This window comes from Muntiacus reevesi, chromosome 3 (assembly GCF_963930625.1).
Source record: "Muntiacus reevesi chromosome 3, mMunRee1.1, whole genome shotgun sequence".
NCBI classification, from domain to species: domain Eukaryota; kingdom Metazoa; phylum Chordata; class Mammalia; order Artiodactyla; family Cervidae; genus Muntiacus; species Muntiacus reevesi.
The window spans coordinates 25,159,034-25,231,122 of NC_089251.1; the positions used below are offsets into that span (position 1 = coordinate 25,159,034).

The 72,089-nt window shown below is 38.8% G+C and overlaps 1 pseudogene; it reads right to left on the minus strand.

Moving 5' to 3' along the window:
* Positions 1–29,774: 29,774 nt before the first annotated feature.
* On the minus strand, positions 29,775–58,516 carry LOC136163945 (small ribosomal subunit protein uS5 pseudogene; annotated as a pseudogene).
* Positions 58,517–72,089: the final 13,573 nt, after the last annotated feature.

Consider the following 72,089-nt stretch of genomic DNA (forward strand, 5'->3'; position numbering starts at 1 on the left):
TTAAGGCACTTAGGATTTATTCAGTTTCTTGCTCTGTAGAAAATTCCATGCTTACCGAAATTGCAAAAGCGCTAATGTATCAAAAATCATACAGGGTTTATTCTATTAGAGCCCCGTGGGAGCTCACGTGAGAGGCTGTGTGTGCAGCCTGTGGCTGACAGCTAGTGGTTGGATTATAGATATTACCATCTAAACATCTTTGGTACCGTTTCCTACAATGAGTTCAACATAACATATTTATCTGATAGCTTCCAGGCTGAGCTCCTAGCTCAGAAAATCTTCAGAGGAAACTGCTGGGCCTGCATCTGCTCTATCACTTACGCAGAGATCTCCCTGCAAATCTGACTTGACAAAGAATGGGAAAAGTCTTTCAGGAAGATGAACAAGAGCAATAAAAACTATATATATCATGGGAGGGAAGAGAAGGGGAGAGACAGGCCAGGCAAAGGGTTATTTAGGCCAAATGCTCTCCCTTTTATTGCCAGCTCAAGTCTTCTCTCTTTGGGGACCATCAGAAAGTAGAAATAGAGCTGATGCTCCTTCTTCCTGCACTCATATCTGTGGGGGATTCCCTATTAAAGAACTTGCATCTCTTTTCCCGACAGGACTGCACTTTCCTCTTTGATGGATTGTCTAAAGCTAAAGTCACAACTCTGACTATTCCCATTTGAATGATTTTTTTTTTTTCTTTTCTCTAGTTCTCTAGTTGCAGTGAGCAGGGGCTGCTCTTCATTTCGGTGCCCGGGCTTCTCATTGCAGTGCTTCCTCTTGTTGCAGAGCACAGGCTCTAGGCATGCAGGCTTCAGCAGCTGCGGCACATAGGCTCACAAGTTGTGGCTCATGGGCTCTAGAGTGCGGGTTCAGTGGTTGTGGTCCATGGGCTTAGTTGCTCTGTGGCATGTGGGATCTTCCTGAAACAGGTATTGGACCCCCATCCCCTGTGTTGGCAGGCTGATTCTTATCCACTGTGCCACCAGGGACTTTCAGAAAGTTTGTTTTTTAAAATAAAAATGTATACTCATTAGCACAGGATTGTCATGTATATGTTACTTACTTCAAGGAAAGATTTTAGCTGCTATCTTGTGTCTTCATTTTGGTCACAGCTGTGTTGCCCACCTGGGTAAGGCATCTGACCCCAAAGTGTAGCTACAGAAGGACAAACTATGTTGGCATTCTCTTAATGGAATGACATATGACCCATGGTGTCCTGGTCCCCAGACCTTCACCCAGTATGTGCCAAGCTTATATATTTTTTGTTAATAAAAATCTATCAATCAAAATGCAGCCTTCATTATCATCCCTCCTCTAGTCACTGACAAGCAAAGATAGAGTTTCAGAGCAAGTTGTTTCCCAGTCTTCAGGAGGCAAGAAAACTCCAGAATTGGCTGCTGCCTTTGGAAATTTTGCTGATGTCACAGACAGGATGGGACACAGAAAATAGTCTCTTACCAGTGCAAAGGGCATGGTGTTTCTGTCATCTTTGATATTCAGAAAATGGCAGGTTTATGTTCTCATGGTGTGTCTGTGGAAGTCTGTGTGCAAGTGTATATTGAGGTGCTGAAATAGTCCTGTGGGCTGCCACTCCTAGAGTGTAAGAGACCACCTTATGGTGACATGCGAACTTCTTGAGGGTTTAATTTTAAGTAGGGACAGCTTCAGAAGGTACATCATTTCTCTTCCCTTAGAGTCTCCTATGTGAAGTGCACAAGCTTAATTATCTTTGTTGCTAGAACAAAGATAGACATATCACAATGTTCCAGCAATAATATGTTCACCTCTATAATTCTGAAATTATATACTTTCCCCGAATCTTAGAAGTCTCTTTTTTTTTTAAAACAGTAGGCATTAGATAAGTGGAACTAGGGATGATTCAGAAGTTAAAATATCCGTGTATGTGTGTGTGTGTGTGTGTGTGTGTGTGAGAGAAAGAGAGAGAGAGAGGTTGACTCTTGACTCCATCTGTAATCAGCAGTGTGCCCTTGAGCTGGTTACAATTGCTTCAAACTTCAATTTTGATACTCTACAATTTTCCTTATTTGCTCCATCTGTAAAATTAAATTAATAACAGTCTCTTAAAGGGATTTGTAAGAATTAAAAGAGATGCTCCATGTGAAATAGACCCATTAGAAAGAACAGTGTCTGACACTCAGTAAATACCAGCTGTTAGTATAGCCTTGCAGGATTTTGATACTTAAAATTTTCTTAAGTCATCTTAAAGATGATGTGTCAGTGAGTCATACGCTATTAGTGGTTATATAATGCAATCATGGTGGTAATTGTGTGTATTTATTGTTTTTGATGCTAAATAATTTAATGTTTTTCTGGTTAACTATTTTGGGAAGAAGTTAGATCTCTTACTCATATCATGTACAAATGTATATTCATAATGGGTTAAATATTAAAATATAAAAAATGAAAACATGAAAGAACTGGAAGAAAACATGAATATGTGTATTGAGAGCACCTTCAGAAACATGACTAGGCAGAAATTAGACAAATAAAGATCATTCAATTACACTATAGGAAAATTGAAAACAAACACAAAAGCACTCTATCTATGAGAGAGGATAACATAAAAAAGTGCAAGACTGCAGTTGATCCTTTTTTATAACTGATTTTTTAAAAAAAATTAGTCCTTTTTAATTACTTTGGGCTGCACGGGGGGTCGTCTTTGCTACATGTGGTCTTGCAGGGAGCAGGGACTACTACTCTTTAACTGTGGTGAATGGTGGATTTCTCACTGCAATGACTTCTCTTGTTATAGAGCATGGGCCCCAGAACAGTAGCTCAGTTGTGGCTCACAGGTTTAGTTGCTCTGCAGAACATGGGATCTTCCCGAATCAGAGAGCGAACCCGTGTCACCTGCATTGCAAGACAGACTCAGAACCACTGAACCACAGGGAAGCCCTACAATTGATCCTTAAACAATTTAGGGATTTAAACTATGTGGATCCATTTATATGTGGATTGTGTCTAGTAAATATAGTACCTGTATTTTCATTTTATAGATCTTTAAATTAACTAAGCATCAGTTCAGTTAAGTTCAGTCACTCAGTCGTGTCAGACTCTTTGCGATCCCATGGACTACAGCACGCCAGCCTTCCCTGTCCATTGCCAACTCCCAGAGCTTACTCCAATTCATGCACATTGAGTCGGTGATGCCATCCAACCATCTCATCCTCTGTTGTCCCCTTTTTCTCCCTCCTTCGATCTTTCCCAGCATCAGGGTCTTTTCAAATGAGTCGATTCTTTCCATCAGGTGGCCAAAGGATTGGAGTTTCAGCTTCAACATCAGTCCTTCCAATGAATATTCAGGACTGATCTCCTTTAGGATGGACTGGTTGGAACTCCTTGCAGTCCAAGGGACTCTCAAAAGTCTCCTCCAACACCACAGTTCAAAAGCATCAATTCTTCGGTGCTCAGCTTCCTTTATGGTCCAACTCTCACATCCATACATGACTACTGGAAAACCATAGCTTTGACTAACTAAGCATAGGGAAAACTTTGTGCTTGGATTAGAGATCACAATGTGAGAATCAAAGGAACTAGTGTTTAAGTATTGATCTCTTCAAACTTTCAGCTTTGTCCCCTTGGCTAAGTCATTTATCAATGCCTTTGTTTTTGAGACAGAGATTAGCAGTACCTGGATTGTTGACTGCGTGGGGACTTGGTAACCCTAACCCTTCCATCATGTAAGGGTCAACTCTAGTTTCAAACAGGGAAATTTTTCTAAAAATATAGATGAAGGGATAAGGCACACAATGTGCAAATCTGTTTACAGATCAATTAAGGAAAAATGAATGCTCAAATAGAAAATGAGCCAAGGCTATAACCTCCATTTAATATTGCTGATGTGCTCAGTCATGGCCGACTCTTTGAGACCCCATGGACTGTAGCCCGCCAGGTTCCTCTGTCCATGGAATTTTCCAGGCAAGAATGCTGGAGTGGGTTGCCATTTCCTTCTCCATCATTTAATGTTAGTAGAAACACAAAACTCAATATTTAGAGTTTTAATTGAATACAGGAAAACAGGCATTATGCATACTGGTAGTATCATGGTACATGATTATATCTTTCTAGAGGACAATTTGGCAGTATATATTAGAATTAAAAAATTCCATTCTCTTTGATTCAACAAATCCATTTTTAGGAAATTTTTCTTACCAAATTAGTTGCTGTTGTTAAGATATCAGTCATGTCTGACTCTTTCTGACCCCATGACTGCAGCACACCAGGCTTCCCTGTCCTTCACTATCTCCTGGAATTGGCTCAAACTCATATCCGTTGAGTCAGTGATGCCATCCAACCATCTCACTCTCTGCCACCCTCTTCTCCTCCTGCCCTCAACCTTTCCCAGCATCAGGGTCTTTTCAAAGGTGTTGGCTTGTCGTATCAGGTCGGCTCTTCGTGTCAGTATTGGAGCTTCAGCTTCAGCATCAGTCCTTCCAATGAATATTCAGGGTTGACTTCTTTTAGGATTGACTGGTTTGATCCCCTAAAATTACTTATACATGTTAACAAAGATACAGTGTAGTCATAATGGTCGTTCTAGCACTGGATTTTAGTGACAGAGAATTACAGTCATTCTGTACACTTAATATCTTCATTCTAGTATTAGTTACCTAGGTCAGCCTTATTCAATGTGTGAGGAGACAAAGGGTATAAACAGATCCTTGAAAAGTCTATTTCCCTCTTGGTTCTGGTTGTAACCACATACCCTCTGTTCCCCTGGTCCTTATGGGGATATATGAATCTCAGTTTTTATTTGGGGTGTTGGGATTCTCTGAGCCCCAATCTGACCCTCTGAGCAATGGTTCTCAGGGCTGGCTTCTTATTGAAATCATGTGGCTAAGTATACTGATTCTAGGTCCCATCACTCAGTATTCTTACTTAATTGGTTTGAGCTCAGGCACTGATTTTTTTTAATTTCCTAGCTAGTGGAATGATTCATCTCATTACACAGCTTAGGCCAAGCCTTGAGGCAGAAGGTACCTATTGAATGACAAGTATTATTATTCCTTCCACCCTTATTTCCATGTACACAGCAACCATGGTCTTCTTCACCCTGCCCAAATCCTTTCTCCTCCTTAAGGGAGTGACACGGTCAAACCAGGTACAATTAGAGTAGCACTAATTTCCTATAGTCAGAGCTACAGTCATCCTGATCATGGCTGGAAAGCCAGGCAGCATTATTTTGTGCTAAATCTCTGAGTTCAGATTCATTTAATTTCGTAGGCAGCAAAGCAGAAATATAAAATAGCTTCACTCCTGAATTGTGAGAGTGAAAAACCACAGAACACATCTTTGTTTACCATAAATCTCTGAAGTGCTGATATGAAACCTGACCTTTCCTGGCTTCCTGGAAACGCCTGACTTTATCATTCAGAAACTGGAAACACTAGGACAAACGGTCTGTTGACCCTAAGAGCTCATCTAGAAGGTCTTAGCATACAATCTAAAAATATTTAAAATTAGTAATTTCAAAATAACCTGGCTGACAATTTGGGTATGGAAAACATGTAAGAGGTTTCAGCAGTCCTTTCCTACTTTTCAGCAATTCACATATGCTTCCTGAATGGCGTTGCTAGAACAGTTTACATCACTGTGGTATTGTGGTTGATAATGCAGACTCTGAAAATAGATTGCCTATTTGAATTGCAATCCACCATTGTCCACCACCCTGAGCCTCAGTTTTCTCTTATTTAAATTGAGGTGGGCTATAATCGTACCTTATTTCGTGGAATGTGTTGAGGACTAAATAAAAGGCCCTTTGAATAGTGACAACCACATAATTAACTCTCTGTGAAGGTTAACTCTTGAAAGAGCAAAAACTTGTCTTTAGCTCAGGCTACTAATGGGGCTAGGAAAATGAACTCAGAAAAAGCTAGTTAACAGAAATCTCTTTCTCCCCAAGTCCTACAGTAGCTATAAAATCCCACAGGACCCCCTCCTTGAGTAATTATGGCTTTCTTATCTATGATTTCCCAGGCCAACTTTGCTACTCCCTTATATTCAATTAGGTAATCACCTTGGACTCAATGACCAAATTCCTAGTTAATCTCTGCTTTTCTTAATATAGCCTAGAAAAAGCAATTGAGCCAGAAATGATCTCTTCTTCCTTTCCATTTTCCTCCAAGTTCTTCATCAGAACCCAAACATTGTAAAAGATGCTTCCCTTTTTCTATTTTTAAAGTAGCTTGCTAGGCTGTCCTCCTTCACTGCATTGAATCAATAGATTTGGTCCAGCAGAGCCAGATTTGTGCCTACTGGTCTTTGCTTGATAAGACTTTGGCTCTGTTGTTATTATAGAGGAAATAGTAATAGTAAGATGGTTAGGGACCCAGAGGTGCCATCACATATATTGCAGAGACATTTTATTGACTTATTGATTACTTAAGTCTGAGACAGATTTTGTGTGTGTGGAAAGTAGGATCTGAGATGGAGAATTATGAATTTTTATTAATGGACAAGGCTTACTTGTTACTTTGCAAAATGTATACACTGGGAAAGAAGAAATCAGCCATTTGTGGCTTGGTAATAGGTGAGGAAATCCGTCTGCAGGGAGAATGAAAATCACCGAACAGGTAGGATTTCTTTTTTCTTTTTAAGGGAAGAGGAGTAGAAATGAAAAATGGCTTCAAGCCAAGCAAAAGGTAGGGTTTCTGCCCTGGGCTCAGAGTTGGGGAATAGAGATGGAGTCAGAGCCATGATCTCTGCCATGAGCATCTCATGGAATCCTGGGGAGAGGGGCCCACATCATAGGAAGCCTCCATGACTGTGAGAAAATCTCAACCATCAAGATGTAGGTCAAGATGATTTTGAATGGAGCTACTGACAACTTTTCCCAAAAGTAATATTGACAGTCCACCTAGAAAAATCAATGTTCTTATCTTGATGTGGAACATCACATTCACATGTCAATAGAAAGAAAAAAAGAAGAGTGGGAATGAAGAAGTGATATATAATTTCTTATTTGTAATTCCTACCACTTTTGGAAGAAACACTAGGCTACTGCAGATATAAATGTCATAGCATTTTGGACTAGAGAAAGCAATAGGGTAAGGGTTTAGGAAGAGATAGTCCCTAAAATGATGCTTGAAAGATGGGTAGATTGGGGAGGGCATTCTAAACTGGAGGAGAGTATAAAGAAGAATGGTATGAGATTGGCATGTAACAGCACTTTTTCTCTAATCAGTGGTTGTTGTTGTTTAGTAGCTAAATAGTGTCTAACTTTTTGCCACCCCATGGACTGTAGTACACCAGGCTTCCCTGTCCTTCACTATCTCCTTGAGTTTGCTCAGACTCATGTTCATTGAGTTAGTGATGCCATCCAATCAGCGGTTAACTTCCTTTGAAAAAGTTGGGAAAAAACTTATGTGAAGTTTTGGCCAATTTTTTTTTTTTTTAAGTCCACGTCTGTCTTTGAATCTCTGCTTTGAATCTAAAGCAGAGTTCCATTGGAGTATTCTGTGATGGAAATATTTTATATCTCTGCTGTCCAATATGGTAACTCTCAATATATGGTTACTGAACACTTGAAGTATGGCTAGAGTGCTAAGGAACTGAATGATGACTTTAATTTTGGATAATTCAAATCTAAGTTTCTACAAGTACATATGGTTACCTTATTGGACAGCACAAAAAAAGATTAGTTGACTTCTAAATTCTTTGGCAGAATTTTGTATTTGCATACTAACAGTGTTTCTCTCATTGAAAGCAGAGTCCAGAAATAGGTCATCTTTATAAATCACGTTTGGGCTTCCCAGGTGGCGCCAGTAGTAAAGAACCTGCCTGCTAAGGCAGAGGATATAAGAGATGTGAGTTCAATACCTGGGTCAGGAAAATCTCCTGCAGGAGGGCATGCAACACACTCCAGTATTCCTGCCTGAAGAATCCCATGGATGGAGGACACTGGTGGGCTACCGTCCATAGGGTCACAAAGAGTTGGACACAAAGTGACTTAGCATGCACCCATAAATCATTCTTACACTTTTCACCAGGAGTTAAGGAAAATCAGTTCAGTCTCTCAGTCATGTCTGAATTTTTGCAACCCCATGGACTGCAGAATGGCAGGCTTCTCTGTCCATCACCAACTTCTGGAGCTTGCTAAAACTCATGTCCATCAAGTGAGTGATGCCATTCAACCATCTCATCCTCTGTCGTCCCCTTCTCCTCCTGCCTTCAATGTTTCCCAGCTTTAGGATCTTTCCCAATGAGTTGGTTCTTTGCATCAGATGGCCAAGATATTGGAGCTTCAGCTTTAGCATCAGTCCTTCCAATGAATTTTCAGGAATGATTTCCTTTTTTATTGACTGGTTTGATCTCCTCACAGTCCAAGGGACTCTCAAGAGTCTCCTCCAACATCACAGTTCAAAAGCACCGATTCTTTGGCACTCAGCTTTCTTTATAGTCCAACTTTCACATCCATACATGACTATAGGAAAAACCATAGCTTTGACTAGATGGCCTTTTCTTGTAAAGTAATGTCTCTGCTTTTTAATATTCTGTCTAGGTTGGTCATAGTTTTTCTTCCAAGAGCAAGCATCTTTTAATTTCATGGCTGCAGTCACCATCTGCAGTGATTTGCAGACTACTAAAATGAAGTCTCTCACTGTTTCCATTGTTTCCCCATCTATTTGCTGTGCAGTGATTGGACCAGATGCCATGATCTTAGTTTTCTGAATGTTGAGCTTTAAGCCAACTTTTTCACTCTCCTCTTTCACTTTCATCAAGAGGCTCTTTAGTTCTTCTTCACTTTCTGCCATAAGGGTGGTGTCATCTGCATATCTGAGGTTATTGATAATTCTCCCAGCAATCTTGATTCCAGCTTGTGCTTCATCCAGCCAGGCATTTTGCATGATGCACTTTGCATATAAGTTAAATAAGTAGGGTGACAATATACAGCCTTGATGTACTCCTTTCCCCATTTGTAGCCAATCTGTTGTTCCATGTCCCGTTCTAACTGTTGCTTCTTGACCTGCATAAAGATTTCTGATGGCAGAAATGGAGGCAGATCAGGTGGTCTGGTATTCCCTCTCTTGCAGAATTTTCCACAGTTTGTTGTAATCCACACAGTCAAAGGCTTTAGCATAGTCAATAAAGCAGAAGCAGAATTTTTCTGGAACTCTCTTGCTTTTTTGATGATCCAATGGATGTTGACAATTTGATCTCTGGCCCCTCTGCCTTTTCTAAATGCAGCTTGCACACCTGAAAGTTCACAGTTCACATACTGTTGAAGCCTGGCTTGGAGAATTTTGAGGATTACTTTGCTAGTGTGTGGGATGAGTGCAATTGTGTGGTAGTTTGAGCATTCTTTGGCATTGCCTTTCTTTGGGATTGGAAGGAAAACTGATATTTTCCAGTCCTGTGGCCACTGCTGAATTTTCCAAATTTGCTGGCATATTGAGTACAACACTTTCACAGCATCATCTTTTAGGATTTGAAATAGCTCAACTGGAATTTCATCACCTCCACTGGTTTTGTTTGTAGTGATGCTTCTTAAGGCCCAGTTGACTTCACATTCCAGGATGTCTGGCTTTATGTGAGTGATCACACCATTGTGATTATCTGGGTTGTGAAGATCTTTTTTGTACAGTTCCTCTGTGTATTCCTGCCACCTCTTCTTAATATCTTCTGCTTCTGTTAGGTCCATACTATTTTTGTCCTTTATTGTGTCCATCTTTGCATGAAATGTTCCCTTGGTATCTCTAATTTTCTTGAAGAGATATCTAATCTTTCCCATTCTATTGTTTTCCTCTGTTTCTTTGCATTGATCACTGAGGAAGGCTTTTGTATCTCTCCTTGCTATTCTTTTGAACTCTGCATTCAAATGGGTATATCTTCCCTTTTCTCCTTTGTCTTTAGCTTCTCTTCTTTTTTTCAGCAATTTTAAGGCCTCCTCAGACAACCATTTTGCCTTTTTGTATTTCTTTTTCTCATGGATGGTCTTGATTACTGCCTCCTGAACACTGTCACAAACCTCCCTCCATACTTCTTCAGTCACTCTGCTATCAGATCTAAGCCTTGGAATCTATTTGTCATTTCTGCTGTATAATCATAAGGGATTTGATTTAGGTCATACCTGAATGATCTAGTGGTTTTCCCTACTTTCTTCAGTTTAAGTCTGAATTTTGCCATAAGCAGTTCATGATCTGAGCCACAGTCAGCTGCTGGTCTTGTTTTTGTTGACTGTATAGAGGTTCTCCATCTTTGGTTGCAAAGAATATAATCAATGATTTTGGTATTGACCATCTGGTGATGTCCATGTGTAGAGTCTTCTCTTGTGTTATGGGAAGAGAGTGTTTGCTATGACCAGTGTGTTCTCTCGGCTAAAGCCTTTGCCCTGCTTCATTTTGTGCTCCAAGGCCAAATTTGCCTGTTACTCCAGGTATCTCTTGACTTTTGCATTCCAGTATCCTATAATGAAGGGGACATTATTTTGGATGTCGGTTCTAGAAGGTCTTGTAGGTCTTCCTAGAACCATTCAACTCAGCTTCTTCAGCATGACTCGTTGGGACATAGACTTAGATTACAGTGATACTGAATGGTTTGCCCTGGAAACAAACAGAGTTCATTCTGTCATTTTTGAGATTGCTCCCAAGTACTGTGATTCAGACTCTTTTGTTAACTATGAAGGCTGCTCCATTTCTTCTAAGGGATTCTTGCCCACAGTAGTAGATACAATGGTCATCTCAGTTAAATTCACTCATTGCAGTTCATTATAGCTCACTGATTCCTCAATTGTCGATGTTCACTTTTGCCATCTCCTGTTTAAGCACTTCCAACTTACCTTGATTCATGGACCTAACATTCCAAGTTTCTATGCAGTATTGCTCTTTACAGCATTGGACTTTACCTGTATCACCACTCACATCCACAACTGGGCATTGTTTTTGCTTTGGCTCTGTCTCTTCATTCTTTTTGAAGTTATTTCTCCACTGATCTCCAGTAGCATATTGGGCACCTACTGACCTGGGGAGTTCATCTTTCAGTGTCCTGTCTTTTTGCCTTTTCATACTGTTCATGGGGTTCTCAAGGCAAGAATACTGAAGTGGTTTGCCATTCCTTTCTCCAGTGGACCATATTTTGTATTAAAAACAATACAAGTTGCCAAATCCAGAACTTTTTTGGTCCAAATGTTTCTAAGTTCTGCCTTTGCTATACCTGAAGGTAATTCTTGGAAAAAACAGATGAGCAAGCAGAAAATCAAAACCAGTGAGCCAACCAGAACACACTCAGAAGCAGTGACTGAGTTGCTTAGGTGGTAAGAGTTGATACTGGTATTCATTCAGGCACTTGTTTCTGTTTTTGAGTCTCAAGATCTAAATCCACTTTAGCAACTATATGATTTGTTGCGTGTTAGGTTTTCAGAGCATTCAATAATTTAGTAATTGAAATGGTTATTGAAAGGAGTATTTAAGATATGTTTTTGAAGAGTCTTAATCCTCTCATAAGCTTGACTTAAGTTCTTACATTCTGTTTTGTTTTAAACTGGAACACATTTGATTTTTTCACGTTTATTGAGTTGCCTAGTTTCGGGGGTATAAATTGAATCAGATATTGTGACTGGGACCAGCTTGGCTTCGTAATACAAAAGTCTTTATGATTTGATATTATAAACAATCAATTGACCTGGCTTGGAAACCCATCTTCCTCTGCCCACTCTTTCTAAGCTACAGGCTGCTATTTAGCAACCTTGTTCCTTTCTCTGTAAATGTTAGACTGAATTTTAATTTCAACACCCAAAACCAGGAAAAGTATAAGCAGAAGCGTCCACCTTTTAGTTTTTCCAAAAGGCCCTGTTTTTCAAGATATTACAATGAAGTTGTAATAAATAGATTGACCTAAAAGATAACTCTTCTTCATACCTGGGGAATGACTTGCTTCTGATTGTATTTTTTCCTGAAAAGCTCTAGTTTAGTAGCTGTGAAATGTATGCTATGCCAAAATGAGTCATTATTGATTTTGATCTATATTCCCTGGGAATAAAATAAGCCAGAGTTTTAGCTGGCCAAATAAAGCACTTAGCCAGAGATACTCTTAATTGGTAACTACAGAAAACCAGGGGGCTTCCCTGGTGCTTCAGACAGTAAAGAAACTGCCTGCAGTGAAGAAGAGGCAGGTTCAATCCCTGAGTTGGGAAGATGCCCTGGAGAAGGGAATGGTCACCCACTCCAGTATTCTTCCCTGGAGAATTGCGTGGACAGAAGAGCCTGGTGGGCTATAGTCTATGGGGTCGCAAAGAGTTGGACACAACTAAGCGACCAACACTATAGAAAACCAGAGGGTTTTTCAATTGTTAAGAATATTAATAAAAGCTAGGAATTATCTTTGCTGTTAGCAAAAGCAGATTTTTATTTAAAAATTTCTGTGTTCTTTAAAAAGGAGATCTTCTACAACAAAGGTTTTTGTTTGTTTTGTCTTTAAAGTTGTTCAGTTTCTTATGTGAAAAGTGTATTAGAGATGATCCTTCCTTAGGAAATTTTTAATTTATTTGGGAATGAAAGTTTATAATGATGTTTCCTAGGATTGCTTTCACATTCAGTTCAGTGGCTTTTCATCAAATTTTACTTTAGTATGTGTGTTTTTTCCCTTGAGCTACATTTCCCAGAGATGTATATCTTTTTTGTTGTTGTTGTTGTTATTTTCCAAAGATCAAGTTATGTTTTAAAAAATAAACTTTATTCTAAAAATTTATTAGTTTTGTTTTATTTTAATTTTTTAAAGTTCTGTTTCCCTTATGACTTCCCTTATTTATTTAATTTGTTGATGGTGGTGGTAGGAATTATGGCTTTTGAAATTTAACATGCAGCCTCCTTTTACCTTCTTTTCCTTCCTTCTTCTCTTCCTTCCTCCCTCCTTCCTTTCTTTTTTCTCACTCTTTCTAACAATATGTTTACCCATGAGTATAGCTTGTTCTAGCCTATAAATTTAGAATAATAATATTTTTCTCTTTTTTTTGAGTTGTTTTCTATTTTATGTGTATACTGACTGTCCCCTTTGACCTAATGACAATTTGAAGTAATTTATAGAAATATTTTATTTCTCAGCACTTGGATTTTTAGTTAAAAATTTGCTTGATGGCACTATTAGAATGCAGTCTCTACAATGTCTGTGCAGGAGTATTGAGGTCTCTCCCTAGTTATTATTCGATCAATTTTTATAAATATTCCATGGACACTTGAAAAGGTTGTGTATTTTTGTAAAGTACAGCAGTCAATAGGTACCTATTGATTAAATCTTATTATGTGTTCCAAATTATCGATGACCATGACACTCACTGTGAGTTATGGAAAAATTCTTCCTCAATGTGTTTGAGTTAACTTTTTCTTAAAATTCTAGAAAGCTACTTTATATATTTCAGAGATATGGTATTTCTCACAGAGACTTTTATGATTCATATCTTTGTTGTAAATGGAGCCAGTAATTAGTACTAATTTACTCTCTCTGCTCTATTGCTTTATATCATACAGTCTATTGAAACCTGTTTACCACTACTGTTTTCCTTATACTCACATTTGCATATCTATACTTGAATTTTAGCTTTCTTTCATGAATTTTAAGTGTGGCTCATAAACAATGTGATTTTTAATTAAATGTGACATATTTGATTTTTAAATAGAGTTTAAACTACTTAAATTCGTGTAATTATTGATCTAGTTGGTCTTGTTTCAATCATCTTGCCCTTGCTTTCTGATTTTGAGGTTTTCATCCTCGTTATTACTTTTCTTGATAATTTGATCATTTTGTTTGTTTCTAGTTGTTCCAATAATTTGAATGGTAGAATAATATTTCAAACTCAAAAAAATTTCAAAAAATCTGGAAAATAAGTAAGTTTGTAACCAGGAAGATGAATGCTACTTCGACTTTTCATTCTAATTCTCTTTTCTTTGATTCCAGGATTTTATAATTTTGGATCCAGATTATTGTTCATGAAATAAAAATGTATATGATATAAATATATTATATGATAAGCACACACCCAGGCAGTTCCCTCTTTGCATGGTAGTGTGGGACTGTAAAAATGTCTATGTAAGCTGAAACTAAGCAAAATGATCTTAATAATCAATGAGAAAATTCATGATTCTTTCATGATCTTTAAAAATCTTGCCAAACATGAAAAACTTTTATAGTTGGTTATAAGTGTATTGGGAAGTGAAAAAAAATGCAAGATTAATATTTATTGGTTGATAATTTTAAAAAAGCATCAGCTTTATTGAGACATAGTTCACACACTATAGAATTCACTCTTTTGAAATATAGAATTCAGTACTTTTTAGTCTCTTCAGAGTTGTGCAGTCATCACCACTATTTAATTGCTGGAAATTTCATCACTGCAAAAAGAACTCCACCCCTACTAGCAGTTACACCTTCTTCCTTCCTTCTCTCAGCGAATGGTAACCACTGATACATTTTCTGTCTGTGTAGACTTGCCTACTTTGGACATTTCTTATAAATGGAATCATACAATACATCATCTTTCGTGACTGGTTTCTTTCAGATAGCATAATGTTTCCAAGGGTCATCCATGTTGTAGTATGCATCAGTATTTAACTCCTTTTTAATGTCATTGTATAGAGGTACTGCATCCTGTTATCCGTTTATCAGTCAATGGGCGTTTGGGTTGGTTTTGAGTCAGTGAGTGGGTTAATCACTCAATTGTGTCTGACTCTTTGCAACCCCATGGACGGCAGCCCACCAAGTTCCTCTGTCCATGGAATCCTCCAGGCAAGAATACTGGAGTGAGTTGCCATTCCCCTCTCCAGGGGGTTTTCCTGACCCAGAGATCGAACCCGAGTTTCTTATGTCTCCTTCATTGGCAGGCGGATTCTTTACTATCTGAGCTATCAGGAAAGACTCTTTTTGACTATTATGAGCAATGCTGCAGTAATTAGTGTACGAGTATTTCTTGGGCCTATGTTTTCAATTTTCTGGGATATATATATAGAGGATATATATATAGGATTGAAACTGCTGGGTCATACCATAACTCTGTGTTTAACATTTTGAGGTAATTTCTTCCAAATTGTTTTGCACAGTAGTACAATTCCACCTATAATGAAAGAGGGTCCTGATTTCTCCACAACCTCTCAAATACTTGCTAAGGACAGCAGTTATGTGCTTCCTGGTTTTCTGCCTGCTGGATCTGGTGTTTTTTTTTTCCTTGACAGAAGAATGCTGGCGTCTTCAACTATTATTTTCATCCTCTTAATTAGAGTAGATTCATCTATTTCTCTTTGTACTTCTACAGTTTTCACCTCATGTACTTTGATGCTCTCTTGTCTGGTGCATATAGAGATGCAGATACAGTGAATAGACATGTAGACAAAGAAAGGTATATACTGGGTAAAAGGAATTACTGTAAATTGGCCTTTAGATATGCTAGTAAAGTATAGGGGGGTGGGAAGTGTTCTATATCACTATGATTTTTGTTTAGTTGCTAAGTCATATCTGACTCTTTGTGACCCCGTGGAGTGTAGCCCACCAGGCTCTGTCCATGCCATTTCCCATGCAAGAAATACTGGAGAGAATTGTCGTTTCCTTCTCCAGGGGATCATCCAGTCCCAGGGTTTGAACCTGTATCTCCTAATTGTCAGGTGGATTCTTTACCACTGAGCCACCAGGAAAGCCCCACTCCTATGATTCAGTTCAGTTCAGCTACTCAGTTGTGTCCAACTCTTTGCAACCCCATGAATCGCAGCACACCAGGCCTTCCTGTGCATTACAAACTCCCAGTGTTTACTAAAACTCATGCCCATCGAGTCGGTGATGACATCCAACCATCTCATCCTCTGTTGTTCCTTTCTCCTCCTGTCCTCAATCACTCCCAGCATCAGGGTCTTTTCCAACGAGTCAACTCTTCGCATGAGGTGGCCAAAGTACTGGAGTTTCAGCTTCAGCATCAGTCCTTCCAATGAACACCCAGGACTGATCTCCTTTAGTATGCACTGGTTGGATCTCCTTGCAGTCCAAGGGACTCTCAAAAGTCTTCTCCAACACCACAGTTCAAAAGCATCAATTTTTCGGCACTCAGCTTTCTTCACAGTCCAACTCTCACATCCATACATGACCACTGGAAAAACCATAGCCTTGACCAGATGGACCTTTGTTGGCAAAGTAATGTCTCTGCTTTTTAATATGCTATCTAGGTTGGTCATAACTTTCCTTCCAAGGAGTAAGCATCTTTTAATTTCATGGCTGCAGTCACCATCCGCAGTGATTTTGGAGTCCAGAAAAATAAAGTCTGACACTGTTTCCACTGTCTCCCCATCTATTTCCCATGAGGCGATGGGACCAGATGCCATGATCTTAGTTTTCTGAATGTTAAGCTTTAAGCCAACTTTTTCACTCTCCTCTTTTACTTTTATCAAGAGGCTTTTTAGTTCCTCTTCACTTTCTGCCATAAGGGTGGTGTCATCTGCATATCTGAGGTTATTGATATTTCTCCCGGCAATCTTGATTCCAGCTTGTGCTTCTTCCAGCCCAGCATTTCTCATGATGTACTCTGCATATAAGTTAAATAAACAGGGTGACAATATACAGCCTTGATGTACTCCTTTTCCTATTTGGAACCAGTCTGTTGTTCCATGTCCAGTGCTTCAGTTTTTAGTGAGGCTGCACCTCTGGATTGTGGACTTTACGTGCATTTCTTGATTCTCCCTCTCATTCCTCCCTGAGTGGGACAAGATGTCTAGAATGGACTGGAATGGAATAGTTCTCTTCTCCAAGTGAAGGTCAGAGCCAGTTAGAGTTAACTCTTTCCCTTCCCAAAGGCAATTAAACTCTGATAAAACTCCAGCCAATTCCGCTTTGGTTAATTGGTTTCTCCTAATTAACATCTGGCTTCCCAGTGGCTCAGTGGTAAAGAATCCACCTGCCGGTGCAGGAGATGGAGGGTCGACCCCTGGGGCAGAAAGATCACCTGGAGAAGGAAATGGCAATCCACTCCAATATTCTTGCCTGGGGGAGCCTGGTGGACTCTAGTCCATGGGGTCACAAAAGAGTTGGACATGACTTAGAGACTAAACATCAACAATTAAGGGCAGCTTTTACTAGGATGAACCGAATGCCAGTGGTATATTTCAGATGGTTCCTTTTCTCCTCCTCCTGTGGAAAGCTTGAGGGGATTTTTCTCTGACCGTCACTTTGAAAACCTAATAGAGCTCTTGAATATATATATATATATATATATATATATATATATATATATATATATATATTCTCACAGAGGTGTTGGTGCTCCCCATTATTGGAGCTATATATATATAGCCCCCCATTATTGTGAGTTTTATATATATATATATATATATATACTCCCCATTATTGGCGATATATATAGCTCCCCAGTGGCTGACTTTATTTTTCTGGGCTCCAAAATCACTGCACATGGTGACTGCAGCCATGAAATTAAAAGACGCTTACTCCTTAGAAGGAAAGTTATGACCAACCTAGATAGCATATTAAAAAGCAGAGACATTACTTTGTCAACAAAGGTCTCTCTAGTCAAGGCTATGGTTTTTCCAGCAGTCACGTATGGATGTGAGAGTTGGACTATAAAGCTGAGTGCCGAAAAATTGATGCTTTTGAACTGTGGTGTTGGAGAAGACTCTGAGAGTCCCTTGGACTGCAAGGAGATCCAACCAGTGCATCCTAAAGGAGATCAGTCCTGAATATTCATTGGAAGGACTGATGCTGAAGCTGAAACTCCAATACTTTGGACAATATGTGAACAACTGACGCATTTGAAAAGACCCTGATGCTGGGAAAGATAGAGGGCAGGAGGAGAAGAGGATGACAGAGGATGAGATGGTTGAATAGCATCACCGACTCACTGGACATGAGTTTGGGTAGACTGCGGGAGTTGGTGATGGACAGGGAGTCGTACACGACTGAGCGACTGAACTGAACTGAACCCCATTATTATGAGTTATGTATATATAACTCACAAAGGTTTTGGGCCTCCGCATTATTGGATCCCTCTGGAGTTTTTAATGTCTCAGACTTGTCTACAATGAGTTGCCATAATTTATTGATTATAGTTCAGTTTTCCCTATCCTGTCCAAGGTTTTGTGGAGATTTCTTCTTATGGGTTTCTCAGCCAGTACGTTGTGATTCTCTGTATTTGATTGTCCATCTCTCTAATCTTGTGATCAGCTGTTTGCTCTATGACATCACTTCTTTTAGAGATTTAGGAGAATTGTTGATTTTTGTTTGTTAAGCTTTTTGCTTGTTCTTAGGATGGAGTGGAAACTTTCAAGTTTCTCACATGCTGGACCAGATACTGTAAGCCTGCATAGTATTTTTGAAATAGCACAACACAAATCAAATATTCAACATTTCACAAAAAATGAAGACCATCATTCTCCAGGTCAATTTTGATACTAATAGAAATATATATTTTAGATCACATTTTTTTCCAGAATAGATTGAAGCACCTGGAAGCAATTCAATGCATATAATATGTTCTTTCCTATAGGACAAACATTGGTCAGATCATTATGAAATACTTAGTATGGTATACTCTGATAGGAAATTTTCCTTTCCTTCATTCTGATATCATGAGTTACTGTGACTTGCATTATTGTCATCAACAAGTGATTTACTTTCCTCTCATGCCTGCCTGAAGTCTATTTTATAAGCTACAGGATAGAAATTGAATCTCCAGTTTAGATGGGCAGTTCATGAATTTTGTGCCAAGAAATCTACTAGGTACTGTTAACCATTTATACTTCAAAGAATAGTCTTATGTGGAGGATCCTAAACTAACATTGCTTAGACAATTGTCAACAGCTCCTGGAGACAAATAATATTGTCAGGACTATTTATAATCTAGGGGCTTCCCAGCTGGCTTAGTGGTTAAGATTCAGCCTCCCAATACGGGATGCCCAGGAGACGTGACTTTGCTCCCTGTGTCAGGAAGATACCCTGGAGGAGGAAATGGCAACTCACTCCAGTATTCTAGCCTGAAAAATCTCATGGGCAGAGGAACCTGGTGGGCTACAGTCCATGGGTTCCCAAAGAGTTTGACACGATTGAGCAACTGAGCACATTTATAATCTAGAAGCAGATGACTTTATAAAAGCAGAATAAAGTTTCAGTAAAACAAACCTTTATTTACTGAACAAATAAAGTTCAGTAAAACAATTATGCTGAACCAAATTAACTGGTAGTTCAACAGGTAAAGAATCCACCTGCAATGCAGGAGACCTCTGTTTAGTTCCTGGGTTGGGACGTTTTCCTGGAGAAGGGTTAGGCTACCCACTCCAGTATTCTTGGGCTTTTCTGGTGGCTCAGATGGTAAGGCATCTGTCTGCAATGCAGGAGACCTGGGTTTGATCCCTGGGTTGGGAAGATCCCTGAAGGTGGACATGGCAACTCACTGCAGTATTCTTGCCAGTATTCAACCCTCTCCACTGCCAGTATTCAAGCTCAACAGAGGAGTCTAGCAGGCTACAGTTCATGGGGTTGCAAAAAGTCAGACATGACTGAGTAACTAGGCACAGCACACAGCAAATGAACTGACGAAGATGAATTGTGGTTGTTTGTCCTGGTATATTATTGGTAGACATTATTCTGAATATTCTATATTTTCTATGGGAATCTGAGGAAGTCCTTTATATTTCTTTTAGATTTATCTTTAGTCATCAAATTAGTAGTATATACTTTTATAACAGAAATAAAAATACCCTTTAAATGATATGTTTTTCCTGACGAGAAAGAATTTATCAATACTTCTATTGGGTTTCTTTACTTTCAGTGGCCAAGTGATTATGGCCACAGAGTCGATGGGAATCTTATTTTGCAATCAGGACTATAACTGGAGAATTCTGTCTGAGTATAAATCTAATTCAATTAAGTATGACAAACCTACCATCGGTAATAACTTCAAGCTTAAACTGAATGCCTACAGGATCCTTCTAGGAATCTATGGCCAGCCATTTTGGAATCAACAATAACCTTTAGAGATTATTCACTACAACTAAGGTTAAGAGAAATTATTCATGATTTGGGAATAAATCTAAAGGATGATTGCATAGCCTTTTATTTTTTTTATTTTTATTTTTTTACATTTTATTTATTTTTATTTTTCAGTGGGTTTTGTCATACATTGACATGAATCAGCCATAGAGTTACACGTATTCCCCATCCCGATCCCCCCTCCCACCTCCCTCTCCACCCGATTCCTCTGGGTCTTCCCAGCCCACCTGGCCCGAGCACTTGACTCATGCATCCCACCTGGGCTGGTGATCTGTTTCACCATAGATAATATACATTGCATAGCCTTTTAAAATGATGAGCATTGTTTAACAGACCCATTCAAAGATTTTTAATTCCTTGGGGGTACATTTTTTGTTTAAATTCCTTTACATGATTAATTAAGGCCACACTTTTATTAAGCTACACATTGCTTTGGAGAGTTCTATCCTGTAGAGATGCAAACATTTCTGTCCACTAGGAAAATAAATGGACATGAGTTTGAGCAAACTCCAGGAGTTGGTAATGGACAGGGAGGACTGGCGTGCTGCAGTTCATGGGTCGCAAAGAGTTGGACATGACTGAGCGACTGAACTGAACTGAACTGAGGAAGATAAATGCAAACATTGAAGTTTCATTGTTTGGTAAAACATCAATCAGTTATGTTTCTTAATACAGCAATCACTGTTCAATATTTTCTTCAGACATTGATATATATATATATATATATCTCACATATGAGATATATCTCACATATGAGATATATATATATATATATATATATATGTATATATTCAGTTTCTTGAATTCTCCCATGAGCCAGCTTTATTGTTTTGCTACATCCCTTAATTAGCTGACATATTTATTCTATAATTTTATGAAAATTGTAGGTTTAACTTTTAAAACGTACATATTTGACACTATTATCTCTATTTAGTTAATTACCATGAGACATCTAAGGGTGTTTTAATACCTTATTTTTCTGTCTGAATTGAAGACTCTGTTCAATAGCATGTTTTCTTTGTTAAGACAAAGGAACATTTTCTTCTATTATGTTTTGCTACATTTATATCTTTTCAGTTTCCAATATGTCTGTTATTCATAATTTTGATCTCAGTACACTGTGTTCTCTATTTATCATCTCTTCTCCCACCATAGTCATCTTTGCTTTTTGATCTGAATTCTTTGAAACCATTTATATTTTTGTTTCTATAAAAATTTCAATTTTAGGCAACATGGATTTTACTTTACACAAGTTTCAATTCAAATTTCAATTCCACATTTTTTTAACCACATTTTCTGTTTCTTTCTCAATCTCAACTTTCAGCCCTTTCAACTCCTTATAGTTTCTTAACCGCGTTTCATAGAAGCCATGTTTCTTTCTATTTTACTGAGATGAAGAATATAACTTATATGTTCTGTTTATTACAGAAAACTTTCTTCCCTGAGATTGACCTTTCCCCTCAAGTTTTGAGATATTTCACACCTTTTCTTATGTCACGAAATGTTTTTAAATTCTCTAGACTGGCAATGTTTCTTTGTTTTCCCATCTATCAGTGAGAGGTTATCTCTTAAGACCCAATGTTTGCCAGTTTGAAAGAGGCACAGATTTCCTTTGACCTCTCTGTGCACTTGGATGCTTATAGCTGCTAGAATAACCCTAAGTTCTCTTCTTTCATTAATGCACAAAGCCCCTAGCCAAATTTTAGTTTCTGACCATTAGTCATCTTGTGCAACTCTGATAGACTGCCTACATGGCTTAATTTTCTTACTCTGGAAAATAATGTTTATCTCCAGGGCAGTACTTTCCAAATCTGACTGCTCATCAGAATCCCTTGAAAAAAATTTAAAATATGTGGTTTCTCAAATCCCATGTCATCTTTCCTGGAATTTAATTTCCAGAGATAGGACTTGGAACTCATACTTCTTAAAGGCTTTCCATATCATTGTAAAGCAGCTTCTATTTAGCTTCTATTTAGCTGCTCTTACTTAAGAGTAGCTAAATATGTCTGAGACAATTTATAACTCTGTTTTAACCTACAGCTCCTGTCCATGACTTGGTCCATGGTCCATTCTACTGTCTATGACCACACCAAATACTTTTTCTTCTACCATAAACTTTGTTGCACAATAGAGTGGCAATCTATAAGTGAATGTAAGTGTTAATAGATTAAGGAGAGAAAGAGTAAACTCTGTTTTATAAAAAAGGATCTGTGGTCTAGGGGATAAGTTATCTGACTATCATTTTTATGTAAGCTAGGTCAATAAGGGAGATTTGAACTACCACCATGTCTATTCCCTACCTGACCAAGCTGGGCTGTTTCAGAACATGGGTTTCCATCAGTCAATTATCTTTTGACTCCATTTAATAGGCTTTCCTAGATGCTAAGGTGTGTCTCTTTCCCCTAGATTGTGAACTTCCTGACAGCTTTACCTGTTTCTCTCTGATCCTTTATCACCATCATAATGCCTGGTACATAGCAGACATTCACAAATATATGTTAATACCTAAATAACTGAATTTGGTGACTGGTTGTAACTTTGTCTACAATGGGCACTTGAATAGGAAATTGAGAAAAGCACTGTATTAGGGTCTGCAAAGTGATAGGTCATTTAAGTCTAGAAGTCCTGTATTTAATTAACTCCTCAAAAAATGTGGAGTTTTAAATTTTAACTAATTCCTCAAAAAATAGGAAACCTGACTTGAAGTATGTACCTTAGTTGGAGTGGAGTGAGAGGAAAAAGCCCAGAAAAGTGTACTTTTTATGTGTCATAGAGATTGAAAATGATCTTGCTTTAATGACATATTAAGTTTCAAGAATTAACAGTGTTTTTTGTTAACACACTTGACCTTAAAATTTTTATATTTTATGCCATGTTGTAAAGATACAAAAACATAACACCAAGTTGTCTCTAACCTCCAACACGCTTTTTATGGAAACTTAAATTTAGATTAATACCATGGAGAGAGATTTCTTTCTTAGGCTCAGAGAGGATAATTAGTTTCAGTAATAAAATTAAAGGAGAAAGAACAAAGATAGAATTTGCCTTATGTTAGCCATTGAGTTCCTCAAAGCTGTTCTGCTAAAATATATGCCACCCTTTCAGAATACTTTTAAGAATAAAGATTGCTCATTTGAATTTAAAGTTATTGTTCATTTGGTTTTTAGCCAACCTCTTCTTACTTCAGCTGCCTCTTTACAAATAAAGTTTTTAATAGAAATTTTCATGTCTTCAAAATCTGAGTAAAAATTTGGTATGTAGATGCCTGTGGGTTTTGGTGGTTATTTTATAGTCACCAAATTGTGTCCAACTCTTTGCAACCCCATGGACATTACCCTGCCAGACTCCTCTATCCATGGGATTTCCCAGGCAGATGGTAATGAGGGACACTCTCTTTGAAGAGGAGACATTTAAACAGAGACTTATATCACTGGAGTTGATTCAAGATCTAGACTGCTGCTTTCCTCGTCCCCTCTAAGAAGTTATTTATCAATAAACTTGATCCATCTTTCTTTCAGACTGTAAAATGTTGAGATCTACATTACTTTTCACAATTTGGATGTTTTAAGTGAAATGGTCACCTTCTTATACAGTAACAGAGATCAAATAATGCTAATTATCAATCCAATTATTATTTGGATGGACAGGGAAGCCTGGCATGCTGCAGTCCATGGGGTTGCAAAAAACTGGACATAGCTGAGCGACGGTACTGAACTGAATTATTATTTTCGCTTCCATATGCAATTTTCCCACTAAATCTAACTGTACATTCTTTTGGCTAGAAAATGGATTTTCATCAATCTTTTTAAGGATTACTGATAATTATGCTTGGACCTAAGGAGAAAATGCAGTGTGACATTTAGCAAATACTTTGTTCACTGTGGTCTACTTTTTACTGTTGGTTTTGCCATTTGAAATACAGTTTTTCTCAGCTGTAAAATTGGCATTATAGTTATCTTCCAAACATGTTGTCATTGTATGTTAATCCTCTTCCTCCTACTCCATAATCTGAAATTCCTGCAGCTAGTTATAATTTTTCCATTAGTGACCTGTGTGTCTCATCCTTTTCAGAGGACAATTTGGCATGACTGGTAAAGATCTTAATCATTCCACATCAACAAGACACAGAGGACGCTTCATCTTTCCTGGAATTATTTTTGTTCATCATGTTGCAATTTAAACTGTGACTCTTAGACTTCCCAGATGGATTTCTCCAACAGCACATGTTTAATCAAAACTACAACATGTGATACATTGAGAAGCTAAGAGATTGGTCAAGGTCACTCAGTTAATTGATAGTAGAGGCAAAACTAGAATCACCTTTTTCTGACTATACTGAATGTTTGTCTTGTATCTTAAGATTTACACTTGTCAAAACTTCCAAGGCCAAAAACAGCCTCAGAAAGATGGTATGTATTACTAGATGGCTAATTTTTGCTTTAACAGATTTGGTCAGTATCAAAATAAATACCTCAATTTCACCTTGGTGATAGTTTAGTCGCTAAGCCATTTGGCCTGCCAGGCTCCTCTGTCCATGGAATTCTCCAGGTATGAATACTGGAATCGGTTGCCATTTCCTTCTCTAAGAGATCTTCCTGACCCAGGAATTGAACCCATTTTTCCTGAATTATAGGCAGCCTTCTGCATTGCAGGGAGATTCTTTACTGACTGAGCTACCAGAGAAGCATAAAAGATACACATTTGTCAATAACAGATGATGGAGAATTCAGACCTGCTGAAACTATCTTTTTTTAGGATGCACTTCTGAATGCAATGTAACTGGTACAAACTTGGAATGAAAGCATGAGGAGTAAAAACACATTCTTGCCTTTTCAACCTGACTTTCGACACTGATTTTCTCTGTAGTTTTCAGAAAACCATAAACAGTATCATAGAAACCCTGATGTTGGGGATGGGGGAATAAGAGAGAACTATATGATTTTTGTATTTTAACATTATTGCTTTGACTCATTTTTGATTGAGACAACTCCCTTTCCTCTTGTCAAACAATACGAAACTAAAAACACACCTCCCCTGATGCACACAGTGGTTCCCTTGTAGGGAACATCTGAGGTTCTGTTTCTGGGCCATGTCTCAGCTTACTGCCAAACTGCCCATCAGGAAACTTGCCTCAACATCATAAAATAAGAATTATTCTTTTGCTCTGGGGATTTTTGGAGAAAAGAGATCTATTTTTGTTTTGCTTTTCTTGTAAAAATATAAATGCTCTGATAAGCATTTCCCCCAATGTATCAAAAGGCACTTCTATCCATCGATGTTTCAGAATGTCCTCACTGTCAGTTTTTCATGTCCAGAGAGAGCAAGTGACTGGTCCAGTGTATCACAGAGAGTTAGGGGCAGAGTTAGCATTGAATCTCGAGTCTCCTTGACAATTATTTTCAGGTTCAGATTTCCCGCAGTGTACTTTGTTACTTCTGTATACAACATTTAGCTTCAGAAGCCTTTCTACAACATCTAGGTAACCACTTTTATTCCTTAAGAGTTTGAGAAGTAAGTTTTTTCTTCTTGAAATGTATACAGAAATGGCATGAAAAGTTCTTATATTGCTCTTGGAATAAGCCACACTTGTGTATTTTAAATTTTCTTTGGAAAACCACAAAATTCTCTAAATTTAAGAAGTGATCACAGTAATACTGATTTTCTTTTCTTTGCCTCCTTGGTTAATAACAATAACTTTCTTAATTTTAAACTATAAAAAACCCACTTGTACATTGTCAGTTATCTCCAAATGCTGTCATTCCCCCAAGATCATCTGCCATGTGGCTTTCCCATGTTGTCCTTTTGCAGACAAGCTGACCACTGGTTTGAGGTGTCTCAAAGTCTGATGCTTACTGATCTTAGCATGCCAATGTACATTCTTAGATAGGTAGCACCTTATCTGAGAGAAGAAAAGGATGAGAATCTTAGAAGTTGTATTGCCAGACTCTTAAATACCCATTACTCTTGGGTAATTGAGGGAGAAACACTCTCAGATCTCATGTGCTTGGATATCGTGTCAACCAAGCAGCTACCTAAAGTTTTGTTTCTCCGTAGAGAGCTATAATGTCATCTATGAGGAGCCTGGGCATTTAGTCTTTGTCTGTTAAGGTGATGTTGCTGTTCAGTTGCTCAGTCATGTCAGACTCTTTGTGAACCCATAAACTGCAACGCTCCAGGCTTACCTGTCTTTCACTATCTCCCTGAGTTTGCTCAGACTCATGTCCACTGAATCAGTGATGCCACCCAACCATCACTTTCCCTGTTGTCTTCTTCTCCTTCTGCCTTCAATCTTTGCCAGCATCAGGGTCTTTTCCAAAGGTGATAGATACTACCAATTGACATAGTAGAGTACAAATTTTCCGATTTGTAGTTTGAGGCTTTATCTGATGTATTAATTATAAATGCCAACAGGCATAATCAAAATGATTTTAGGCAGTTAATTCAAGGAAGGGTTTAGAGCATAGATTGGGTTGAAAGTGAGGTGAAGTCACTCAGTCGTGTCTGACTCTTTGCGACCCCATGGACTGTAGCCTACCAGGTTCTTCCCTCCATGGGATTTTCCAGGCAAGAGTATTAGAGTGGGTTGCCAGTTTTGCTTTTTTTTTTTAAACCATTTTTATCATCACCACACTAAGGGCCTCCCCAACTTTTTAAGGATGACTTCATATTTGCTGCTTTTAGTTTTTAATCTACTCTGCCAATCTCTGCTTTTTAATTATTATTATTTATACCATTTATATAGAAATCCCCTGGTAGCTCAGTAGGTAAAGAATCCACCTGTAATTCAGGAGACCCCAGTTTGATTCCTGGGTGAGGAAGATCTGCTGGAGAAGGGAAAGGCTATCCACTCCAGTATTCTGGACTGGAGAATTCCATGGACTATACGTCCATGGGGTCACAAAGAGCTGGACACGACTGAGCGACTTTCACTTCACTTCATACCATTTGTGTTAATGCATAGAGGTTGAAGTTAGCCATTATAATTTTCTTTTTCTTTTTGTTTCCTATATTTACTATTCTTCCATTTTTTGCTTGTTTAGTTTTTGTTTGCTTTGTTTTGTTGCTTTGTTTTCCTGTGAGTTACTTGAACATTTTTTAGGACTCAATTTTTATTTGTTTGTGGTTCTTTTGAGTACATTGCTTTGTACAGTTTACTTAGTAGTTGGTCTTTATATTGCAATATATGTGTATGTGTTGTATTACAGTCTGTTAACATCAATATTATATCTAAGAAACCTCACTTTCATTTAGATCCTTCTTGAGTTTCAGATGGCGTTGTGGAATGAATATCTCTGATGCCCCAATCCCAAGTTTATATGTGAATCCCTAATCCCGTGTGGCTGTCTTTCATGGCAGAATCTATAAGGAAGTAATTAAGGTTAGTTGTCTTTCAAGGTAGGGTCTATAAGGAAGTAATTAAGGTTGGTGGTTTTTCAAGATAGAGTTTATCAGGTGTAGGTCTCAGATCCAATAGGATGAAGAAGTATGAGAAATCTTTCCTTCCCTCCTCTCCCACCCCTTCAGCAGTCAAGCACTAAGGAAAAGCTATGTGAGGACATAAGAAGGTGGAGGTCTACAAACTAGGAACTCTTCCTTTATTTATCACTTCCTTTCTGTCTGAAGCATTTCCTTTAGTCATTCTTTTTTTTTTTTTTTTTGCCTTTCTAAATTTATTTATTTTTTAATTGAAGGATAATTGCTTTACAGAATTTGTTGGTATATGCCAAACATCAACAGGAATCAGTCTGCCTTTTAATGCTATTTCTATTATTCTTTGAAATCCCAATAGGTATTTAATATCACAGAATGATGGACCTGAAAAGAAACATATTTATGTGTTTTCATATGAGGAGTTTCAGTTGAAATTCAAGATTATTGGTTGATTACTAGCATAGAAAACACAGGATTCCTTAAAGAGCAAAGAATACGCATGAAGGGTTTCAAGTGTGTACAGTAACATGCCTATTAACCAATTTGCATTTGGTTGCTTCAGGTTTATGCTCTGTACACAATAATCAAACCATAAACTGCAATGAGGAAGCAACTTTTACACTGGAGGAGCCTCCAATGTCATAGCCAGTGTGATTTTTTAAATTGCATATTACTTTATTTGGTTTAGAGTTTGAATGTGGTTAGTAGTCTAACGTTGCCTTATCAATCTATGTCTTCAAAAAACTTGATTCTCCATTCAAATATTTACTGGCTTTGGCACATTAATAAGACATATTAAACTGCTTAGAATATAAAATGAAATTAAATACAAAAGCATAACAGTGATAACTGATTAACATAAATCATTAAAAAATTAAGTATCAAGCTTGCAGGAGCATGGGATGAGGTTCATTCATATTAAAGTTTTCTTTAAGTGTATTTCTGTTTAAATGATAAATTCTCATGGTTTTCTTTCATATGACAACATTTTTATTCTCCCTTCTCTCCTGAAAAATAGGTTGCTAAGACATGGAATTTGCAGTTAACAATTCTTTTCTCTCAGCACTTGAAATATACTGTGCCATCACTTCCTGTCCTGCATGGCTTCAGATGAGAAATCTGTAAATCAAACTGGTATTTCTCTACAGATAAAGGCCTTGGTTCCATCAGTTGATTTCAAAACATTGCCTATGTTTTCAGTATTTAGAATTGAATTCTTATGTGTCTTGACATGGATTTCTTTAAGCTTACCTTACTTGAAATTCTTCTAGCTTTTAAAATCTGTAGTCGCTCAGTTGTGTCCAACTCTTTACAATCCCATGAACTGTAGCCCATCAGTCTCCTCTGTCCATGGAACTCTCCAGGCAAGAATACTGGAGTGGGTTGCCATTCCCTTCTCCAAGGGCTCTTCCCAACCCAGGGACTGAACCTAGGTCTCCTTCATTGCAAGCATATTTGAGAAGTTATCAACCATTATTTCTTCAAATATAGGGCTCTGATGATATGGATTTAGATTGTTTGTTATTGACTAGTTTATTTAGATCTGAGTTAAAATTCTATTTAAGCCATTTGGGAGCTAAATTATCTGGGTAAAATATTTCAGATTGATTGATTGATTTCTATAAAATGAAGCATGAGGCCAGTCTATATTTGACCTCTGTTGCTTTAATCAGCAAACACGGCCCTTCTTCCCCACCCATGATGAGACTTTATACACATAGGCATACATCGTTTTCTTTGGAGAACTTCTTATTCCTCACTGTATTTGGTGACATTGCCAATTATAATACCATTGCAACCTTTACCACACTCCACAAGGATTGAATTGTGTCCCTCCTAAGAAATAAGCTGCATGAGGCATCAGCATTATCATGTTTACCCATGCCTGGAACAATGCCTCATCCATGAGACTAATTATTATTTCTTGCATGTTTAAATAAATAATGACTCAAATCCCAATGATATTTCTTTCCCAGTGCAGTAAGGTGACAGAACCCTTAAAGATTTGTAGTGAGTGCTGGTGAGCAACTGGCTCTGTAATGAGGAGTAAGAATTTATTGCATTAGCAATCTAATTGTTCTGCTTCTTTATTGCTTACTCTACATTTCTCCTTCTCCACTTGACTACATATATCTTACTCTGCATGTCTTTATCTAGACTATCTTGGTATTTTTTCCCTTAAGTCCCTAAGTTTCTGTGTTTCTCCATTCTCTTTTTTATGATCTCTTGACCCCTGATATTTTTTTTTTAATTGTATCTCTTTGATTCTTATTTCCGTATTTTATTTTTCTTACTTTCTCCATCTTATTAATTTTTTTACCCAGCTTCACTGGTATCTCCGTTCACTTTATTTTTCTCATATAAAGCTATGTGGTGGGCACAGCTGGAGCCTGGGTCCTCTGCACGGAAACTCAGGTGTGAGTCTTTACAAGATGGTCAGTGAATTCCTGGTAGAGAGACTTGGTGAACACTATCTCTTTCCACAGATTGGGGTGAGATAGCTGTAGGTCTTGGAAATGGGATTAAAGGTATCCTTGGCGAAGTTGCCAGGGTGGCAGTGCAGCCCCTGGCAGAAGTGTGTTGTTTAGTTGTTAAGTCATGTCTGACTCTCTGCGACCTCAAGAACTGTAGCCCACCAGGCTCCTCTGTCTGTGGAATTCTCCAGGCAGAAATACTGGAGAGGGTTGCCATTTTATTCTCCAGGAGATCTTCCCCACCCAGGGATTGAACCCAATTCTCCTGCTTGGCAGGGGGGTTCTTTACCACTGTACCACCTGGGAAGCCCAGCAGAGGTGTAGCTTAATACCAGCCATCAGCAGTAGTTTTTGGGCACAGATGATGCCTGTGCTCCTGGCGGCATGTATGAGGTGCACCAGTCCTGAACCACAGCAGCCATTCACCTTGCAAGAAACAGTATCAAGCTTGCTGATCTTGTTAGTTACGCCAGTAGCCTCACTGCATGATGATGGACAACTTGGTGAGAATGATAGCCCCATGGATAGCAGAGGCTGCTTCCCTGGAGCACTTGACACCCACACGTGGTTGTGACCCCACTGGTGACAAATGCCTAGACCTTGTTCTGCTGGCCAGCACAGGTTTGCTTTTATAAAGGCATAATCTTTGAAACCTTGTCTCTGAGAGATACCACCAGGAAAAAGTCAATGATCACAGATTCCCTGATGGGCAGAAAGAAGACATAAACCTCCTCCAGGGACTTGTCTTCATGTCCTTGACCAGGCTGCCCAGCTTGGTGACTGGGAGCCACTCCTTGTGCTCTGCTCTGGCCCCAGATGTTGCCAAAGCCTCCGTGGAAGCCACTGTGGCCAGCCATCCCAGGGGCACCCCTCAGCCTGTGGGGCCTTCAGGCACTCTTGCAGCACCAGTATCACCCACCATTTGGTGTTTTATGGAGAAGAAACTTACTGTCCCCATTTTATTTTTTTTTGCTTCTTATCTGAATTGCCAAATCTTTACTCTGTATCAGACCACAATGGGACTCTAACCTATATGTGTTTATTTAGCATTTACTAGTTATTCAGTATTTATTTGCTATATCCTAGAATAAAGATATATCTTCCTTTTTCTAACTGAAAGAAGTCATTTAGTGTATTAGAATTAATATATGTAATTTAAAATACTATGTACAAACTAATAAAGTGTTATATATATCTAAGTTAAGTACTAGAATTAAATATATTTATATAGGGAAGACAATAAGACTTTTTATTCATCTCCAGCTCTTGATTAATTTTGTTTTTCTTATGGATTAAAGGCTGCTCATAGGAAAAAAATTGTGATCCCTCCCGTAAAAATGCATCTATGACGTCTTTTATTTAACCACTGTTAAACTCCCAAACAGCAACTGTGATGAGCAGGTCTGATGAGAGCCGTGTTGTTTAATTTCCATAAGCAAGAGCATCTGGTTTTAGGAAGCTGAACAGGAAACTGTCAGCATTAGCTCAGCATCTAGGATATTCATTGGCTGGTGAATAGTGACTGTGCATATTAGCAGTTAGAACTATCCAAAAGGCAGAGCACACCATGGCCAGTGATCTGGCTGTGTTGTCAAACCTATTCTTTGGCTAGAGAATGATTCTTTATTCATCCCACTCTCTAGACCTCAATTCTGCCCTTGTCTGTTCTGCTCTGCTACAGAACCACTCCCAGTAGAAAAGACAGAGGGAAGTAAGAGTGCCTGTGTTTCTGTCTATGGGATGGCCGGCAACATGACTTCGCTCAGACTTTCCAGGCATCAGTTCTACAGCTCCAGCTGATCCCTTTGGCCATATGTTCTCCCCAAACCTCTCCGTTTCCCTGTCAATCTAACCCAAGTGGTGCTTAGTACTCTGTTTTCCATCACAGCCTTAGCAGAAGAATGTTTTTTCTTATGGTGAATCAACACAATGATCTCTCCCAGTGGAGGATTTTCAACCTTGAACCTTGGCTCTCATTTGGGAGTGAACATTAGAAATGAATCTGTTCCCTGGGGTCCTGAGATGCTCAGAGCTCTTAATTTCTCCTCACACCTCCACCCGCATGTCCTTGATAATATGTGCTCAGGGCACACAAACATTTCATTGGAGAGCTTAGTGAAGTATTTTTCTCCTCCTTAGATTACCCTATAAATATTGAAATTGGACAAGATCTTTCAAAGTACTTAAGTGACATTTTGTTGATGTACACATGGGGTGAATAAATTTACATCTATTAGATAATTATTTATCAAGCTAATTGGCCCCAAATCATCACCTTCTTTTTCTTTTTTTAGATAAAACCTACTGCTTGCAGAGAGGAGTTATTTTTTTTTTCAAACTTGAGTTCTCCTGGGGCCGCTTGCCAAACTGGATTCACAGACTGCAAAAGTGCTTTGTGTGCTTTTGCAGTGAGGAAGGCAAAACTGAGATCTCTTGCATTAAATAATAATTTTATGCTGCAAAACTTTTGTGTGAAGTACTGACATTCAATTCCCACGATTACTCAATTAATGAAGCCAATTAGTGCACATTGTGCTTTGTAGTCGCATCAGCAGGAACTAAATGAGCCTTTTGGGATGTTTATGGATTTAGTTGATTTCAGGAAAAAGAGTTGACTGATCAGAGCAGCTGTTGGTGGGAAACAGTTTGCACCCAAAGAGGAAAGAACCATAAGATTGAGCAGATGCTGTTCTGTCTTCTTAGTGCCTGGATCATGGTGCGATGTTATCAATTAGTTTCCTGCCAGGAAAAAATAAAATATAGTCAATGAAAACTGTCAGAGGCCTGCCACAGCATTCTACATCACTAGGGCAGTGTTTATTCTCTACAAGGCTTACAGTCATTGGCTTCCCAGTTATCTCACTAGTCAGTTAGAAAACAAACTATAAAATAACCAGTAATTTAAAAAAAACTGACTTGGAAATTAGTTTAAAGAATAACTTAAAATCCATTTAAATATATCTTGTAGTTATTTCAGTTAATTGTGGTATTGAGATGTGATGATTAGTTTTATGTGTCAACCTGATAGAGCTAAGAGATACCCAGGTGGCTGGTATAAACATGTTTTTTTCTGGATGTGTCTTTAAGGCTATTTCTGGAAGAGATTAGCAGTTGAATCAATAGACTGAGTAAAGCAGATGACCTTCACCAATACAGGTGGGCATTGTCCACTTTATTGAGGACCTGAACAGAACAAAAAAGTGGAGGAAGAACACATTTGTTCTTTTTGCTTGGAACATCTATCTTCTCCTGCCCTCAGTCATCAACACTTCTGAATCTTAGGCCTTTGAATCTGGCCAGAATTACACCATGAGTTCTCCTGAGTCTCCAGCTTGTGGGTGACAGACCATAGGACTTCTCAGCCTCCATAATTTTGTGAGTCAGTTTCTATAGTTTATCTTCTATCTATCTCCTATTTCTCTGGAGGACTCTGATTTATATTATACATGGAAAAACAAAGAAAAAGGGTGGATAACAGGAACTCTTATTTCCAGAGGCTAGACCTCACAGTTGTAGTCTTTCTGGAAGAAATCTGTTCTGTGTCTCTCTCCACGTTATAATTCAGGAGATCTGAAACACTTATCTGGCAAAAGTGAGTTTCAATCAGATATGTCCGCACGTAGGCTGTGTGACCTTGGATAGGTTACCATGAGAATAAAGCATAATATATTTTGATTTTTCTTTCTATAAAGTAAATATATATATACATATATATATACACACACACATATATATATACACACACACACACTTGCTTCACAGGGTTAGATAAAAATAGCATATGTGATCATTTTTGTTGTAATGCACATTTTCTATGCTCTAAGGTATCAGATTATATAGACAATTAATCAATTTATTGATTTGCAAGGAGATGAGGGAAACAAAACAGGACTTTAATTGAATAAGTTTGTTGTAAAGATGTTTTCTGATTTTGAAAATGTGAAAAGGAAAACTGTACATTCTTGGTTTGAGATTATATCATAGTACATGCAAAAGAAATATTTACTTTCCTTTTGCTTTCACACTGAAAAAGCAGATACCAGAGAGCAACACATCAAGCATCCAAGGAGACTGAAATTGCTTTTTTTTTCTAACCTGAACATATAAAATCCAATGTACAATAATCAAAAAATCTTGGTTTGAGATGTGAGAGTATCTCAAGTGGCTTTTATTTCTTGTGTTAGACTCACAAATAAAATAAGTTGGTTTCTGTTTTATAGTTCACACTTAATTAGTCCTTTTTTTCTGGAGTCGAGAAAGAAGGTATTGCAAAGATTCAATTATTTAACTACTGAAAGAACATTTCTAGCACAATAAATAAATCACAAACCTAGGACATTTTACTATGCATAATTATCATGAAGCCTATTTTTATTTTCACCCAAATGAGGCATGAAGTTTTGTATGTGCTTGTGTTGTTTTTAATTTTAGCAGAAGATGGGGCAATAGAGAGAGCTTTGAGGGAAAAGTGTTGCTCTCTTGTAAAATTATTTTTATGTAGTTGTGCTCATTTATTTTATGTGTACTCATTGATTGAAGTCAAAGAAATTGCCAGATCAGAGCTGGAAGAGACAGGATTTGGAAATATTGGAGAGAGAAATATCGGACTTTTGAAGATAGAGGGGGGAAATTATATATATATGATATTATATACTATTTATAAGTAAATAGTATATGTTGTGTGTATATATACTTACACACATACTGAAAGAAAAAAGAGATACAGATGATTTGTTGTTGTTCGGTTGCTAAGTCATGTCTGACTCTGTGCCACCCCATGAACTTGCAGCACACCAGGCTTCCCTGTCCTTCACTATCTCCTGGAGTTTGCTCAAACTCATGTCCACTGAGTCAGTGATACTATCTAACCATCTATCCTCTGCTGCCCTCTTCTCTTGCCCTCAATCTTTCCCAGCATCAGGGTCTTTTCCAATGAGTTGGCTCTTCGCATCAGGTGGCCAAAGGATTGGAGCTTCAGCTTCAGTGTCAGTCCTTCCAATGAATATTCAGGGTTGATCTCCTTTAGGACTGGCTGGTTGGATCTCCTTGCAGCCCAAGAAACTCTCAAGAGTCTTCTCCAACACTACAATTGAAAGCATCAATTCTTTGGTGCTCAACCTTCTTTATGGTCCAACTCTCACATCTGTATGTGACTACTGTAAAAGCCATAGCTTTGACTATACAAACCATTGTTGGCAAAATGATGTCTCTGCTTTTTAATACACTGTCAACTGATAGACAACACAAAACTACTCTCTCTGGGAAATCTAAAAATTTGACCCTGAAGGAGGTTGCTCTTACACACTTCTCCCCTTCCATTTCCAGTGTTTCTATGAATCATAGCTCAGGAATCTTTGACATTCTGCTTGAATCTCAGCAACATGGAACCATATCCCTCATGCACATACATCCATAATAGGGCCGGTGCTGCCTTTGTGTCCTTCTTTTGTAATCAAACTTTTATGTCTTCAGTTTCAGAGTTCATGACAATTTAAAGTATCTCTTCTTTCAAAAAAAAAAATACACTTAAAGCAAAATTTTAATGCTCTTTCTCATCAATGTGTGTAATTGTTCAGTCACTGAGTCATGTTGGACTCTGTGACCCCATGGACTGTAGCCCATCAGGCTCCTCTGTCCATGAAATTTTCCAGACAAGAATACTGGAGTGGGTTGCCACTTTCTCCTCCAGGGGATCTTTCTGTCCCAGGGATTGAACCTGCCTCTCCCAAGTCTTCTGCATTGGCAGGTGGATTCTCCACCACTGAGCTACTTGGGAAGACCTTTGTCATCAAGTGTCAATGCTAAAACCTACCATTTTATTGAACAGTTGCTATGTTCTAGGCAGTCACCTTATTTAACTACCTAATTTAGCTCTTACTCCAGTCTTATGGGACATAGATATTGCTATAGCAATATCACTTGAGCCCAGTGAGATTAATTGAATCATGTCACAGCCAAGGTGGTCAGTCAATGAACATTACTTTTGCTCGGTGAAGACTGAGTGAGCTGATAGAAAGATCCTCAGGGATGGTTTAATTCACTGTTCATATTACAGAGCAGGGAAAATGAGTCTCAGAGGCAGAAAGTGATGTGACCAAGGTCTCACTGGGGTGTGTATCAGAGCTGGGAACCAAACAAAGTACTTCTGACTTTCATCATCATCTTTTCCATGGAACCAGGCTGCTTCATGGAAAAAAAATGGCAACAGGTTGACTGAGGTGTGGCTCAGTGTAGGTCCCCAAACTGCTAATTATGTGCCAAAGTTACTGAAGTTCCCTGGAATTTGGATCAAGAATCGGAGAATGGATTTGGGAAGCCACTCCTCTCCTTTCTGGATTAGAACGTCTTGTCACTCAGGCCCCTTCACTCCCTTTGGCCCTTCTGTCAGAAAGCCTTGACGATGATACTTCTTAGAGTAAGACATGATTAGATCAACTAAAGGATAAGAAATATGATAGTTGCAAAAGCACATTCAGGAAAGGATCTAGAAAGTGGAACCTTTTTAGGAGACTGGGGACACATTTCCCTTTTCTTTGCTCCCCTTCCCTCTAAAATGACTATCACAGAGAGCAGTTACACTTTCTGAGAGAGCTTTGCTAAAGTAAGATCTTTTTTTCCCATAGATAAATAATTTTGTTAAACAGATTTTTTTTTTTTTTTTTTTTTTTTTTTGCAGGAGGGTAACTGATCTCCTTAAGGGGAAAATGTTACTTTAATATACCATTTGGAACATGGAAATCCTTGGATCTATTTAACAATTATTACAGATGTGTTTACAAAAGACAGGTGTTCAGAAGGATCACTTATTAATTTTTACCACATTCCATTGAGTGCAGAGGTTTACATACAGCTATATTGCATTTCCTATTTCAATATTCTAACATTCTCTTTGATTCTCTTAAAATGTGTAGTCTGTGTCAGGATAAATGATCTGTCTAAGGACTTCTAATCAAACAACAAACAATGTCAAATATCTACCTTCATGGAGATCCAAATACTTTGCCTTAAAGGGTCTTGATCCTTCAGTTGCTGGACTCAAAAATGGAGGCTGTCCTCAGGAGAACTTGCTCATAAAACTCTAGAGAGGATTTGGTGGGGGGGGGGGGGGGAGGGGCAGCCATCTTTGACTGTTCCTATAGGGATGGGCAGTCTCAAAGCTGCAGCATGAAGCTCTTAAAGGATAAAATTATTTATGACACTAGTTAAAGCAGTAAAGCAGACTTTATTCAAGACTATTGCAACATAAATAGGGACTACTGTGATGGGGTTGTGCAGTCTGGGCGAGATTAGGCTCAACTCTGAAGAAAGCAAGGAAGGGAACCCATGGATAGAAAACTACAACAGGAAACATCATGGGTAAGGGAAGAGATCTGGCTCAACTAACTTAATAGGATTCTTGCTGAAGGTAGGACAGGGTTATCAGCTACTGAGTGGGGATTCTGGTTAAGTCAATTTGACAGGATTCTTGCTAATATTGAGTAATACAAAGAAGGACATGGAAATAAAAGAGTTGAAGTCTAGTTGGGAAAATGATTCAGGGAAGTCTGACTTAAATGTGGGCAAAAGGAAACTCTGTTAGGGACATGCCAAGAATATTGCAATCAGAAACTCTGAGAGTTAAAGGAGGTGTTTCAGATAATCAGGCAGTGGTCTTGGAAGCTGGGATGTCAACCCTCCCTCTCTGTGGTCTTGTTCCAACATGTCAGTTTTTTAAAGAAGCTCTTCCATTTATTCAAAACGTTGTCATATAGCAGAAAGGATATGCCAGTCCTAGGATGTTCCAAAGAGCAAGAACATATGGAAATGACAAGGTAAGAACTTGTATACATGTAAATAATAGGTTATCAATGATAGTGTGGGGAAGAAGCATGTTGGTGCTCATGGGGTGTTCTGAGTCGCCCATGGTTGGGGTTTCCCAGCAAACACCAGCAGACACAGTTTCCAGCAGACTGTGTCTCCCAGCAGACACATAAACATGTCAGGTTTAAGTTGAAGCTCTCTGTAGAGTTCACTGACAAATTGGCTGCATATAATCCCTTCCTCCTATTCAGAAACCCCATGAAGGCAGGTATGCCCTGGGGAGTTTTAGAAGTGAGTGAAGTGAAAGTCACTCAGTCGTATCCGACTTTTTGCGACCCCATGGACTATACAGTCTATGGAATTCTCCAGGCCAGAATACTGGAGTGGGCAACCTTTGTCTTCTCCAAGGGATCTTTCCAGCCCAGGAATTGAACCGAGGTTTCCTGTATTGCAGGCAGATTCTTTACCAACTGAGCTATCATGGAGTTCTAGAAAGACAAGACCAAAAGCAGATATGGTCTATAGTAATCCTGTAGTTTATGAAGTATAACATATTGGGTCTCAGGTTTTTCCTCACTGGTTCCCCTAATGGAAGTTGAGTCTTTTTTATGAGGGTGATGAGTTCAACTTTGAGAATCATCACATAGTGCTGCAGATGGCCAGGAATCCCTTATCTTGGTTGCTCTTGGATCTGGGGGAAGAAAATATGCTATTTATGTGTTTTCATAATTGAGAGAGAGAGAAAGAGAGGGAGAAAGAGGAGGGAGAGACCCTTTTAATGCATACATTGACCCTTCCTTTACCTTGTTAGACTGTGTTCCTAGGACCCTTCCTCACTGTGGCTTCTCCTCATCTGACCCCTTTCCTCTCGCTTCACAGTTCTTGCTCAACTTGATTCTCTTTTAACCAACTGACCTTACGGGTGTATTTAATTTTGCAGCTGGACACATACTGAATAACTCTTGTCAGTACTTCCTGACTGTATATTTAACATTTTCTCCTTTTATAGGTTATATTATTTACATTCTCAAATCTTTTGTATGACTTATAAGGAATCACAAGTGTCATGGGAGTGAAGAAATAGCTCAGAAATACCTTTCTGGATTTTTTTTTTCACTTGGAACTGGTAGATTTGTAAGAACAAATATGAGTTTAACAAATAAATAGAAATTCATAATTGCTTGTAAAACAGGCAGCAGATGGGCTTTACAAAGCACTCTTTTTACTTCCTGTCCTATGGAACACGAGGTGCTTTCATGGGTACTGATTCTTATCAGGGAGTTAGGATCTCACCACTGTGAAGCTGTACATCATTCTTAGTAGGACATCATTCCTGTCACAGCCTTGTCAATGATGGAAGGACAGTAATCACCAGTTATAGAAAAGCCACTGATGTGTAAGCACTTATACAAGAGTCCATTACCATAAACGGAACTAGAGGAAATAGGCTGGAGCAATGCAGGCAGATTTTTCAGTTCGGCTCCTGGAGTTCATATTTCTTCCAGTTAACTGTAAATAATCTCGCCACTGAGGATCTCATTTAAGTCATGCTATTTTTTTTTTTCTTTTAGGAAAGATATATTATTATAATTAACATACCCTCATAGAAACCTAGATGAGTACACTTAAAATGGGTCACTTATTCTGACTTTCTTGATTTAGTGCCATTTCGCCTTTTAAAAAAAATGAATGTTCACAGTAATTTGCTGCTTCCTCTCACCATCTGTTACCATAAGCTCATAGACAAAATATAGCTATAAATCATAGTCACTAAAACTTAACTCTTCTTGTCACATTAGATGTTTTCATTAGGGTGTGTATATGTTTGTGTTTGTAAATTCACATTATCTTTAATTTCTGTGTGTTTTCCCTCTAGATAAGGAATAAGGAATAATAATCTTTGCAGGCTTTAATTACAAGGGCAAACCTTAGAGCACAATGCCTTTGAACTTCTAAGAGAGCTAAAAATTTCTAACCATAACCAGTTCTTTTAAAGCAACTTCTCTGTGGATAAAAGCGGATTCATTTACCTGACTTTGCTATCCTCTTTTTGGAACTGATGCTTTTGAACTGTGCTGTTGGAGAAGACTCTTGAGAGTCCCTTGGACTGCAAAGAGATCCAACCAGTCCATCCTAAAGGAGATCAGTCCTGAATATTCATTGGAAGGACTGACTCTGAAGCTGAAACTCCAATACTTTGGCCACCTGATGCAAAGAACTGAAAAGACCCTGATGCTGGAAAGGACTGAAGGCAGGAGGAAAAATGGATGACAAAGGATGAGATAGTTGGATGGCATCACCAACTCAATGGACATGAGTTTGGGTAAACTCCGGGAGTTGGGATGGACAGGGAAGCCTGGTGTGCTGCAGTCCATGGGGTCACAAAGAGTCAGACACAACTGAGTGACTGAACTGAACTGAATGGAATCATTACAGGACAGTCTTTAAATACAGTCCAAGTTAGTGCATCCGGATCTGCTTAGGGACTAAACAGAGGAGCTCTCAGGCACCAGCTGATTTACCTCGTTAGCACATAAATGCCTTTGCTATCAGTCTCTCCATTATGCTTTTGACCATGTGTTTGTAATACACTGTTATTGTTTAGTTGCTCAGTCGTGTCCGACTCTCTATGACCCCATGGAATATAGCCTGCCAGGCTCCTCTGTCCATGAGATTTTTCCAGGCAAGGATACTTGTCTGGAGCCCAGGATGCGTTCAGTCCGTGACAAGGTCATGGGATGAGAGAGGAACCTGCAAGGCAGCTCTTTCTCACACGGGGCTGCCCCGGGGTCCCAATATATCCCCTCTGGAGCTGTTGGGAGGAGAAAGGAACCTGCAAGGCAGCTCTTCCCCTCGAGGTTGTCCCGGGGGCCTGGTATGTCCCTTTCTTCCTTCTGTCTTACTGTTATTGGGCTTTCTATTACTTTTTGGAAATATAATATATAGTAATAAGGCCTCGCTGGAAAAGTCCAAGCCTTTTTGGAAATGCTTATGATTGCTCTGGCTCAGGACATGACCATAAACATCAAGTCAAAAAAGAAAAGGCCACAGGTATAGTTTGGCTCCTTGCTTAAAAGATTATAATGTCCTAGAACAGAAAAGAGTAGAGGCTTCTTTAGATTTAGAAGTAGATATACTGCTTCAGTTTACTTGCTCCTTGGTTGAAAGGGTTTTCACTATTGCTATTTCCTTGCTGCTATTTGTTCATTGTTTCCCTTTCTTTAAACAACATGGGATATTATGGGTATTTTTGTAAAATTAGAAAATGGGGTACACAGGATTTCAATAGAAGATTTATATTAACCAGCTTCACTGCCATTATCTCACTATTAATAGAGGTGTTTTGCTGCTTTAGAGGTGTTTTTGCTGTTTAATAGTTAAGCATTGTAAATTGAGATTTTGTGATTTCAGGTAAAGAAAAATATCAGGTTTTTCTCACAGTACTATTCTCAGAAATGTCAAACATGTCACTGTGACCCTTCCCATGTATTGTTTTATTGTCCAAAGAATTTACATGATGCCTGAGATTTGTGGAACATTGTTTTTGTTAGAGTGAGAATGTTAGGCCATTGAGGCAAGAATAAACCCTGTAATCGGAAACGTTCTAGATGAATGCATAGGGGAAAACATGGGAAAAAAATATTGATGGAAGCACAAACCAATATCTGATGTAATATGTGGTGACTTAAGGGGGAGGTAACATTCATTCTATAAAAACTGAGCTATCCTAAAAATAAAAAAAAGCTACCTCTTCTACGCAACCTTCTGTGTGTGTGTCTGTATGTCTCTCTTCTTGCCGACGCCACTCATCCCTTGGGTGTTCCTGGTCCTGCCGGGGCTGGACTTCAGCAGATACTGAAGTGGGTTGCCATTTCCTTCTCCAGGGTATCTTCCCAATCCAGGGATCAAACCCATGTCTCCTGCCTTGGCAGGTGGATTCCTTACCACTGCGCCATTGCAATATGTGGTATAATACAAAGGCAAAACAAATGAACAAAACAGAAAAAAAAAGAAGTTTCCACAAGTTTTCTCTCAAGGTAAAAAAAAAAAAACCCCAAAACTGAGTTCATCTCTCTGACTACAGTGTCACCTAGATGGAACATCAAAGAAATAAACTTTGTAGACTTATCATAATACCCTGAACTGAAACCAGTAACTTAAACATCAAAGTAGGATAGATAATTCATCCATGTTCCAAAATGATTTGTATGGTGGTAATCAATTACCTTTAGTCTCTCTTTTGAGTTTGTTATCAGCAAGAGTTCTGGGTGTTGGATTTGGAGAACTATATAATTCAGCATGGATAATAATTTTATTTTACTTGCTGAAGGGGAGTGATAAGTCGCTCTATATGCCACAGAGTTATTTGCTCACTTTCTTTCTAAATTCTGCATGGTGAAATGAATTTTTTTGCTCATACCTGTAACATTCCACTGTCACCTTGGCTGTGTTATGCTGTTAAAAATTTAAATCGCTCTGGTGAATAGCCAATTGTGACCTTTCTTTTTATGGAAGATGCATTCTATTTCCAATTTTGCTTGGGCTGTAGCAGCTTCCAATGCAAATGAATGCATGTCTTCTAAAATGTCACTAATAAACTCCCTGTCATTTGACGTTAGAGTAAGATATCACATAAGAAATCACATTTATGTTTCAACAAAAATCATCAAGTAAAAACCGAGATCAAATGAACCAATTTATTTTATTATATTCCCACATTAAAGTAAAATGTGTGTGTGTGTGGTGATTTATTGATGGGAATAAAACTGTGGCGTCTCAAGTCATTTTATTTTCACATTGAAAAGAGGCTATTAGACTAATCTTTGTTTTTCCACATACAGACAAGACTTAGAAAGGTGGCTTTTGGGCCAGAAAATTAGACCTCATAGTGCAAATAAATAAGTCCTATATCGGAGTCAGGAGATCTAGGTTTTAACACCATCCTGGCCTTTTGATACCTGTACAACCTTGAGGAATCACCCTCTCTGAGCCCTTACTACTTGTCCATAACTTAGAGATATCAATTCCTATTCTATTGCCTTGGTTTTTCATGTGAGGTAATATTCTTAGAATCTGTGAACTACTACTCAAATATGAGGTGAATTTATTTTAAATTTGAACTAGATTATTGGCCAAAGGCCAAGTCAATAATGAGGCCACAGTTGGTGTCAAAATATCCCTTTGTCAATGGGCCCTACCTGCTATTTGTGTTTTTATTAGCCATTCCACTTTGAGACTAGCAGCAGCAGATAAGAATTACTCGAGGCAGATATTTTGCTGACTCTGAGGTTGGTTGCTGGTAGCAAATAAAAATAAGGGCTCTTAACCACTGTCTTTGAAATGTTGAGCATTTTTCCTGGGACTTCAAACATATTTCATTTCTCACCAAATCCCTGCAGGAAATCCCCACTATGCAGTTAACAGATATGCAGATAGTCAATGAAGGCTCAGAGATGATACCTTGCTCAGGCCGTAGAGTTGGTTCCAAGCAGAGTCAGAATTAATTCCTGGCTAGAACAACACTCTTGCTAGTGTGGCAAGCTTTTGACAAAGTCCTTAACAACAGAATGTTGTTGTTAAAATACTAAAAATTACTTGATCCTAGAGAGATCCACTAACAGGCCACCATCCTGAGGGTAAAAAAAGATATCTTTTTTTTTTTAAGAGAATGGCTGTTGGCAGCTGTAAGAAATGATGATTTTCCTTCATGTTTTCTTAACTTTTATTTGAGCTTTGTTTCTTAAGAGCCAATATCACCTACACTCTTCCCTCTTGGGCCCCTGTCTCCATTTACTTTTTAATTTTAAAGAAATTTATCCCATTATATATGTAAAGGAGAAGTTCATATGTCTATGATAACCAATTATTTTGCATAAAGCTGTCTAAATAGACATTTCTTAGCAATTCATCCCTGTAAGCAATGATAGAAGTGGACTGCACATAAAGGAAAACTTGTTGTCAGAATAATGTGTGCATGCTTGCTAAGTCACTTTAGTCATGTCTGACTCTATCCAAACTCATGGACTATAGCCAGCCAGGTACCTCTCTCCATGGGATTCTCCAGGCAAGAATACTACAGTGGGTTGCCATTCCTGTCTCCAGGGGAACTTCCTGACCTAGCAATTGAACCCATGTGTCTTAAACGTCTTCTGGGTTGGCAGGCAGGTTCTTTATCACTAGTGCCACCTGGGAAGCCCGCAGCATAATGTATACTGGGCATGATTTCTAACTAACATATCATTAGAATTTTTATGCCACTTGAGCAACATCTAGGCAAATTACTTTTGTTTGCTTGCTTGTTTGTCTTAGGTTGGGAGAAAGAGACCCAAAGAGAGAAAGTGACCTGCCTATAGTCACATCACACAGGCTTTTAGAAACTTTCCAGAGGTATCAAGACTTTTAAACAAATTATCTTTTGCACGGTCTCATGCTTTTATTTCCTTTGCTCTGACAGAATCTTCCAGCATAAAGCAACTGCTCTACTTAGTACATAGTGAATAATAAGTTGATTTCCATCCCTACCTACAATTGTTTATGACCTGGGGGTACTATACTAACACTTTTCTCAACACATATGCATTGTCAACTTCTAGAGGACCACCAAAGGCTCCTCCATGGACTTCTTGTGCTCATGATAAAGATTTCATTTATTTAAGTTGATTTTGCTCTTTCGCACCTACCCACTGTAATTTAAGGCTAATTGATACTGCCTTTGAAAAGTGTGCTTCTGTGGCACATGTGAAGACGACCCAAAAAGCCTATAGAAAATAGAATTTGAAATACCCAAAACATTTAAAAATGTTCAGGTGTATTCAACATTGCACTTTCTGCAAAATATTATGTCTTCCATATCAATCTTCTTTAAATTTTTCTTCAATATTTTTGTTCTTCAGTCATTAAGTCAGTGTCTGACTCTTTGCAACCCCATGGACTGCACACTGTAGGCAACTCTGTTCTTCACTGTCTGCTGGAGTTTGCCCAAATACATGTCCACTGAATCAGTGATGCTATCTAACCATCCTGTCATCTGCTGCCTGCTTCTTCTTTTGCCTTCAATCTTTCCCAGAATCGGAGTCTTTTTCAATGAGTTGGCTCTTACATCATGTGGCCAAAGTATCGGAACTTCAGCTTCGGCATCAGTCTTTCCAATGAATATTCAGAGTTGATTTCCTTTAGAATTGACTGGTTTGATCTTCTTGGAGTCCAAGGGACTCCCAAGAGTCTTCTCTGGCATCACAGTTTGAAAGCACCAATTCTTTGGTGCTCAGCTTTTTTTATGGTCCAACTCTCCCATCTGTACATGACTACTGGAAAAACCATAGCTTTGACTAGATGGACCTTTGCTGGCAAAATGATGTCTCTGCTTTGTTATATGCTATCTTGATTTATCATAGCTTTAAAAGTCATTGTGTATAGACTGGGAATGACATATAGGAACATAATTTCTGTGTATAATTTAATAAATTATTCACACATGGAATAAAAAATTAAGAATGCATGTAATATTGTTTTGGTTTCTTATCTCCCTTATCAGAATGACTGTCCTCTGATAGAGACACAGTCTTCTAAAGCTGTTGTATTGGAAATAAGAATAGGTGTCTATGTGACACACATGGAAATTTTGCAATTAGATGTAATCAACTCACAAATCTGAGCAGAGTGTCATGCTGGGAAGAGAAAGAAGAAAAAAAATTAATATTAGGGTCCTGGTCTTTCTAAGATATAATTTATTGCTCAAGTGTAACATTTTCCATTAAAATGGAATTATTATAATTTGCCCTTTGTTTCTATTATTGCTTCTCTTTTCTTGAGTGACTCATTATAATTCTTCATCAGCTCTATTTGTCTTTTCATGAATAAAATAGTAAGACATTTGAAATATGTTAATATATTAAGATATTTTCTTTTCCATTCTATTTACTGTCTGAAATTTGGATACATATGTGTATATGCAAATACTTATGCATATATGTGTATACACATATACTTATTGGAGATGATCTACCTATCTATTACTATATTTATCTTTCTATCCTTCAGTGTGCTAAAAGTAAAAAGCAAAAGGCTTCTTGGCCAATACAGAGAGATTCTGTGACAAATATTCAAGGGAAAAAAAACATATTCAGCCCAGTTAATAACTAGAAACTCATGCAACCCTGACACTGAAAATCTGGAAAGGCACAGGGAAGACACATGGGAATATTTGAAAACACTTTGAAACATCTAAAAGAAACAAAATCAACTTATATGAGCAAATGTAGTCAAACACAAGGAAGAGAAAAAATATGCAGGTCCTGGTTTCTGTAATAGAATTTGTTGTTTAATTATGCATTTTTCCATTTTTAAAATGAAATCATTATAATATTGCATTTGTTGTAGCGGTTTATGTTAATGGCATGTTTTAGACCAAAGACTTTTATTGAGGAACTTGGGTAGAAATATTTGATGATGATATTAGTGTCCAATCCTACACATGTTAGAATTAAAAGACTCAGAGAGGACTTGCATCCAATCTTCCTTTTTACATGGAAATTCTGGCATTCCTGTCCTGTGGTATATGTGTGATGATGGGTAGGCTTCCCTTTGTCTATTCTGACAATTCTTTCTCTGGAAATTCAGTTCATTCATTCAACAAACACTGAGTACCTACTATAAGCCAGGAATGTTTATACATTGGAACACATTTGAAGGAAAAAGTAAGACACTGCCTCCGTCCTGGAGATGATTACAGTCTAATGAAGGAGAGAGAAATATGAATAGCTTATTAACATACCAAGCAATAAATGCATGGTAGGGACATCTTTAAAATTTCGAAGGAAATCAAAAGAGCGAGTGATAGAAACAGGACTATAGAGTTAACATTTGAAAATGGTTTTGATTCACTACAAATTTCTATTAGATTCTCTATTCTCTGTGTGTCAGTCTCTCTTTCTCTCTGTCATGCATATAATAAAATTACGTAGCCCCTTTTAAATCTTCACAGTCACAATTTCATGTCTCATCTTTCTGCATCTACCTTTCTCATGTTCTTATCAATAAACCTAGGAATGAATTTTACCAAAAAACTCTTCAAATGACCCAATGGAACTTGAATTGAGTAAGCCTCTGAAGTACATTATAATGATTTCTGGGTAAGACTATAGGGCTTAGCATAAAGAAATATTTCCTAATAATCAGATATTCATCCCTGGAATGGGCTGCTGTCTTGAGTAGTAAGTTCTACATTCTTAGAATGTAAGCAATTGTATATTTCTATTGATGCTGAATCTTCTATTGACAAAGCTACGGAATTGTGAGTTGGGTTTATAAGAAAACCTTTAAAAACATACATTTAATGATCTTAATCTTTTGTTCTCTCTTTCTGTACAATTTTATGATTCATGTTTTTGATGACAATGTTGAAAATTCAGGACCAAGGACAGCAATTTGAATCCAGGATGAGAGGGAAGCTAGTTTGATACTAAATAGTAACAACAACAGCAACAAAGACCATATTAACAAAAATATTATATAATCTGCAAAGATATTATAGAATATATCCACTTGATCAATGAGTGTAAGTTTCAGAGTTGAAAAGGAGGAAAATTAATAGTTATTGTGCAAGCCACCATATAACCTCTTAATCCTCCTAACAAATACATGTGGTAAATATTGTTATCCATGATTATGCATGATGTGTGCATGTATATGTATGTTTGCACATGCTTATATATGTTTGTTTATAAGCTGTCAAGATATGTTTATGAATGAGGAAGCTGAAGGATTAATGCAACTTTCTTAAGGTTACTTTATTAGCAAGAGATTTAGTACTATTGATGATTTCAAATCTCCTTGCCTTTCTACCCAGGGAAGAGGAAATATGAAAAAAGGGGAAGGTGGTGTATGCATGGCCAAAAACAATCATGCAATTTGACCGAATTTACAGAGAAGGAAAGTGCACTTTTAATGGGGAATGGAGGAGAGACTATAATGAAAAAAGCAGCTATATGTGGGCACTTAAAACCCTTTATTTTATCACAAATATATTTGTATGTCTAGTAAGCTATATTCTCTAAATAACTCTGATCCAGTTTAGGACACACTTCTTCAATATACTCTTCCCCAGATTTTTTGGCCTCTGAAAAATTCCACTCATCCTTCAAGCTCTTTGACAAAGCTTTGTGGTTGGCAATGGAGGATTATTACCGATTTAAATATAAAAACTAAAAATTAAATTTTTACAAAATCCTAGTACTATTGATGAAGATGGCTCTTCATTTATCAAATTTTGTAAGTCACAAATGGCTTACAAACAGTTGAGAAAAGAAGAGAAGCTAAAGGCAAAGGAGAAAAGGGAAGATAAACACATTTGAAAGCAGAGTTCCAAAAATAGAAAGGAGAGATAAGAAAATCTTTTTCAGTGATCAGTGCAAAGAAATAGAGGAAAACAATAGTATTCTAGAGATCTGACTAGAGATCTCTTCAAGAAAGTTAGAGATACAAAGGGAATATTTCATGCAAAGATGGACACAATAAAGAACAGAAATGGTAGGGACCTAACAGAAGCAGAAGATATTAAAAAGAGGTGGCAAGGATACACAGAAGAACTGTACAAAAAAGATCTTCACGACCCAGATAATCACGATGGTGTGATCACTCACCTAGAGCCAGACATCCTGGAATGTGAAGTCAAGTGGGCCTTAGGAGGCATCACTACAAACAAAGCTAGTGGAGGTGGTGGAATTCCAGTTGAATGATTTCAGATCCTGAGATGATGCTGTGAAAGTGCTGCACTCAATATGCCAGCAAATTTGGAAAACTCAGCAGCCACAGGATTGGAAAAGGTCAGTTTTCATTCCAATCCCAAAGAAAGACAATGCCAAAGAATGTTAAGACTACCACACAACTGCACTCATCTCACAGGCTAGTAAGGTAATACTCAAAATGCTCCAAGCCAGGCTTCAACAGTATGTGAGCCATGAGCTTCCAGATGTTCAAGCTGGTTTTAGAAAAGGCAGAGGAATTGCCAACATCCATTGGATCATCAATAAAGCAAGAGAGCTCCAGAAAAATTCCACTTCTGCTTTATTGACTATGCTAAAGCCTTTTACTGTGTGGATCACAACAAACTGTGGAAAATTCTTCAAGAGATGGGAAAATCAGATCACCAAACCTACCTCCTGAGAAATCTATATGCAGGTCAAGAAGTTAGAACTGGATATGGAACAACAGACTGGTTCCAAATAGGGAAAGGAGTACATCAAGGCTGTATATTGTCACCCTGCTTACTTAATTTAGATGCAGAATACATCATGAGAAACTCTGGGTTGGAGGAAGCACAAACTGGAATCAAGATTGCTGGGAGAAATATCAACAACCTCAGATATGAAAATGACACCACCCTTATGGCAGAAAGTGAAGAGGAAATAAAAAGCCTCTTGATGAAAGTGAAGAGGAGAGTGAAAAAGTTGGTTTAAAACTCAACATTCAGAAAACTAAGATCATGTCATCTGGTCCAGTCACTTCATGGCAAATAGATGGGGAAACAATGGAAACAGTGAGAGAATTTATTTTTGGAAGCTCCAAAACCACTGCAGATGGTGACTGTAATCATGAAATTAAAAGATGCTTGCTCCTTGGAAGAAATGTTATGACCAACCTAGAGAGCATATTAAAAAGCAGAGACATAACTTTAACAAAAGTTATGTCAAGTCTATGTCTATGTCTAGAGACATAACATAACAAAAGTTATGTCTAGTCAAATCTATGGTTTTTCCAGTAGTCATGTATGGAAGTGAGAGTCGGACTATAAAGAAAGCTGAGCACTGAAGAACTGATGCTTTTGAAATGTGGTGTTAGAGAAGAGTCTTGAGAGTCCGTTGGACTGCAGGGAGATCCAGCCAGTCCATCCTAAAGGAAATCGGCCCTGAATATTCATTGGAAGGACTGATGCTGAAGCTGAACCTCCAATACTTTGGCCACATGATGCAAAGAACAGACTCATTTGAAAAGACCCTGATTCTGGGAAAGATTGAAGGTAGGAAGAGAAGGGGATGACAGAGGATGAGATGGTTGGATGGCATCACCGACTGAATTAACATGAGTTTGAGTAAGCTCTGGGAGTTGGTGATGGACAGGGAAGCCTGGCATGCTGCAGTCAATGGGGTCGCAAAGAATTGGACACAACTGAGCAACTGAACTGAACTGATAAGTCACAAGAGATCTCTCAGTGTAAAAAGAAAATAGCCATGTTGAAAAGAGAGACTGAACACTAACCCTGTGGAGTAGTGGAAAGATCACTAGCCTAGCCATGAGGAGATACTGATCCTTCTTGTGACTCATTTCTGACACTGCAACTTGTGGTTAAGCAGGTTACCTTTCTGAGTCCCACAATAGAAATTTAATTAATTAGCTTCTATACAGTGCACTTAGCTACACATCATTTCAACTAAACTGTGAATGCAGGCATCTTTGTGCTTCGTTTACATCCTGTAACAACCACCATTATACCTCAGTTCAGTTCAGTCACTCAGTCGTGTCTGACTCTTTGCAACTCAATGAATCACAGCACACCAGGCCTCCCAGTCCATCACTAACTCCCAGAGTTTACTCAAACTCATGCCCATCGAGTTGGTGATGCCATCCAACCATCTGATCCTCTGTCGTCCCCTTCTCCTCCTGCCCCCAATCCCTCCCAGCATCAGGATCTTTTCCAACGAGTCAACTCTTCGCATGAGGAGGCCAAAGTTTGGAGTTTGAGCTTCAGCATCAGTCCTTCAAATGAACACCCAGGACTGATCTCCTTTAGGATGGACTGGTTGAATCTCCTTGCAGTCCAAGGGACTCTCAAGAGTCTTCTCCAACACCATAGTTCAAAAGCATCAATTTTTCGGCACTCAGCTTTCTTCACAGTCCAACTCTCACATCCATACATGACCACTGGAAAACCCATAGCCTTGACCAGACAGATCTTTGTTGGCAACGTAATGTCTCTGCTTTTTAATATGCTATCTAGTTTGGCCATAACTTTCCTTCCAAGGAGTAAGTGTCTTTTAATTTCATGGCTGCAGTCACCACCTGCAGTGATTTTGGAGTCCAAAAAAATAAAGTCTGACACTGTTTCCACTGTCTCCCCATCTATTTCCCATGAGGTGATGGGACCAGATGCCATGATTTTAGTTTTCTGAATGTTGAGCTTTAAGCCAACTTTTTCACTCTCCTCTTTCACTTTCATCAAGAGGCTTTTTATTTCCTCTTCACTTTCTGCCATAAGGGTGGTGTCATCTGCATACCTGAGGTTATTGATATTTCTCCCAGCAATCTTGATTCCAGCTTGTCCTTCTTCCAGCCCAGCATTTCTCATGATGTACTCTGCATATAAGTTAAATAAGCAGGGTGACAATATCCTGCCTTGACGTACTCCTTTTCCTACTTGAAACCAGTCTGTTGTTCCATGTCCAGTTCTAACTGTTGCTTCCTGACCTGCATATAGGTTTCTCAAGAGACAGGTCAGGTGGTCTGGTATTCCCATCTCTTTCAGAATTTTCCACAGTTTATTGTGATCCACAGAGTTGAAGGCTTTCGTGTAGTCAATAAAGCATAAATAGATGTTTTTCTGGAACTCTCTTGTTTTTTCAACGATCCAGTGGATGTTGGCAATTTGATCTCTGGAATCAGAGATCAAACCAGCTTGTACCAGCTTGAACATCTGGAAGTTCTCAAGTCATGTATTGTTGAAACCTGGCTTGGAGAATTTTGAACATTACTTTACTAGCGTGTGAGATGAGTGCAATTGTGCAGTAGTTTGAGCATTCTTTGGGATTGCCTTTCTTAGGGATTGGAATGAAAATAGACCTTTTCCAGTCCTGTGGTCACTGCTGAGTTTTCCAAATTTGCTGGCATATTGAGTGCAGCACTTTCACAGCACCATCATTCAGGATTTGAAATAGCTCAACTGGAATTCCATCACATCCACTAGCTTTGTTCGTAGTGATGCTTTCTAAGGCCCACTTGATTTCACATTCCAGGATGTCTGGCTCTAGGTGAGTGATCACACCATTGTGATTATCTGGGTCATGAAGATCTTTTTTGTACAGTTCTTCTGTGTATTCTTGCCACCTCTTCTTAACATCTTCTGCTTCTGTTAGGTCCATACCATTTCTGTCCTTTATTGAGCCCATTTTTGCATAAAATTTTTCCCTTGGTATCTCTAATTTTCTTGAAGAGATCTCTAGTCTTTCTCATCTGTTGTTTTCCTCTATTTCTTTGCATTGATCACTGAGGAAGTCTTTCTTATCTCTCCTGGCTATTCTTTGGAACTCTGCATTCAAATGGGAATATCTTTCCTTTTCAAGGCATTAATTTTTTTAATGTTAATAGATATAAATGAATTGAGGTTAATTTTTCTTCATGTGTGGAGCACAAATAACAATCCTTTCTCTGCACACTGCACACTTTGTTCAGTGGTGAATCTTTTCGTGTGAAGGTTTTTTAGGGGAAACCTCCCATAAAACATTATGCAAATAGAGTCTTAGATTGTTTTATCTCCAAAGAAACAGATATGACTTCCATGGCCTACATGTGACTTCAAGAAACAGAGGGAAAATAAATTCACCATAAGTTGAATAACAAAACCAGAATACCTATTCCAGATTCTGAATGCTGAAACCTCACATGGAACAATTTCCTTGAAGCAATATTAAAGGATGAAGTTTTCATTTATTTCTCTGTATTCATCTTTGTGTGTGTGCTAAGTTGCTTCAGTCATGTGTGACTCTTTGGGATCCCAGGAACTGTAGCCTGTCAGGCTCTTCTGTCCACGGGATTCTTTAGGCAAGAATATTAGAATGGGTTGCTGTGTCCTCCTCCAGGGGATCTTCCTGACCCAGGGATCAAACCCATGTCTTCTGCATCTCCTGCATTTCAGGCAGATTCTTTACTGCTGAGCCACTGGGAAGCCCCCATCCATCTGTAGATAACTACAATTGATTTGTAAATATGGAGAATAGACAACACGCTTTTACAATCAAGATTGTTATCTTTCAAAGTTATGCAATGATGTGTCATAGAGGCTCAATACTTTCATCCACATCATTCTTTTTTTTTTTTTTTTTTTTTATTTTTTGTTTTTATTTTTTAAATTTTTTAAATTTTTTTATTTTTCAGTGGGTTTTGTTATACATTGATGTGAATCAGCCATAGAGTTACACGAATTCCCCATCCCGGTCTCCCATCCCACCTCCCTCTCCACCCGATTCCTCTGGATCTTCCCTGAAATACAGCCATCCACATCATTCTTTGAGCTTCTCAAAAGCTTAGTGATTCAAGCAAGAACACATCTCACTTTTTTTGAATACTGAGACCCAACAGGATGAATTGACATACCAACATCAAAGTGCTTCTTGGTATCAGCCAAGATAAAAATTCAGGTGGTGTCATTCTTAGCCCTTATCATGATTCCTTCCAACCATAGTGCCATGGACATAAGAGGATACTGAAAGTTCTGGCTAAAGTCACATAGCCTCTCAAGATCACTCAGAGCCCACCTCTGGTATCCATGCTTAACTTCACATCATTGACTTAAAGTTAAAGATGTTTAAGCATTTTCTCTGTCTCCTGAGACTCTGTTCAGTGTCTTGGTTTACTTCCATAAAAGCACATAACATAGATGATCAGCCAATAAGGGAATATGCTCTTTCAGGCCCAAGGGCAACTGTTTAGCATGAAGTTAATTCATTGTTCAGCAAGGTCACTGGAGTATGGTTATCACTCTGAAAACTTCCAAAGATCTTGATTCTCAGGGCCATCCTTCACAGGGATGTTTAGGGCCATCCTTCACAGGGATGTTTGGTATTCTGCATCTTTGAGAAATTTAGGCCTGTTTTATATGGGGTGGGTTAGGATACTTAAGAAAGCTATTTTGAAAATATTTTCTTGCTGAGGTCTCTAGCCTGCATAGTCTCCATTTTGACATCTTTTCGTCTTTCCATAAAGTCTTAAAATGATTATGCTAGTGTTAGCAATAAAATTTCTTCCCCATCCTTCTCTGCAAAATAGCAGATGGTAAATAAATAAATATTTTTAAATACTCTTACATTCTGTGACTCATTTTTCAGGCTAAGTATAGCTTTACCCAGATGTTCACAACTCTGATCTAGAATAAAGGGCAAGTGACATTTATCAAGCCATTCTCTGTCTTCTAACCTCTAGTTCTTGCATATGGCCATGGCATGAATAGAAACTATTACATGAAATCATTGAAATACACAAAATAGCTTATTTGCATGCATTTATTATAGGTATGCTTCCTTAAGTGGCTCAACAGTAAAGAATCCACCTACAATGTAGAAGATGGGGGTTCAATCACTGAGTGGGGAAGATTCCCTGGAGAAGGAAATGGCTACCCACCCACTCCAGTGTTCTTGCCTGGGATAATTCCATGAACAGATAATCCCGTGGGCTGTAGCCCACAGGGTCACAAAGAATCAGATACAACTTAGTGACTAAGCAACAGTAACAGTTGCAAGTATTGGTTAATGTGTGATCTAGACACAGTAAATGGTATCTTGCATATCACTGGTTTACCAGTATTTTAAAAAATAGTTATTTTTAATAGACCTATTCAGAAATACAAACTCTCAGAATGTATGAAAAAAGGCTGTCTGCTTTGTAGCAGTTAAGATTTCATCGTTTTTATGAGAATTAATGTGATACATTTATTGAGTCATGGTTATGGTTTCTCTTACTCCTTCTTCTTTTTCTATAGTGTCATATGCACAAAAGGGATTCTGATGCTTCATGATTTTTTAAATAAAGAAATAGGTAATGCCAAACATATGTAAATGGATATTCTAGATTCTTCATAAGCAGGGATCAATAGTATAGAATATATTTAATTTTATAAATAATTCAATATGCAGATGTAATTATGCCCAATGTTTATAATGTGTTATGTGATTTAGTTACTGCCATTTTACTTTAATTACAAAATCTTAAAGAATTATGTGTTAGAAACTGAGTGCTCATTGGTATTCTCTGTTCCAGGAATGGCACAAGTAGAATAAGATTCTGTGCTTACTTTAGAGGTACTTATCATTTATATAGTTAGTCACTCAGTCATGTTCAGCTCTTTCAACCCCATAGACTGTAGCCCGCCAGGCTCCTCTGTCCATGGAATTCTCCAAGCAAGAATCCTGGAGTGGGTAGCCATTCACGTCACCATTAGACAAAGAATAAATCAATGCCCTTTGGCATTTCAAGCCTCCAACCAGGCGGAGCACAATGCAAGTGGACTTTCAGCTTCCAAGTCTCCAGGATCTTACTCCTAGCACAGGGAAGCCTCTTTAACATCAGCCAACATAGAGGGATAAGACTCTTGAGAGTCCCTTGGACTACAAGGAGATCCAACCAGTCCATCCTAAAGGAAATGAGTCCTGAATATTCATTGGAAGGACTGATGCTGAAGCTGAAGCTCCAAATACTTTGACCACCTGATGCGAAGAGCTGACTCATTTGAAAAGACCCTGATGCTGGGAAAGATTGAAGACAGGAGGAGAAAGGGCTGCCAGAGGATGAGATGGTTGGATGGTATCACCGGCTCAATGCGCATGAGTTTGGGTAAACTCCAGGAGTTGGTGATGGAAAGGGAGGCCTGGCATGCTGCCAGTCCATATGGTCGCAAAGAGTCGGACACGACTGAGTGACTGAACTGAACTGAAGTGAACATAGAGGGAAGGTTGAGGGAGGGCGGCCTCATGTGTGAGGTGAGTCAGCTAACAGGGAAACCAAAACTCTCTCCTGGGCTACTTGGACATCAGACTTCCTTGAGCCTCGTGGAAGGCCATGATGATTGATATTAAACTGATACAAAACAAGGTGTATATTCCTGATGACATGCCCATGAAATATGTAACTAATAATGTGATATAATAAGTAGCATTCACACCATATGGTTCCTTCCTAAAAATCTTCACATGAGTGTTTTCTTTGTTAAGCCCAAGAGTGCTTTCTTTATCTCCACAGTCTTGTCTCCTATTCATCTCAAGCCTGGGCTGCTTGAGATGAATAGGCTGCTTAGAAAGACAGTGAAGTCATTCAGTCATGTCCGACTCTTTGCAACCCCATGGACTGTAGCCAACCAGGTTCCTCTGTCCATGGGATTTTTCAGGCAAGAATACTGGAGTGGGGTGTCATTTCCTTCTCCAAGGAAGGCTGCTAAACCTATTCTATTCCTGACCAGAGGGTTTTTATCTATCTGCTGTGAGCAAACAGAGTGAAACATAAGCCTCTGCCTCAGCCCTTTCTTGTGATCAAACCTGATAAATCTGTAGGAACTTGGCTCAAGGGTTTTACTTTTGTGGGACAACATATGGTAAAGAATTATAAACACAGAGAAGAGTGTTACCAAGTCCTCACCAAGGTTTTACCAAGTTCTGTTGGTCTCCGTCTTGGACCTGACTTCTGAGAGGACAATATTTTCTTTGATCCTCAGCATGAGATTCACTCCTCTCCTCCCAGATCCCTGTGCCTCTTCCATCCTACTTTTGAGAAGCCTATGTGAACCCCTTATGCCTCCTTGACCCTTTATCCCAACATGAAATTGAAGTGTAGGTAGAACAATGTCTATAAACTTTATTTTATGTATGGATAGGATCAGAAGAGAGGGATTTGGTTACTGGAGGCTATCGGGGAATTCATCTGAACAAACGATATTGGAGGGTTACTACACATCAGAAACTGATTTGGTGATAGCTGGGTGAATAGCACAAGGTCTTAGCTCTCTAGGAATTTTAGGGTTGTGGGATATTGTTGTTGTTCAGTTGCTAAGTCATGTCCAACTCTTTATGATCCCAAGAATTGCAGCATACCAGGTTTCCCTGTCCTTCACTATCTCTCAGAATTTGCTCAAACTCCTGCCCATTGAATCAGTGATGCTGTGGGGTGTTTGTGGGGGAAAAAATATGTGCTGAACTAAGAAACTGAGTTATCTAGACTGGATAATAGAAGCCTAGAAGTTGGGATGAGGGATGGGGGTTGTGGTAGCAGTCTTCAGATAATGGCAGAGCAGTCTTGAACAAAATGGTTTTTCTCAGGGGGCACAAAGGGTGTGAACTGGGGCCAGTAATTAAAAAGAGCTGAAAATTTTGTTTCATGTAATAAAGAACTTTCTGATAATCAGAGTTGCTGACTTTGGAATTGGCTCAACGTGATGTGGTGAGTTTCATCTTTGGAAAAGGGATAGTCATTCATTGGGACAATGCGAAACTCACACGTCAATGGAGCCCCAGGGCATTCCTGGCTGTGTGTTCTACAGCTTTTTGGCTTGTATTGTCAGATGCACAGGGCATACATGGTAAACTATTGAATCTCACAGTTAATTTCATGCCTATTATTTGTATTTCCCTTTATTTACCTTAAAGCCTTTCTTTTGAAAACACCACTTTCATTAAGCAATGTAAAAACATTTCTGGAATGAGCTTTCTTCTGAAATTTATTTGTCCTGTCTCTCTGGTGAACAACCTTGTTTCTCCTGGCATTTCAATATTCAGCTTTGTTTTGACTCAGTACATTTTATAATGTTTGAATTGTTATTTCTTTCCTACTTTTAAATTACTCCAAATCCCAAGGCTTTGCTAGATAGAAGACTGAAAAATATTTTTATTGAAAAGCTATATTCTGTATACTTCAATGACTTTGTAAAGCAAATTTCATCAGAAGTGGAATTTTTGAATTTTTAGTAAATACGAATGCTCACTTTTTCTCACCACTGCTTAGAATTTGACTGATTACACTTTGGAACTGCATAATTGTGTAATTAATCTTGAGGATGTCAGAATGCATATTTTTAAAAGTAATTTTCTTAGGGAAATAATACATATTTTATTATATTTTTTTTTTTTGCTGTCATTGGTATTCATGGTCTCTTAGCTTATAGGTATAAAGCCTGCCAGAGATAGCCAATGTCAGTGCCATATATTATTAAAATGAATTAATTTTTCAGCCACATCTTCCATTCAATTTCTCATTAAATGAGGCATTGTAAATTCTAATGTCAAGGAATACAAATAGCATGATTACACAATACTTGCATTATACAGAGTCCTTGTGGCTAACACAGTTATCTACCATAAACACTGATTCATTCTTTATGGAAAAGAACTTTAAGACACAGTTGGCAAAACTGACCAAGAACCAGGTGTAATTCAAACCTCTGATACTCTCATTGCTTTTACAAGCAAAAAGTTTGTAATCACTGCATACAGAGAGGAACCTAAAGATAGATATATGTTTACTTAATCTGTAGCTTTTGAAAAATATGTACAGTTTATTCAAAGACCACCATCCTTTGAATTATGCAAATGTGAACAAAAATGGATGAATTAATGAATCAGAATAAGTAAGGGGAGAATGGTATATACCAGCACTGACATGAGCAAACTACAAGAAAAAGATGTGTGCAGACATGGGTGTGTCATGCTACTCATGCATTCATATCACATAGACAATGGTCTACTGTCTACACTTAAGGATACTGTTCTGTATGAAGGCATTCACATTCGCAATGATGAAAAATGCTTAATGGAATCTGTGGGGCAATTAGCCCTAAATAAATGCCAGGCATTGGTCTATGTAAAGTTGAGTAAGACAAGATCTTGTTTTTAAGGAGTTCAGAATCTAATGGAATAGGCACACAGCTGAGCATAACAGTTTCAATACAACATTCTTGTAAGTGCCAGTAAAATATTTTATCCGGCTAAGGAAGACATCGCCTCACTCTGCAGGTATGACAGGTTAGTAGGGGAGGATTCCAGAGGAAGGTCGATCTGAGCTTTGGCTTGACACAGAGAGAGGGCCATGTCTGTAGGAGGGCAAGGGACCCAGTCATGACTGAGAGACCAGCAGACTCTGAGGCATTAGGTTGGAATGAGTCTGGCACTTACAAGGATTAGTAGTAAACTCCGTGAGTCTGGAGCAAAGGATTGGTGGGAGTCATGGTCCTACCCTGGCCCGCATTCTATACGCAGTGGAATATGTCTGGGGCTTATATGTGGAGAGAAGCTTAATGAGACTGATAAAACCTAGAAAAGTAGAAGGAACAAGACTGATGAGGGGTAGTATTTTACATGATACTGTTAGTTTGGGGCATACTGCAGCTGAATTTCTTATGCCAATCAGGCAGAGATACTGAACTGAAATTACAGAGAGTTCCCATAACTCCCCCATCCCCATACATGTACAGCCTCCCCAGTATCAACATTCCCCATTGACACATTATCACAAAATAGTTTTCAAAGGCTACAGTTACAAGTGCTCACTCTTGATGTTTTACATTCTATGGATTTCAAAAAACCTGTAAGCACATGTGTTCACCATTATAGTCTCATGCAGAAAAGATCCACTGCCCTGAAATTCCTCTGTGCTCTGCCTGTTCATTCCTCCCTCTTCCAACCCCTGGTAACTGCTGATCTTTCTAATGTCTCTATCCCTTTTCCTTTTCCAGAATGTCACATAGTTGGAATTGTGTAGTCTGTAGCCTCTACAGATTATCCTCATTCACTTAGCAACATGCATATAAAATTCTTCCTTGTCTTTTCATGTCTTGATACAGCTCATTTCTTTTTAGTCCTGGATAATATTCCATTGTCTGGATGTACCATAGTTTATCCTTTCACCTATTGAATAACATGTAGGTCCCTGTCAAATATTAGCAACTATGAACAAAGCTGCTGTAAACACCTGGCACTCTTTCTGCTCCCTTCCGAGGTCCGTGTCAGAAGCTTTCTCTATTTCTTTTATACTTTAATAAAACTTTATTACCAAAAAGCTCTGAGCGATCAAGTCTCATCACTGGCCCCAGATTGAGTTCTTCTCCAGAGACCAAGAATCCCGGTGTCTTTTGTGGTTCAGCAGCAACCTTTCATCTTGGGGGCTCATCCGGGATCCTTCAGGACAAGGTAAGGATGCTTGAAGCTCTAGTTCTTTGTTCTCCAAGTGAACATGTTTTCTGCTGTACTTTACTGACTCTACAGTGAGCTTGTGTGAATGAATGACACGCCCCGCGCGAAGCAAGTGAGGAGACTTACTCCGAGGTTCCATGGTGACCTCATACAGCTTGTGGCAGAAACCCTGTCAGGGGTTTATACCAACCTGCCAATGGGTTTCCCTGGAGGCTCAGATGGTGTGGCATTTGCCTATAATGTGGGAGACCCAGGTTCAATCCCGGAAAGATCTCTTGGAGAAGGAAATGGCAACCTACTCCAGTATTCTTGCCTGGAAAATCCCATGGATGGAGGATCCTGGTAGGCTACAGTCCATGGGGTTGCAAAGAGTTGGACACAACTGAGCGACTTCACTTCACTTTTTAAACACCTGTATACAGATTTTTATGTGAACATAAGCTTTCAACTCAGTTAGATAAATATAAATGACATGATGTCTGGATTATGTGGTAGGAGTATGTTTTTGGAAATCTTGTAATTTACAAAACAGCCAGACCATCTTCTAAAGTGGTTATAATGTTTAGTATTCTCAACAGCAATGAATGAAGGTTCCTTTTGTTCCACATCATTGTCAGCATTTGATGCTGTCAGAGTTTTGAATTTTGGCCATTCTAGTATGTATGTAGTGGTAGCTCATTGTTTTAACTTACATTTCTTTAATGATGTTTGATGTTGAGCGTCTTCTCATATGCTTATTTGCCATGTCTATATCTTCTTTGGTGAGGTTTCTGATCAGATTTTTTGCCCATTGTTTTAATTGGATAGTTCATTTTCTCATTGTTGAGTTTTATGAGTTATTTTTCTCTTTGAAATACTAGCCCTTTATCAGATATGTCTTTTAAATATTTCCTTCCAGTCTGTGTATTATCCTCTCATTTTCTTTAACAAGGCATTTCCCTATATCTGATAAAATGAGTAAAATATTAATTACCTATCCCAGGGTTGTTAAACTTTCAATTTTGAAAGAACTTTAGATTTAGAGAAAAGTTAGTGCAGAGAGATCTTATATACCCTTTAGCTAGTTTCACTTAATGTTACCATCGTATTTAAGCAAGATGCATTCATAAAAAGTAAGAAGTTAATATTGGCACAGTGATGTTAGCTAAACTATAGACCTCATCGGGTGCCTTTTCCTCTTCCAGGATCCAAGGATTCCATGTTGGATCACCATGTCTCCACAGTCTCCACTAATACAACAGTTGCTTAGCCTTGTTTTCATGATCTTGAAACTTTTGAAGCATACTGGTCAGGTATTTGAAAGAAATGTCTTTCAATTGGGTTTGTCTGATATTTACTCCTGATTTTATTGGGGTTGTTATTTTAGGGAAGAATACCACAGTGGTGAGGTGCCCATCTCATCAAATAATATCATATCAGGAAGTACATGATATTATCATAACTTGCTGCTGCTGATGGTAACTGATTTTTGGTCAAGATGGTACATGTCAGGTTTCACAGTAACTGCAACTACTATGAATGTAAATTTGTTAGTTTTCCCTTCTTACACTCTATTTATTAGCTGCAAGTCACTAAGCCCTGCCCCCAGAATAGGAGAAAAATTAAGCTCCACTCACCATGATTTTCTGAGGCTCTAAATAATAAAGATTAATCTAGTTGTTAATATTAATAATAATAACAACATGATGTTATATATTATTATTGTTATTACAATTGCTACTTCTTTTCAATGAAGATCTAGCAGAAATTATTGGTCACTAAGAGTGAGACACAAGAGATGAGGGTTTGATCCCTTGGGTTGGGAATATCCTCTGGAGCAAGAAGTGACAATCCACTTCAGTATTCTTGCCTGGAAAATTCCACAGACAGAGAAGCCTGGCAGGCTTCAGTCTGTGGGGCTGCAGAGTCGGACTGAACACGCACGTACTCATTGGTCACTAAGAAAACACCATAAAGAAGAAACATCTTAAAGAATTCAGGTGCTCAGAAAGAACCTTCCTTTGGATATTTGTCAGTATTTAGCAGACAACATCGATTATGATTATGATCTGCAAATGGTTTTATATTCAGTTCTGTGAACTGAATCCAAAGCTAGACATTTTTTTTAAAATCCCCAATCAGGAGTCAAAATGTCTGCTGAAGGGCTGTCCTAGATTATACATGTGGAGCTGCACCTTAGGTGGGAGATGCCAAAACCTAGTAATAGATGAAGGCAAACAAATAAAGCAACCATCTGGTAAGAATCGCTTACCTTAGATGGATTCTTATTTGAATGTTTACTCACTACCACAAGGTTGCTATATGTTCATAAAGTAAATATTTTATGATCCATGGCATATGTTCAGACTAAGAATCAGAGTAATAAAAACTTAATTTCAAACTGGATATAAGTAAAACTATACACAAGTTTCTAAAAAGAATAACCATCCGTATGACTTTTTGGTACTACACATGATTTATAATGTTAAATATCTGAAATGTTCTCTATGGGTTCTGGCTTTTTTATCTCCTTCCCTTTCTTCCTTAACAATATTTGACATATTGTGATGTGCTTGAATTCCACTACGGGAGCTGCCAAATTTTCCAAACAAACCTGAACATGCTGTATTTGGAGATAAGGGACAAATTTCACCCATGACTCCACTGCTCACAACGATCAATGGAAGATGCATCAAGAAAATATGTTTTGGGAAAGCCTGTGGGGCCGGGACAACATTCAGCTACTTTTTGTACATCCTGCTGGACTCACGAAGCCACATCCTCTAGGACCAAGAGTAAGGGATGGTTTTGTCAGAAAGTCACTGCCCAGAGGAGCAGTTGGCTAAGCCATTGACCCTTCCCCCCCAAAGCATCTGTGGAGGCATCTCCTCAGATGAAAACAGACAATCCAATTTGAGTTGAAAAGCCACAATTCAAAGGCAAATCCTCTCAGCTTATTCTTCCTACTCATAACCACCTGAAAGTAGAGTAGCCAGATCCTCTACTTCATTTGCTGATTATACCTTTTGCTAAATAGTCGTAAATGCTTCTCTCCAAACACAAGAGTTGAATTCTAAGTATGGCATCCACCACTCTGATCAAAAGTTTAAAATATAAATACATCTCTAGAAAAAGATGTATTTCTTTACCAGAATGAATTTGTTTACTGAGATATACTTTTTGCTATCAAAGCCATTACATAGAAATCACTGTGGAATCGTACCAAAAATACAGGATTTGAAATTCAATAACCTTGGCTGAGTAGTGGCTTCTCAACTTGCAAACTGCATGAAGATTAAAAGTAACATGAAACAAGAGGTGATGTTTATCCTGGACTTAGACGAGTAAGCTGAATTCAGCTGGGGAAGAGGTGCTGTTTGTCCTGAATTTGGAAGAATAAGCTGAATTCAGTTGGAGAAGGAACAAAACATGCAAAGAGATAAAGCATGAAGGTGCTGGCAAGTGCTATAGAAGGAAATGGTAGGAGGTAAATAAAAAATTAGGTTATTACCAGGTTTGAAAGAATGCTAGGTACCCTGTTAGCTACAGGACCTGAGAGGTCATCTGGGGCTTCTGAGTAAAGTAATGCCTGATGACATTTATGTTTTAGGAGGGTGATCTTGGGGAAATATGAGACTAGGTCAGAGAAAGCATGACTCAAGGCAAGGGGAACCTGTTTGAAGCCTGTTTCAATAGTCCCATGAGAGAGGAAACACAGAGGGAATGACAAAGGAAAACAGATGGGATGCTTATGAGGTCAGATCAGCAGACCTTCCCATTACTTCCTGGATGTAGTAGAATGGCAGCAGGTTGCAGTCATGGGAAACGAGAGACAGTGAAGGGGAAGGTTGGTTAGAGCTGATGATGGAGAGGATGTGAGGGAGAAGAAGACAAAGGAAGGTTATATGACCTCCTGGTCTTTCACTGGAACAACAGGAGTGTGAGTCTGAGGGGAACATGAGTGGAAAATAGGAAAAAGTTGCAAGTTTGGAGAGAAAGATGAAAAAACAAAAATGAGTTGCAAATAAACTATACATTTTTGCCATTGATAGGAAGGTTGTGAGGGGTTCCTGATCTTCTCTCTTCCATCTGTGGGAAGGAGAAGCTGATCCAGATTATCTCTCAGACATTTCTGGCTTCAATATTTAAATCACAGGTTTTCCAGAGAGGTTCTCTGAGCTCACATTGCTCTCTGAGCACCTGGGGGCTACTAGGACTTTCTGCCCCTGTTAGATGATTTCAACTTCAGTTATAAGCTCTCACTAAAGTTTGTTGAGGCCAGAGATTTTCATGCATTGGGGGAAAAAAAGTGCTACATGAGGGGAAAACAACCTCCCATTTTGGAAAATGTAATGAGAAAAATTGAACATTTCCAGCTAACAGCTTTTTATGGGCTATGAATAAGTAAACACAGGGTGAAATGAGAGAGAAAAAACATGTGCTTCACTGGAGAAATATTTGTTTATTGAGCCAATCAGTGCTAGCTCAATTTATCCTTCAGAAGGGCAAAGATGGGCGTGTTCACCTCTAGACTCAAGTCTGACACAGACCTGCTGTGGATCAGTTTACATCTCTGGTTTTTTCATTCCTTTCTGCATTCACATATCAACATTTATTGAATGTTGGACTCATTGCTAGGCCCTAGGACACAGATATGCCAAGCTTATAACTTTAAAAAATTCTCAGTTTAGGGGGTGAATTAGGCTTACATGCAATTAACTAAAATGTCATTTTGTAGGCCTGATACTGGAGACACCAGTGTTTACTTCATTTCGTCAGCTCTTGCTTCCTGGCATTATCATATATATGAGTAAGCACTTCTGTTTCACAGGGATTTTCCTGGGTTAGAAAATAATACAAAATGTCTGAAACATTTTGTACACCCACAATGTGTTTGTCTTTGCAATTCTGCAACCAACCCTTTTACAATTTAGTGACTGAGGCACGGACAGGGGAGATGACTTTCCTCAGATCACAATGCTAGTAGAAAAACCTTGGTATGACCTTGATGTCTGACTCCAAAGACCAAGTACGTTTCTTCTTTGCTGCACGGCTTGAAATGTGCTCTGGGAATTCTGCTATATCTAGCCCAGGGAGCAAGGTGTGGCTTCAGGGCTCCAAGTGACTGATGCACAGAGTTCTGTCTATTCCTTGGCTTCAGTTGTGCCCTTTCTTTTCCACATTGGTAAACTAGTCATCTGTAGTCACAATATGTCATCCCCTGCAGTGTGGTCCTAACTGGGCAGTGTGTGTGTGTTAGGACTGTTTTGCTGGCCGACCTGGCTCCTTGAAGACTTTACCTGGGCCAGGAACCTAAGACACTTCAACTGGAAGGGATCATCAAACCTAGGAAGACACTTAAGAGCAGCTTCCCTGCTTTTGCTGACCGTTCTTATCAATCTGGTCACCTTGTGATGGAGCAGGACTTCTTCCCTTGTGCCCTGACTTGAGATGCTTCATTAGCGCAGGCTCTTAAAGGAATCACTGGGAACCAGGAGAGCCTGGATGCAGAGCACTTCGGAAGTGACACTGGGAACTCAATACACTTCCGAGTCAGAATCCCAGCTCCTGGGTCTGCGTCTTTTCCCGCCACTGCCTGTACCCCACTGCATCTCCTACTGCTTCCAGTGGGTCAGTGGCTTTGTGTTCTCTTTTCCCTCCTGTGTCAAAACTCCTCATAGAAGCCTCTGCAGAGCATCTTGCAGTGGGATTCAGTGCAAAGAGCACAAAGGGCTTTGGAGGTGAGTGGACCGCACTAGCAGTAGGACTTAAGCAGGGAGCCAAATCTCTCTGAGCCTCATTCCCTTGCCTGTTAAAATGGGGTCACGCCCTCCACCTTGAGGAATAGGGTGTTACTTAATAAGCTTAGGTTGGTGGGTTGCCTGGCATAGCCTTGTGATATTACTGTTTGGTCTATGGATGGCAATTCTTCCAGAAAATATTGCTATTTACTGTGACTTTGTAAGAAATTCAATTGCTTCTCACATTATATATTCAGCTTTACTTTTCATCCTTGTAAGGATGTTTTAGTCTCAAGGACAATTTTCATGATCATACAGCTGCTTTAAATCAGGTGTCCCTTCCTCTTGCTCCTGAAATACCTAGATACTCAAGGAAGTGCTTCGCTTTTTGCAGACCTAATACCCCTCAGTGAAATAAATGGAGCTCATCTCCTGAGTAGCCTAAGAATAACACTGGACTCTAAGCCATTTCTACTTATATTCTTCACCTCTACTTCCTCTCAGTAGCAAGATTATTGCTTTTTTCCAAGTTCCTTTTCTTTTTTTATAAAAATGGAAGTACAGTTGATTTATGATATTGGTTTCAGGCATACAGCATAGTGATTCAATGTTTTTTTATAGACCATACTCTATTTAAAGTTATTACAAATTAATGCTATTTTCCCCTGTACTGTACAACATATCCTTATGGCTTATGTATTTTGTACTAGTAGCTTGTATCCCTTAATCCCGTATCCCTGTCTTGCCTCTCCCTCCTTCCCTTTCTCCACTCATAACAGCTAGCTTGCTCTCTGTACCTGTGAGTCTCTTTCTGTTTTGTTGTATACATCTGTTTGTTTCTTTTTTAGATTTGACATATAAGTGGGGATGTGGAAGGAAAGAACACTTGTAACCATCAGTGGGAATGTAAATCAGTGCAGCAGATTTCCTTATGATGGAAAACAGTAAGGAAGACCCACAAAAAGCTAAAAATAGAACTACTATATGTTCTAGCAGTTGCACTCCTGGGTATATATTTAAAGAAAATAAAAGCACTCATTCAAAAATATGCATGTATCTCAACATTCAGAGCAGCATTATTTACAATAGCCAAGATATGAAAGCAACCTGGACGTCCATCAACAAATGAGTAAAGATGATGTGGATAAAGAAGATGTGGATAAAAACACACACACACACACACACACTGGAATGTTACTCAGCAATAAAAAATGGAATTCTACTATTCAAAACAATGTGGATGGATCTATAGAGTATTATACTTAGTGAAGGAAGTCAGACAGAAAGACAAACACTCTCCTGATGGGAAGCCCTCTAGTGAATATAGGTGGAACATGGGGAAATGTAGAAAACTTCCCTTTAAAAATTTCATCTCAGTCATATGATATTACAGATAGTGTGGTTTCTGGAGTAATGGGTGATTTGAAGGGAACCAGTAAAGAATCTGCCTGCAATTCAGGAGACCTGGGTTCCATCCCTGGGTCAGGAAGATCCCCTGGAGAAGGGAATGGCTACCCACTCCAGTATCCTTGCCTGGAGAATTCCATGGACAGGGAACCTGGCAGGATACAGTCCATGGGATCACAAAAGAGTCAGCCATGATTGAGCGACTAATGCTTTCACTTTTTCATGCAACAACCTTATCCTCATTCATACAATAAGCATTTCTTGGGAATATTTTAGCACCAGTCACTAAGCTAGGAACTGGGATAGAGAAGCAAGTCAGATATGGTACTGCCCCTGAGAAGTTCATAGTCTTTTTCAGGAGGCAGATGAGTAGAAGACATTTCCAATACACAGTAGTGTTAGGATAAAGTCTTTCATAGCAGGTCAATGAATGTGCAGAAGATGACATTCTAGTTCATTCTCCCCCAGCCCCAAAGAAGCAAGACCTTTTTGGGAGTTGGCTAGGCTGTCACAGGGACATTCCAGGAAGTAAAATAACACTGAAAAACTCATGGAAGCAAGGTGTGTGCCTGGGGCTCAAGGTGTATGTTGCTGAGTGCCTAGAGCTGATGCTTGAGACAAGCAAGTCTAGGTTTCACAGAATCACATTAGTCATGATGAGGAGTTTGAATTTTCTTCTTAATATGATAGGATGTTACTGAAAGGTTTTAATTCATTTATTTATTCCTTCCTTCATTCCTTCACTTCAGCAATACTTTTTGAGCACCTACTGTGTAGAACGGACATTGAGCAGAAGTTAGTAGCAGGGACTCTGAATTCAAACTGCTTGAATTCAAAGCCTATTTCTGTTACTTGCATATGCTCTGGCAGTTTCTCACTGCCAACTTTCTGCATTAATAAATTGGGAATAATAACTGCATCCACTTGACAGGATTATTGCACAGATTAATTTAAGGTAGTAAATATAAAACATTTAGAGCACTTCCAGACTCGTAGTAAACATTCACTGTTAGCTATCGCTGTGTGTCTGATAGATTCTAGTGAAAGCACAGGGAAAGACACCTTTCCTGCCCTCCAGAAGCCAACAGTCCACAGAAAAGGGAGACATTGCTGGGAGAAGAGGCATGACTGATACCAAGATTCATGTGCCATGATTGGAGAGCCGTGAAAAAGAAACACACAAGAGAGGATTCTAGTTTAGATGGGGGTGACCAGAAGAGGCTGTTGAAAAGAAGTACATCACTTATTTGCATCACTTATTTGAATCTAAAAAGAAATAATTTAAATAAACTTGTTTACAAAACAGAACCAGACTCACAGACTTAGAGAAGGAATTTATGGTTACCAGGGGGAAAAGGAGCAGGAGAGGGATAGTTAGAGAGTTTGGGATTGACAGATACACACTGCCGCTTTTAAAACGGATAACCAACAAGGTCCTACTATGTAACACGCGCACTTCTGCTCAATATTATGTAACAGTCTAATGGGGAAGAATTTGAAAAAGAATAGATACATGTATATGTATAACTGAATCACTTTGTACCTGAAACTATCAGAACACTGTTCATCAACTATACACCAGTATAAAGTAAAAAGTTACAAAAAGAAAAGAAGTATTAAATATATTTCAGTTGGACCCAAGAATGAGTAGAAATTAAGTAGACAAAAGAGGCAGAGAAAAGTCTCAGGGAAAGTCATGGTCAGATGTTTTTTGGTATGTTTTTTCTGGCAGCATGAGCTGGATCAGAAAGGAAGAGTCCACAGCCAAGGAGGACCAGCAGAGGCTCTCTGTAGGGGATTGCCTACAAGGCACGGGGCAGTCAGGCAGTGGCTGTTATCCCCTTCCACAAATGAAAGGGACAAACTCCAATGACATCGCATGGTACCCAGTCAGGTACTGAGCCTGGCTAGACTCTCCCTCTCCTCATTACATGCTCACTGGTCCTCAAGTGCCCCTTGGGTCTTCTGTGAGAATCACACAGACTTAAACAGTCGGGTGGGCACTGATAACTATGCACATGAAGAGCCCTATGCTTGACTTGTTCTCCCTCACGTGCTACCTGCATGTGATCAGGTTTTACCATTTCATGTAAACCCTCAGGCAAACACGTAAATGTGTAATTTCCAAAGTCTTACAGTGCAAAGAGCAGAATAAAACCCATTGTTGGCCAACGGACTATAGCATTTTAGAAACAGAGACTTATTCTTGCCCTTCATGCCTTTGAAGTTTTAAAGTTTTCTGCTTGGCCTTCCATAAAGCCACATTTGACATTATGATCTTGATAGTTGGATGAAAGCTGAGGCTAACATAATTGTTCAATGAGCAATAAGAAGGCCAGGGAGCTACATTGCAAACCTGCCCCAGAATTAGCAAGCTAATGTAAATCAAAGTCGCAATGTCTACATGCTTATAAGGGTCTCTATAGAAATGGCCTAGACTGTTAGTCTTAAGACTCCTAGTCTCTGTTCTTTCCATCATAATATGCTTTTGCCTTCATCTACAAACTATCACACAAGGCCACCTGCACCATTGGCTTAATGAAGGGTAGAAATACCACTTTTGTGTCTCTTCTATTGTCAAGCACAGTTGATATTCAGAACTTTCTTGGTTAATTTGTTTAAAAACATAGAAACTGCCTTTTTGGCAACAAAGATGAAGAAAACATATTTGTTTTGACTCATCAGGAAATGTTAATTTTCTCACATTTATAATGTTTCCCTTAAAGGTATGAGCTTGTCAAGAGTAAAGTGATTAAATTTGAATTTGCATTCTAATGTCTGGAAGTATTTCATGGATTCTCCCAGAAACCATAAAATAATTTAATTTTTTCTCAATTCTGGCTAGTTTGGTTAGAATTTATAAATTAGTAATGCTCCTAAGAAACCAATAACTTCTCAAAGGAAATAGATGTTAGGCTCTAAAATGTCATCATTAAAAAGTAATAATTTTCCTCCTGACATCTGAACTATAGCCCAGTGAGATCGGTGAGCTACTTGCCCCATCAGTTTCACAGGGTGAACACAAGTTGTGGAAGAAGAGGTGAATAAAATCCCCTCAAAACAGCCCAAACCACTGTGGTTTGTGTCACAGCTCTTACATAAACCAGTATGCCAGCAGACAGGTCTAGCAGCAAAGTGGTCGCTAATAACTACCCACAGGCCCAGCTCGTTCTGGTCTTTAAAGTTATAAACTACAAGAGGAGAGAGAGAAAGAGTTGGCTAATTGTACAGACTTACCAGTTAAACACCCTGGGATCAACGTTCAGTCACTTACTAGTTAGGAAAATATAGGTAAGTAAGTAGTTTTCCCTCAGCCTTGGTTTGGTTATCTTTGAAATGATGATGATGATAATAGCTGTTCTATGAATTAACTGAGATAATGCGTTTAAATGCTTAGTTTCTGGAACACATGCTGCTCTCAACAAATGCTAACTATTACATAAATATAATCTTAAATTGTGTGGGTGTGAGAGCCCTGTAGCTTAGGTCTCCCATTTCATAGATAAGGAAATCGAGGCATAGAAGAGGGAAGTGATTTATTTCATGTAACAGAATAAATTGAGGCTCTGTGGAAAGTCTGCCGACTGATTCCCATGTAGACTTGTTTTTACTTTGTGAGATTTCCTTCCACTTATCCAGAACAAGAGTACAGAGTAAAGAAAAAACAAGTTAATACAAGAGCCTTTGATCTGTAGATTTTGTGAAAGTTTAAAAAAAAATGAATTTGCTTTTTTGAAAATCACCATCTGTTATTCCAGATAGGTGAATTAAAAAATTAAACGAATTGTCAAGCTTCTTGATTTGGAACTCGCCAAAAGAGTATTTTAATTAATTTTGTTATATTTAAGACCCTGGAGCAAGCTTTTTGTGCTGCTTCTGTTGAACCATCTGCCAACTTGAAAATGATCATGTTCTGTGCAGGGACCTTTGTCCCTGCAGCTGGCATCCCCTTCTGTGGGGTGAGATGTAGCTGTGCCAAACCTGGGCAGGGGGCAATGGTGCAGCCTGGGGATGGACTCCTTCTAGTACTTCCTATCTGTGCCAACAGCTCTCTTTTGGGTCTGAGCCACATCTATACTGAGGACTGGCCTCCTCCTAGAGCAGAATGCAGCATGTGGCAGCTCTGGCTTAGGGCAATAAAATTCAGGCTTCTGAAGATTTCTGTTGTATATGCCTCTCTGCATACAACCTTCCTGTTGTTTACATGTCTTAAGCTTTTGAAAACTCCTCTAGTTCCTGTTTTGTTGAGATGCTAATCTTTCAAATGGATTTCGGTGTTTATTTCGGGAATCTTCCCAATCTGGTGGAGGTGGAGGAATCACAGGGTAGAGGGGAAAAAAGCGCTGGAATTGAAGAGATAAGCCTTAATTTCCATCTTTGATTAATGAGATACTTTAATAAACATTTATCGGACACCTAAGATGTACATGGAGATACATAACTGAACATAAAATAGTCCTTCACCTCATGAAGTACACAACAACAGGCATATAAGTAGTGATAAAGACAAAAGCAGTGATAGATCCCATGGGTCCCGTGGGAGCCTGAGGTGGAATGCCTAACTCAGAGGGGATGGGAAGCAAGTGGATAGTGAGTACGAGTTTCCTTGACAAACCAAGGATGGGGAGGCACAGCCTAAAAGAGAAAGAGAAAAACAGAATGAAAACAGAAAAGTCAGAAAAGCTGTTCAATATTTCTGAAGCCCAGAGTATATGCTGTGCAGTGATGGTAGTTTGGTCACTAAGTCATATCTGACTCTTGTGATCCTGTTGCAGGAAGGGGGACCCCTTCCAGGGCCCGAAACTGGGCTCTTGTCTAACACTTGGAAATGAATTGTCCGAGGAGTCACATGTGCTGACAAAGCAAGAGATTTTATTGGGAAAGGGCACCCGGTGGAGAGCAGGAGGGTAAGGGAACCCAGGAGAACTGCTCTGCCGCGTGGCTCGCAGTCTTGGGTTTTTTGGTGATGGGATTCGTTTCCAGGTGGTCTTTGGCCAATCATTCGAATTCAGAGTCTTTCCTGGTGGCGCACGCATCACTCAGCCAAGATGGATGCTAGCAAGAGGGATCCTGGGACGTGGACAGACACGCGGTGTTTCCTTTTGACCTTTCCCGAACTCTTCCGGTTGGTGGTGGCTTATTAGTTCCGTATTCCTTATCAGGATCTCCTGTCATAAAACAACTCATGCAAATGGTTACTATGGTGCCTGGCCAGGGTGGGCGGTTTCAATCAGTGTGCTTCTCCTAACAATCCCATGGACTCTAGTCCAGCAGTCCTCCATCCATGGGATTTCCCAGGCAGGAATACTGGAGTGAGTTGCTATTTCCTTCTCCAGAGGATCTTC